Source organism: Carya illinoinensis, chromosome 6 (assembly GCF_018687715.1).
Source record: "Carya illinoinensis cultivar Pawnee chromosome 6, C.illinoinensisPawnee_v1, whole genome shotgun sequence".
Classification (NCBI taxonomy): Eukaryota; Viridiplantae; Streptophyta; class Magnoliopsida; order Fagales; family Juglandaceae; genus Carya; species Carya illinoinensis.
The window spans coordinates 24,709,351-24,781,439 of record NC_056757.1 but is presented as its reverse complement, the minus strand read 5'-3'; the positions used below and the strand labels follow the sequence as shown (position 1 = coordinate 24,781,439).

General features: G+C 32.1%; 3 protein-coding genes across 11 annotated transcripts; all 3 read right to left on the bottom strand.

The window, feature by feature from the left end:
• Positions 1–33,965: 33,965 nt before the first annotated feature.
• Positions 33,966–43,430, bottom strand: LOC122313972 (carbonic anhydrase 2-like). Of its 8 annotated transcripts, none has more exons than XM_043129325.1 (10): positions 43,050–43,430; positions 39,947–40,240; positions 39,514–39,578; positions 39,183–39,323; positions 37,980–38,028; positions 37,009–37,125; positions 36,667–36,720; positions 35,574–35,659; positions 34,510–34,615; positions 33,966–34,419 (listed from the first exon to the last, which is right to left on the bottom strand). In XM_043129325.1, exons 3-10 carry the CDS (start codon positions 39,567–39,569, stop codon positions 34,255–34,257), a joined length of 774 nt encoding a protein of 257 aa, XP_042985259.1. In that variant the 5' UTR covers positions 39,570–39,578; positions 39,947–40,240; positions 43,050–43,430; the 3' UTR covers positions 33,966–34,254. The 8 variants fall into 8 exon arrangements, with proteins under 8 accessions (XP_042985259.1, XP_042985258.1, XP_042985263.1 ...); XM_043129324.1 differs by having other exon boundaries at positions 40,008–40,240; XM_043129329.1 differs by having other exon boundaries at positions 39,517–39,578; positions 39,934–40,240; positions 43,050–43,429.
• Positions 43,431–45,733: 2,303 nt separating this feature from the next.
• LOC122312926 (death domain-associated protein 6-like) lies at positions 45,734–46,979 on the bottom strand. Its single transcript, XM_043127600.1, has one exon. It carries the CDS (start codon positions 46,878–46,880, stop codon positions 45,876–45,878), a length of 1,005 nt encoding a protein of 334 aa, XP_042983534.1. The 5' UTR covers positions 46,881–46,979; the 3' UTR covers positions 45,734–45,875.
• Positions 46,980–63,124: 16,145 nt separating this feature from the next.
• Positions 63,125–65,949, bottom strand: LOC122312443 (probable inactive poly [ADP-ribose] polymerase SRO2). 2 transcript variants are annotated; one of them, XM_043127049.1, is made up of 5 exons: positions 65,224–65,949; positions 64,513–64,757; positions 64,267–64,406; positions 64,036–64,134; positions 63,125–63,477 (listed from the first exon to the last, which is right to left on the bottom strand). In XM_043127049.1, the coding sequence occupies exons 1-5, from the start codon at positions 65,718–65,720 to the stop codon at positions 63,472–63,474; spliced, it is 987 nt and encodes a 328-aa protein (XP_042982983.1). In that variant the 5' UTR covers positions 65,721–65,949; the 3' UTR covers positions 63,125–63,471. The 2 variants fall into 2 exon arrangements, with proteins under 2 accessions (XP_042982983.1, XP_042982982.1); XM_043127048.1 differs by lacking the exon at positions 63,125–63,477 and having other exon boundaries at positions 63,648–64,134.
• Between the last annotated feature and the right edge of the window lie 6,140 nt (positions 65,950–72,089).

Genomic DNA, 72,089 nt, shown 5'->3' with positions numbered 1-72,089 from the left:
CTTATATACAATATAAAAAATTAAAATATATATATGAACCAATCCGGTACGGTTTAGAAAAAGAAAAATGAGAACTAAACCAATTTTGACCAGTTTTAAAAAAAAAAAAACATGTACCAAACTAAACCAAACTCGGTACTAGATTAAATCCACCAGTTCGGTCCTGTCCAATCCGATTTACCGGTTCATCAATTTTTTTTTTTTTACATCCCTAGTCACCACCCTAGCTGTAAATTGAAAAACGTCAAGGATGGATACTTTTATGATCATTAGAAAACAAATATAAAAATAGCAGGAAGAGAACAAACCATGAAGAAATTCACTGAATTGGGAAAAGGCTTCTTGATGTTTTTCTGTTGTAGTACGCTTGCTAAGCCCTGAAATAGAAATGACACAGAACCTCTTAAGCCTGATGGTCACCTACAAGGCTATAAAGGCAATTTGAGAAAAAGAAAAAAAGAAAAAAAAAAGATAGTTAAAAAACTTAATGCAAGTTTGCAATTATCTCAAGAAACACACAATGTTAAAAAACTGACACTCAAAGAAAACAAAGCATGGAATTGAGCCTATGAGTATTTTCCAATACTGACTTATTAATAAAAAGTGCGAGCATTCCCAAATACCAGAGATAGCTCCCCTTCCCCCCCCCCCCCCCCCCAAAAAAAATAACTAGGACTGAAAATCGACACTATTGGTGTAGTTTTGGTCAAAAATTGAAACCGCACCAATAGCTTATAAACAGGGTGGTGTTGACTGACACCGACAGGCAGGAACAGAGAAAACCGGTGGTTTCTTATGGTCGGTACCGACTGGTTCCAAGGTCGATTTGTCGGTTGGTACCCATTCCCAAAATTTCACATCACAATTTCAAAACTTCAAACCAAATCAACAAAAATACAACAAATTTTTAGAAATCTACAACAAAATAACAAATGCATAACATATTAGGAGGAGAGGACTAGGAGAACGAGAGAGCTGGCCTCGGCATGAAAGTGAACAATAGAGACTGAGAAGAGAGATCTCAGGCCAAGCTTCAAGCGGCATGAAGGAGGAGGTTAGGGAAGGGGTTGCTCCCTTGTTGCGTGTGTTATGGTTGCACAGTCGCTGGAAGAGTTTGGAAGGAGAAAGGGAAATGGGTGGTGATGGCGCCTGGAGAGAGAGAGAGAGAGAGAGAGAGAGAGAGAGAGAGAGAATGAAGACTTAATCGAATGAAATGGAGGAAGAGGGATGGGAGGCGCAGGGTTAGGGGTGTTTTTTGAAAGGCCATGCCTAAAATGATGCGGTTTCACTCATTTGAGTGAAACATCACCCTTTTTGTATAGGTATAAAATGAAAAGAAAAATTGTAGAACCGGTCAGCCGGTTCAATGGTTTTTCACTAAGTCAAACCAAGACTGAACCGGCCAACGTCAGTTCTACTTATTTTCCACTACCGGTCGACTGGTTCTCTACCAGTTTCTGCCAATTCTGTGCTCCAATGACCAATCTGATTGGTTTCCTGCTGTTTACTCGGTTCTTGTACACTCTTACCCCCAACTCTTGTAACCAACAAGAGAATACAGGTATGTACGTTCATAAACAATTGAAAGATGAAAAAATTAATTACTATAACAAAACACTGAATCTTGCTAGAATCTAAAGAAAAATTAAAATGAAAGACAATGGAGATGCTATGAGTACTTTAAAAAATGAAAGAAGAGAGAAATGAAGAGACGGAAAATAAACCCCCCCCCCCCCCCCCCCCCCGGCCCCTTCTCTTTCCTTTATAAGAACAATTTTCATGTTTGTCTATAGACATGCATTTACGAAAGGGGATGAGAAATAACCATTAAAGTTGGATGTCAAATAGATTAGAATTACTAAGTAAAAAATTTAGAAAAATAACAATCCTATCCCATTTCAACCAAACTAAGCCAAATACTGAAGCTCCATGAGAGGATATGAATCTCTCCAAGATCACCCAATAAGTTGCTTCTTAACCCATAAATTCTTCCTAGAATGATGACCTAAGTGCATATACTAATTGAGATGGCCAAAACAGTCTTTGCAACCAAAGTGAGTTGAGCAGTAGAGTTGCTTAACTAAGCAAACCAATTACCACCCTTTCAAATCCAGTAATTCTTTACATGTTTATCAGACAGCCAATAACAGAGACATCACTTCTTGGTTGCCACACATTAAAATCCTACTGCTACAGAAACTAAGACCAAAGTGGTCACACCATCCTAAACAACTATTTAGGAAATTCAACTTCAGGTGCAAACTCAAACTTGTGTTAAGTAACTGAAGCATGTATGCATGCACTCATGACCTCATTATTATCATATAATGTCCATGCAAATGGGTGATCATATCATGTGTTGGGTGGTAATGCAAATAGATGATACATTTGATGTTTATGGTACATTTGAAGAACTCGAGCTCTTTACAGACACAGTTAAAAGGTTTGGCACTTGCATTAGAACTAGATTGTCTTCAATTTTCTTGTGTTGAAGTCAAGATTTAACATTGTTGATTGATTTTTTTTCTTTTTACAAATACCTTTAGGTGATATATCAACTGCATTGAGCAACTCCCACAGTACATGAAATTGAACTATAAAGCAATCTTGGATGTTTATAAAGAAATTGGGGAAGAGATGTCCAAGGAAGGAAGGTTCTACCTTGTTTACTATGCAAAGAAGGATGTATACACATACGAGTCTATGACACTATCAGTTAATTCACTTTGGCTAAATCTTTTTTCAATTAAATAGGATTTATAGGCATAATAATTTCATTTGGTTTAGTGACATTATAACTAGATGAAGAATCAAGTTCAAGCCTACTTTGTTGAAGCCAAATGGTTTAACTAAAAATATGTACCAACTTTCAAGGAGTATATGAATAACGCACTTGTATCATGTGGTTACTCCACAGTCACAACCTTATCTTTTGTTGTCATGGGAGATATTGTCACAAAGGAAGCCTTCAATTGGGTCTTCGGTCACCCTAAGATGGTTAAAGCATTAGAAATCATAAATAGGATATGGATGATATTGTTTCCAATGATGTACTTATAATTAATAGACTTCGTGTCCCCCCATTTCCAATTAACAAAACCAATAATTCTTTGGATAACATGATTTTTTATTTTTATTTTTTAAAGTTTGAGCAACAGAAAGGCCACCTTATCTTGGGCACTGAATGCCATATGAAGCAGCAAGGTGTGTCAAAGGAAAAGGAACATGAAGAATTTTAGAGGCAGATTGTGAATGCATGGAAGGATATGAACGAGGAGTTCCTTAAACCTACTCAAGTGCCAATCCCTCTCCTTGTGCGGATTCTCAATCTTGCACGTGTAATGGATCTTCTTTATAAGAATGAAGATGCATACACACATCTTGGAGAAGCATTGATAGAGGGTGGTACTTCATTGCTTATCGATCCATTATTGATATAATTGACTATGAATATGTCAACGCAAAGCTCTTGGGATGAGAATATATCTATGATCTGATCTCATGTATTGCTTCCTTAAATAATAAAGCTCTAATAAATCGTCCTACTGCATGATGTATCAATGTAATAAAAACTTATAAATTTAAAGTCATAATATAATCATATGTTGCTCATGTCCATTATTTGACAAAAGCTTTTAGTCCTATGATGTTGTCCCAAATGCAATTTGCATCATTTGTTCTTCAAAATACGTAGGCATCTAATCCAAGAAAACAGTGAGTTCTCACTTAATATAGCTAGAAACGATCATTAAAGAAAATGAGAAAATTAACTGACCAATTTAACACGCCTTGTCCATGATGGCTGGATTTAAAAGTAATGTTGGATACAAGTTGAAGACATGCAATTGTCATACAATTAATTAAAAAAAAATAGAGCAGAGTCACCAGACATGTAAAAGTTATGAAAAAAATAATCATTTTTTCGTTGCAAGATCCTCCATTTCAGAAATAGACTACACAAGACTTGTACACGAACAAATTATTTTCTTTTTACATATGATCTTTTGTGACCCTCTCTTCTATGTTATGTCAATCCATCCTTAATTGTGGAGAGCTAGATAAGGTAGGGTGACTGAAAAACTAATATATATGCAAGTATTATTACCTACTCGTTTTAAAACCATCGAACTACAAAACCTTTGAAAAGGTTAAAACTTCATTCGGTTTCACAAAACTTTTCATCTCATCTCATCTAATCTAATTATTACCATTTTTCTAAATTTTCATACAAAATAAAATAAACAATTCAACTTTTTCAAATCTCAATTTAAAAATAATATTAAAATAATATATTCTAATAATATTTTATTTAACTTTTAACTTTAATTTTTACTCATCTCATCTCATATTTGAAAACAAACGAGGCTTAATTAATAGCACATATGGCTCATTCTACTTAGAACACTCAATATATTGGTAATGCCAAATAGGATGCGCCTTTAAACATTGTTAAAGTGCAAAAAACACAAGTATATATATCACTACCAGAAATAAACTCATTTCCGGCAATATAAATTGCTAGAAATACTAGCAAAAATGCTGGAAATACTCAATTCCGGCTACTTTTAGTCGCTCACAAGTAGTCGCATTAGAGAGTCAAGTAAAATCTTTTCGAATGATTTTAAAATCTTTTAATCGCTACTAGTTCTCTTTTATTTCAGCAGTTTGTATGTGGCCTTGCTTATTTAAGCAGCCTAGAATTTATCAATGAAGCATAAAAAAAATAAAAAAAAAATTATCGAAGTGTGTTACAAAGCCAGGTTTTGGGAATCAATAAAGAGCGCATTGAGCATTTGGAGGCTGGCTCGGCTTAGTGCAAGATGGGTTACAAAGAATGGAGCTCAGCATGGTAGACAAGCTTCATCATTTGGAAGAAACCCTCAATCGCCGCTCTGATGCCTTACTATTGAACTAGGAATTCGCAAACCACAGTAATCACCACAAAGAAGGCAACAATGAGGGGCAGCAGGTTGTTTTCTCCAAAACAGTTAAGATTGAATTTCCTCAGTTCTTAAGAGATAATCCGATGGAGTGTTTCAATCATGTGAACCAATTTTTTGAATTCTAGAATACTCTTGAAGCCTAGAAAGTTCCTTTGGCCTTCTACCACTTGGAAGGAGAGGCCAACCAATGGTGGCAATGGATCCGTAGGACATTCCAAGAGGAATGACACGTTTTCTAGTGGGCAAATTTTGAAAATGAACTTTGGGGGTGCTTTGGGCCTTCGGAGTGCAAAGATTTTGATGAGGCTCTTTCAAGGATCAGGCAGGCAGGTTCTCTACGTGATTCCCAGTGAGAATTCAAACACTTAGGTGACTAGGTACAAAGATGGACTCAGAAGGCTCTGGCTGGGACATTTATGGGTGGCCTAAAGTCAGAAATTTCGGATGGTATCCGCATGTTTAAGCCCCAGACGTTAAAAGATGCTATAAGTTTAGCACGAATGAAAGATAATCAACTATTGAGAGAAAAGGACATTCGTACATCCTCCACCATCGGTGAGAGCCTCGTTAGCTCTTCTGCCAGCAACTTGAGCAGTGCCAACCACACCTACAACTCCTGTTCAGTGACTGACTTGGGATGAAATGTAGCGGAGGCGGGCTCAAGGTCTATGTTTTAATTGTAATGAGCATTTTATTGCAGGTCACCGGTGTCAAAGGTCACGGCTACTCATGCTGGAAGGACATGATGGCAACGGAGATATTATTTGTGAAGATGTCACCAAAGAGCAACCAACCAAGGGGGGATGTTTTGTTCAAAATCGGAAATAAGGTACTTTTGAAGCTACACCCATACCGGCACCAAACGACCTTCAAACGAGTCCAGGTCCACCAGAAATTGGCTAGACGAAAAAGCTATTGTAAATGTTCCCAACTGTAGACCTTGAGGATAAGGATTCACTTAATGGGGGGAGTATTGGTAGGCCATATAAGTTATGAGAAACCCAGAGCCAAACCCCAAGTATCAAAGAGTGAGGCTTGAATGTGTGTGGCATAAATGTGGCAAGGTTGGACGTATGTAAAGAAAGTAGATGGGGTCATGAGCACGTGAAGAACAAGGAGGCTAAGCTGAGGTGGACTGGGTCACTTGCAGTTGAGAGTTTTACGTAGTTTTTCTGTTGCATGTTTATTTCCATTAGTTATGGTTATGTTTTACATGTGTTTGTATTCCAGCTGTTAGCTACTAGTTCTCTTCTATTTTGGCAGTTTGTACATGGCCTTGCTCATTTAAGCAACCCATAATTTATCAATGAAGCATTAGAAAACAAATTATCCAAGTGTGGTACGTTCTCACTCGAAGTGAACATTTACGTAAGCTTAAATTTGTAGCGGGACCTATCAGTGGAATTCTTTTTTCATGAGTTCAACTTTGATTCCATATTTGAGAGCTTCTGAAACGTTTTTGCTCTGTATTTATTGATACCTTAGTTCAATACTGTGAGAAAAAAGAGCAAAAAATAGATCATGAGGTTTCGGATTTTTATTAACTACCATAAAACATAACAAAATACAAGCAAAATGAGATTAGAAAAGATTGTCACATGAGGTACATATCAAAAAACCTTTTGTGTCATTAACCTAGACTATATCGGAATTATAGATAAAAGCCAACTTCAAGTATGCAAAATCCTTTCAATAAGGTCACAAGATCAAATTGCTTGCCTGGAGTTTCTAACATATATAAATGATCCAAACAATCCAAGAAGAATCCCATGAACACTATGCATGCACTGCAGAAATTCATGCAAATCTAAGATTACCAGAACATTATAAGAAAATTAAGGTAAAGCATGATATATAAAACTTTAATATTAAGCTTTATACTATGAAGTAAATGACTAACAATATTTACCCAACATGAATAGTCAAACACATAACATACAAGAAATATCACTCGAGTTATATATGCTAGGTGTCTTTTATATATAATTTTGTGTATAAATCCTTCATAATAGGAGCCTGCATTAAAGATAATAATAGCAAAAAATTTTGAAATTGAAAAGGTTCATATAGATCTGATCAAAAGTGCAAAAGCCACACAATGAGGTTTGTCAACAGCTTTTATAGCCCCATTATAATTGATAAATTCATTTCATCATTACCCGAAAGACACGCAATTCGATCCCGCGATACTGAAAGAGATGGATGCATATGGTAACTTATATATATTTCCACAAATTTCTAGATTCTTTTTTAAAATTTTCTTTAATTTAATCTAAACATCTTTTGACACAAAAACAATTCTATTTCTAAAAACAAATTCATATAAGCACTGCATGCCTAGTTTTCTGTGGGAAAATAAATAAAAGATAAAAAATAGCTTTTGCAAGTTTTTTTTTTTTAAAAAAAAACACCTTACAAAAATTTTTTCCAAACAACTTCTCATGTCATTGATCTACGCACCTACTTTTTTCTAAACGATAAAAAGAAACCTATTACACATTAACTAATTTTGATCTACCTACTTTCACAAAACTCAATACAAAACACAACTTTACTTCTTTTTTTATTTGAAAAATAAGTGTCCCGAATTAGTTTTTTCATTGAAAAATACTGAATCCAAGGGCACGCAGCCAACAGTATAACATACATCTAAAGAATGAGAAAGTTAGATACATACACATGTCAAGTTCTGATTCAATTAAGTTGATGATGACATTCCTTCATACAACCATCCGACAAGAACACTAACAAGTGCATCAAAAATATGGACACCTGCAAGTAAAATTCCAACTTGAAGAGAGAGAGAGAGAGAGAGAGAGAGTGATGATTAAAGATATATAAAAGCAAAAAGTAAGAAGAAGAAGAAAAAATGAAAAAGTATAGTTCAACTATGTACTAATAATCAGATAAAAAAAGGCTCTGTACGTACTGATAACTTACCTTATTATAGTAGTTTGACTGGACATTTAATGACCAACAACCCTCCAAGTGACTAGTTGGTAGCAAGAGAAATGTATATTGACATAAGCTACAAATTATCCTCAAAATCAAACAATACACTACCTACCCTTCTCTAAGTATGGGGCATTTTGTTTTAATATATTACTTTAACTTTCATCTCCTTGTCAAAATCCACAAAAAAGTTATTTTTTCTCCAAAATGAGTAATTAACTATGCAGGTCCTTGAGTTTTTCTATGAGACTCTCACAGGGTCTGCCTCTTTGACTCATATCTCTCTATAAACTTGTCATATTTGGCTTGTCTGTTCATTAGTAGCATGACATTCTCTCGTAAGTCATCAAGCCGACCCTTATAATTTGAAGCAGCTTTTTCAAACCTTTTTGAACATTCAGTTAATTCTACTATTCAGGCATCAACTGAATAACCATCTCGCTGAGCCCCCTTACATATCCTGACCTATGGCCCAAAACATCCTTAAAGATTTTTGCTGCACATTCAATTATTATGACGACTTTTAAGTGAAAGATTTCACCATAACAAAAACATGTAACGACGAACATGTCATTAGGATGATACAAGATTACCCAACGGGCTTATTTGCGTCAATAACATGTGCGGCAAACAAAAATCACTGGAAATAGTTAATTTTTTCGGCGATTTTTCAAATTGACACAAAGATTTTTCCGAAATTAAAAGAACAACTTTTTGCGACGATAAGTATATCGCCAGAAATAAAACTAGCCGCAAATGCTGTTTTTTGTTATAGTGGTAGGACATGAACATGGACAAAATCATGCATTACTTTTGAGAATCTTGATCGAGTAATTCTACATATAGTTATGAAGTTTGCAAGTTCTATGCAATCCGTTTAAAAAAGAGTGAAGTCCACTATTGAAAAATTAATTTTCTTTTTATGTGAATTCTATATTTATTCACTTTTTTCAAAATAATTGTGCAACACTTTTATATTCACAAATACAAATATCATTTTTCATCTTGATCTGCTCCACAAATTTTGAAAAGGTTGCAAAAGTTTTAACTTTGTTTTTAATTTTACTTAAAGTAAACTCATTTATAAAAGTAAAGTACTTCGCCCCCAAAAAAACATTGAGAAGGGATATATGGAGAATGCAGAGTGGGCTGTGAGAGGTGCTGGCCCAAGAAGGAGTGCAGCCATGGTTGCCATTTTGAGATCGATGCTGCGTCTAATTTGAACCTGTGGCTTTCGAGGTGCTATATGGGCCACTCTATAACAAGCTTTGATTTCAGAAATATTATTCCATACTATATATAAACAGATTTAATATGAAAATAAACTGAAAACCGTCACTTTTGTAATTGGCATGCACCCATTTTCGTTCATCAAGCAATTTGTTTAGGGATGCATCATATTTATGATGAAGGAAAATATCGTACCGTAGAGGCTATTCTAATTGGCGTACGTGAGAAAATTTGCATTCTTGAAGCCTTGAATACAACACCAAAATAAAGTCGTTGAGTCTGGTTTGGTGAGGTATTAAAAATGATTATAATACTATTAAGTCAGAAAGTTTTAGAGTCAGAATTTGCCAAACAAGGTGAAGAATTTGGGGTGGAGGGCGTGTAAGGAAAGTCTTTCTACAAAGCAGAATATGGATACTTATTCAAGAATTCAGGAGAAGCTAGTATAGGGGCTATTTTATGAGATTCTCAAGGTTGGTTTTTGTAGGCTTCAAGTAGAAAGGAACAAGCGCCAAGTTGATCACATTGATGCTTTGGCTGCACTTCGACGGACGTTACAATTCATATGACATTTGGGTATGACTTATTTAATATTTGTAGGGGAACTCTATTTCAACAATTGAAGCTATTTGTTCTCAAGATTACAATTTATCTAGACAATGAGCTGTGATTGCAGAGATTCAAAGTATTTTGAGTTGATTTGAAGAGGTTGAGGTGATTTATGTGAGTAGACAAGGGAATGAGGCAGCTTACATCCTTGCACAACATTCTTATGTTGTGGATGATACTGTGGCACAAATGTCCTAAATTTTTTATAATCGGGTTATTTTCCTCTAGGAAAATTCTTATTGCAGTCCTCTTAAGAGGCCTGCACTACAAATATAATGAAACGGAGCGTTTCATTTTAATGAAACACTGCGTTTCATTTAACAGAGACCCAAGGGAGATAGCAAAACACTGCAAAGTCCTTTCATCCCAAAGACCCAAGACAGAGTCGGCAGAAGTTGTTTTACCGATACCCAGCAAACCCCCTCGCCCTCGCCGTCGCCACTCTGCATCGCCATCGCCGCTTCCAATCAGCGCAGAGCTGCGTCTTCATCACTCAGAGAGCAACAAAAAAAACTTCATTCAACTGGTTCGAGCTCAGATCAATATGAACCAAATTGGGTATTGCCGACATCAACTCCAGTATCGACTCGGACAAAGAATTCGACACCAAAGACGTGTTCTTTAGTGAAATCAAGTCCCCAAATGAAGTGGATATCTCACCGAGTCCATTCAATGAAAGATTCAAGAGTACGAGGTCTTCGAGAAGCGTGAAGGAGCTGGGTATCCCCCTGAGCCTATTATCTAAAAAATCGATGTGTAAGGTTAAGATTCAAGTGTCCAGAAATATTTCCGAAGAGATTGGCGTGAGAGATGGTTATGGACTTAAGTTTCTTCATGTTACCGAAAATGACAAAAGGGCCGAAGGCATTGAAGGGCGTGGAAGAGACGGTGAAGTTGGTGAAAGTAGGGACAATTTGGTAGAATGAGCTCTTGTAGAATGAGGGTAATTTAGTACATTCATATTTGAAAGTAAAGACAATTTGATAATTTCATAATAGGACTGCAAAACAGTCCACTTAATCGACCTGTGTATAGAAGTGTCCTTTCCTCTATGTAAATGCTATGCTCCCGATATACCCGACCCACCCACCCGATTAAATCGGGTTGAAATTAGATGCCGGTTGGTCCGTAGCTTTTCAGTAGGCGAAACCGCATCCTCGATTCTCTAATCTTTTCCAGAAAAAAATCCAAAGCCTCCTCTCTCTCTCTCTCTCTCTCTCTCTCTCTCTCTCTCTCACATAGAAACTCTAAATTCAACTAAAGTAAGGCATCATAGAATTGAAGACAAGCCATGTGAAGAAGAAGAAGAAGAGAAGAAGCAGAAGAAAGTCATTAGTGACTCAAACAGTCATTTCTTCCAACTCTTCTTCCTCTTATTCGTTGTCTCCTTCCAGCTCTACGCTTTTGGATTGAGGAAAAAAAAAAAAAATCTCAAAGGGAAGGAAGGAGGCAAAAATCGTGGATTTATATAATTTTCTTCTTTCTATCCAAAAGGGAACCTCGAAGAGAATCTACATGTTCTTGAGGAACCTCGAAAGCATGCAGCAAATGCCTGTAAGAGTGTACGCTTTTATTCTTTGGGAGGAAAAGTTATGAAATGACTGCTTTATCTATGTTGACCCCCTTTTGGTACCAAGCTGCAAGCCATTTTTTTTTATTCTATAATTAATTAAGGATAGCTCTTGATGAACTGGAGTAACGGAATACAGTTCTCATTAAAATCATCAATTCATTTTAGTGCTCTGGTATAACATAGCCAGTAGCTATGATTTAACACTTCGATTTTGAAACACTCTGCATTTTGTATAACATTGATTGCTTTAATTTCGTTCATACAATGACCGTAAACGTGGTTCCTTTTCCATTAAAAATAAAATAATAATAATAAAATCCGGAATTTTTTTCCCGACTCCAATGTATTGGGTCGGGCCACCTTTTTACTGAATGGACATTGGGTCTGGTCGGGCCCAAAGCTCCTTGGACTGACAGGGTTGCAGAGCTAGTGATTATTAGAGAAAAACGCTCTTAGACCGAAATTGGTCGGAAGCACATTCTGAATGCTCGCTTGCTTCGGCTGATCAAGTTGTTTGGGTACGAAGTGCAAGTATATTTTTCAAGCGTAGCTATCTCGAGTGTCTTTTTTTTTTTTTTAATAAAAAATAAAGTATCTTGTATTCATTCCTCTTCAGTTGTTACAACTTTATCCTTGAGTACATAATACTGTATGCCTTCATGACTCTCTTCCAGGTAACGTAAAAATCATTTTTGTCGTAGGAAGCTGAACACGCAATTCCCAACTTGATTCAGAATTTTTAACTGCCTTTACCACAGTCAGAGCATCCCCCATCGAGAGTGACTTTTGGGGACTCTGCCAAGTAGTGCAATGCACTTTTTTATTTAGAAAAATATAGTTACAAATATAATTGTTTATTAATCTATACATCAATGTGATGTGATTGATCAAAAAGTAGATTTTATTAAAAACAGTATTAATTTAAATTTTAAGTATGAATGAATCAGTATTAATACACAGATTAGTACGCGACTGTATTTGTATATAGTAAAACTCCTTTTATTTTATATTTTTTTCAAGCATTTTTCAAAGTACAGTTAAGATTATTTTTTAATACTTAGGTCTCGTTTGGTTACACAAATGAGATGAAAAATTTATAAATAATAATAAGATAATTTGTAAATAGTAGTGAAATAGTTTGATTTAAAATCTTTAACGGATTTTAGAAAGTAAGAGAGAAAAAGATTGAATAAAAAATTATAAAATTAAAAGATGGTAAGAATATAATTTTTTTAGTATTATTTCTGTTTTGAGATTTAAAAAAAGTGAATAATTTTTTTTTGTTTTGTTTGAAAGTTGGGAAAATTTACAATAATTAAGTAATAATTAAATGAAAAAGTAAAAATTTTAAAAATCTAGAATTAAAAAATATTTGTATATGAATGGTGTTTAAATGTTAAAATGAGATAAGACGAGATAGTTGATATTATATCATTTTTCTTCTTCAAAAACTTATCTATTATTATATTATCAAGTCAGTGTGTAGAGCATACCATCTACATAACTTAAATAATAAAATTTGATTTGTAACATTTAAATTTTAAAATTTATCTTTCAAATCAAATTATGTGTACTTTATTATGTGTGCTTTTATAATTATATTGATTGATTACAAAAATTGTAAAATAGTTATAGAATGACAAAGTTTCCTCACGACTCAAGAGGTCTCTAGCGAGGTGGAAGAGTATCTTTCACTTTGGTGGAAGGTTTGTTTGCCAAGGGCAAGCAGTGGATGGCAATTACTAGCTTTTTGAGGTAGAGTTTAAACAGGAACACATTTTGTAAGATTGAGAGAAAGATGGTAAATGTTTTAGCAAACTTATGGAACAAACTATCACTCACTGAAGAATAAAAAAATGAAGTTGTGATTACAGGGAAAGACATTGAAGACACCATGGAAAGAGGTAAACTCTATCTAGTGGGTAAACTAATAGTAGAGAAAAAAAAAAAAATAAGCCGAGGTTTTCAAGAATACTATGTCCAAGGTTTGGAAATTCTGTGTTGGAACAAAAATAATTGAAGAGGAGAGAACCTCTATATCTTTGAATTTCAATAAGAAGCTAAACTAAGTAGGAAATGGGAGGGACAACCTTGGATGTTTTATATGAACTTGATCTGTTTGAAGAGGTTTGAGGGTTTCACTCCACCTACTAAACTTTTGTTTACTCATATTAATTTGTGGGTTCCATTACATAACCTACCTTTGGGATGCATGAACAAAGAGGTAGGAAATAGAATTGTATCTACTATTAGCATAGTTCTAAAGTTGGATGCAGATTACAATGAAGATTGCTGGGGGAAATGGTTAAGGGTTTTAATTGAAATAGACTTGATGAAACCATTAGCTAGAGGAAAGTAATGGAACTACTAGGTCAAAGAAGGTTTGTGCAATTTAAATATGAAAGGCTACCTAGGTTCTGTTTTAACTGTGGGATCATTAGGCATGCTTCGAGTGGTTGTGTTGGCAAACATAATAATTCAGATTCATCTAGAGATACAAGTAACACTCAGTATGGATATTGGCTAAGAGCAACTACTTCAGGTCCAAGTCCAACCAGCTCAGGAACCAATTCTAGTTATGGAAGCAGTTTAGGAAAACAGATGATAAATACACCTAAGTATGGGTCAGAAGGGTAGACGAATTTGGGGAAGAATAATATGAAAGAAACAGAAGAGCTTGAAAAAGCAGGAGGATAGTGGTTGAGGAAGAACTTACAAAATCTAGACATCCAAGACACTGGCTGTGATGGCAAGCTCAATACTTTAGAAGAGATACCTTTGTTGACAATGGAAATACAAAATAATATCCAGAAGGAATCTGCTTCAGATTCAAGATCAGCTTCATTAATGAAAACATAGGAAGTCAGGCCAGAATCACTACAAGATCAATTGAATGATAATAAATCATAGCAAGCATATGAGGCAAGTGTCAATAAGGGGAAGGGAAGGGCAAGGGGACAGGTTAATGTAGATATGATGCCTGCTAATCCTCATGCTACTAGAAAAGGAAAACTGAAAAAGAAAATATTCTCTTTGCTTTAGAGAATAATCAAGATGCTAGAGGCAAAAAACAAGTTATAGCACCTAAGGTGAATGTATCTGCGAATGTCGTTAATCAGTCCTGTCGGGATAAATGAGGCTTCTAAACTGGAACTGCCGAGGGCTTGGCAACCCTCGGACAGTTAGAGATCTTAGCCATTTGGTTAAGATCCGCAAGCCTATTATCTTGTTTCTAATGGAGACTAGGATACAAAAATATCAGATGTAGATGATTAGAAGTAGTTTGGGTTTTAAATTTTATTTTCAGTGGAAGGAGTAGGTAAAAGTGGAGGTTTGGCTATGTTATGGGATGATGAGATAGGACTCAGAATTCACACTTACACAGACATATTAACATGCTTTTTTGGGATCTTGAAACAGGAAAAAAAATAATGAATGGAGTCTGTTGAGACATCTGAAATTGCAAAATAACAAGAGGTGGCTTTGTATAGGAGATTTCAATGAAAAAAGATATGGGAACCATCAATTTTACATACCTTGTGATGATACCAAAACACCCTAACCCACAGAACATTTCAGAGTATCAACCCATAAGTCTATGCACTATTTTATACAAGATCATCACAAAAGTGCTGGCTAATAGATTGAAGAAAATCCTTCCAGCAGTTATTTCACAAAACCAGTGTGCCTTTTCCCAGGGAGACTTATTTCTGACAACATCTTAGTTGCATATGAAACAATTCACACAATGAGAACAAAGATGCATGGACAAAAAGGATACATGGCATTAAAATTGAATATGAGCAAGGAATATGATAGGATAGAGTGGAGTTTTAAAAAAAAAAAAAAAATGTTGAAAATTGGATTTGATGAAAAGTGGACAGATCTGATTCAAAGGTGTATAAACTCCTCTTCATTCTCAGTTTTGCTCAACGGGGTTCCTCAAGAAGTGTTTAAACCTTCAAGGGGATTAAGATAAGGATGCCCTCTATCTTCTTTTCTTTTTATAATTTGTGCTGAAGCATTAACTGCACAACTTCAGAAAGCAGAAATGAAAGGCACAATTTCAAGTCCATTGGCTAGAGGGAAAGTAAAGATGAATCATGTATTCTTTGCAGATGATAGTCTGCTATTTTCTCAAGCCAATATGAAGGAGTAAATCAGATTCTATATGGATATGAGCAAGCATCTGGACAAAAACTCAATAGAGAGAATACAACTTTGTTTTTCAGCAAATATACCAAGCAACCATCAAGAAATTATATAAAACAAGTTGCTGGTTTAAAAGATTCATCCAACTTGGAGAAGTACCTGGGCCTGCCATCTCTCATAGGTAGGTCTAAGGTAAGAGAATTCCAAGGCATACTTGAAAGGGTTAGCAAAAGAATTGGAAAATGGAAAACAAAATTCCTCTTGGAGATAATGCTCAAGGCTGTCATTCAAGCAATTCCAACATATTGCATGAGCGTCTTTCTATTACCTAAGCTTCTTTGTAATGAGCTCAATTCTTTGATGTCAAATTTCTGGTAAGGTTCTCAAGATAAAGTTGCTCAAGTACACTGGAAAAATTGGGAGAGTCAAGTTTAAGCAAAAGGGAAGGTAGGCTTGGCTTTAGAGACTTATGTTTTTCAACTTAGCACCCTTGGCTAAACAAGTATGGAGGATGCTCACAAAGGAAACATCACTCGCAACCAGAATACTAAAAGCTATTTACTATCCTCACACTTCTATTTTACAGTCTAAAATTCATTCAAGACCTTTTTTTGCATGGAAGAGTATAGGTGCAGCAATTCCTATTGTCAAGGAAGGATATATATGGGTGGTTGGGGATGGAAAGAGCATCAAAGTGTGGAAAGGCAAGTGGATTAAAAGAAAGGGATCTAGCACAGTTCAATCACCGAGGAAAATTCTACCAGAAGATGCATTGGTTGCTGATTTAATTGATAGACAAGGAGGGTGGTGGAACATTCAGCTCTTAAAAGAGATTTTCATGGAAGGCAAGGTAGAGGAAATATTACAAATACCTGTTTCACAAACTGGTTTTCTAGATAGATTGGCTTGGAAAGGCATAACAGATAGATGTTTCTCTGTAAGAAGTGCTTATCACCTGCAAAAACAGAAACAAGGAACCAAACAAGGGGAATCATCAAACACAGGTGACAAGAGAGAATTGTGGAAGTGCATATGGAATATGCAAACCACTAATGCTGTCAAAGTATTCATATGGTGTGCATGCAAGGATGCCTTATCCACCAAACAGAATTTATGCAAAAGGAGAATAACCACATATCCCTTATGTCCTATTTGTGTTAACTCCCAAGAAACACCAGGACACATTCTATGGTCATGCCCCTCTGCACAAGATGTTTGTCTGTTGGGAAACAGGAAAATGCAAAAAGCTCCAAATATAGAAGAGGAGTTTGGGAATATCTTTATGCAAGTGCATAACAAAATTGGGCTTGAAGAGATAAGTCTTCTTGTAGAAACAGCTAGGTCTATATGGATCAGAAGAAATAAGTGGATATTCGAATATACCTTTTTACATCCATCAATTCTATTCAATAAATCCTTACTAGCACATGAAGAGTTTACTAAAGCTCACAACCAAATCAAAAGCTTAAGCAGGATCCAACACTAGCAGACAAGTTTACAGTGGCAACCTCCACCAACAGACTGGTTAAAAATGAATTGGGATGTGGCAATAAGGTAGGCATAGCAAAAGATAGGTGTAGGAGTGGTATTAAGGGACCAAGAGGGGGAAGTTTTGGCAACTTTAATGCAACCTGTGACATTTTGTTTGCAACCTGATATTGCAGAGGCTCAGGGCTTGGTTACAGCAGCAGGTTGGTGTAAAGCTATGGGTCTGCAACATGTAGTTTTTGGAGGGGACTCGAGGCAAGTGGTAAATGCAGTAAAGAATGACAAAGATCAACATGGTATCCTAAGTTGCTTGGTGAGAGATGCAAAATCCATCTTAGCTGATATGACATCAAACAAACCAAGAGGGAAGGAAATAAAGGTGGCACATCAATTGGCTCAACAAGCAACTTCATTATCTACTGGAATTATAGACTTAGACAATGTAATACCAAGTATATTGCCTCTTGTAATGGCTGAAAGCCAGATAATAGTTTGATGAAATGCAGTTGAATGGTTTTATTAAAAAAAAAAAAAAAAAGGTTATAGAAACATCCCAGATGTGTCCATCATTATCCATTTTCTTTCTCAAAGTCAAAACTATACAGCTGGGACCAAAGTGTGGCGTTCTAGCTACTCTTCTTTTCAAAAGTTACTAGACTACTTAAAAATATGGACTAACTGGCTTACATCTCTAGTTCTAAGAGTGTTCTGGATTGAAACTTTAAATATATCCAAAGATGGTCTCTTACATTGACAAATATATATATTTATATACTTATCCATTTTTTTGGAAAATAAATGATAAAAATGCATGGGTTTGGCCCGTTATAATGAAGGGTATTTGTGATCTAAACTTTAATACGTAATTTTAGATCAAGTTTGAAAAAAAAAATTGAATTGTTTATTAGTATTATTTTATTTTGGAAATACTCCTCTGTCAACTTTTTGGATTTGTTTTTATAACAAATTAGCCCTTAGGTCTTGTTCACTTTTACAAAACTTGTTATCTCGTCTAATCATTACAATTTTTTCAAATTTCCATACAAAATAAAATAAACAATTCTACTTTTTCAAATTTCAAAACAAAAATAATATTTAAAAATATATATATTCTAATATTATTTTATTCAACTTTCTACTTTTATCTCAACTAATACTTGGAAACAAACAAGGTCTTAAAGTAGCCCCCCAAAAATAAAATAAAAAAATAGTCTATAAAGTAACAGATAACCTTCTCTTATAAATTGGTTTATAATACCCATATATACTAAGCGTAAGTATAAGTGATATATGAGATCTTATGTTTAGAATGAATAGTTTCTTTTTTTTTTTATTTTTAATAACAATTCTAGTGGGATATTATGCATGTCATGATCATGTTTAATTCTACATTTTATAGTCATTTTATGTAAGATATGTAAGCTTTTATTATACAAGTATAAGATAAAGATCAGATTAAATAAGACGATCATTCAGATACATGATACTGATGCAGTCAAGGTAGATGTGTAAGCCATGGATTCAAGCATGGTCTACCACAATATATTATTATTAGATCAGTTCAGTAGTTGTTCTCCATGTAGTCATAGGATGGGGGACCAGTGTACAATTTCGCACACAAGGTTAAGTGTATTGGCCAATCAGATGATTCAGATAAATTAAATAAGTCGAGATACAAGATTCAGGCATAGATGATTTGCAAAGAGCTTTTAAGTTACGTTTTTTTCTTTTTATATTGCAAGTTTGAAAAAATTTAGTAGGTGCTCCAACTTACGTTCTTTCATGAGTTTAGTATTTTGAACGATTTTATATAGTATAAGAAATTTTTGTACTTGGCACTTCTTTTAGAATAAAATAAAATATTTTTAAGTCAAGCTCGGTAGTAGCATTCTGGCTCTCTAGATTTCTAAAAATGACGTCATTCTTAATCATGGGGAAGCAAGGTGTTACAATTGATATCAGAGTACCTGTTGAAAGATTCTACAAACTTTTCAAAAGGAAAGAGAAGAAACAAAATTTCAAAGAAATAAACCTTTCAAGGAAAGAAAAACAAAAAAAAAACAAAAAATGAAGAAAAAGAAAAATCTTAGGCCAAACTATTAATTTTTTATTGTTTTAATAAAAATGAGGAATAATAAATTTTTAGATACATGCTTGTGAGATGCTCATATATAATACATGAAAGGGTGTTAACGCATCTGGTATGGAAGTTTCTAAAAGTGAGGTTAGCAAGCTTTTGCTTTTAAAATTGTCGATTGTGCATCTTGTTCATAAAAGGATAGTATTATATTTTGTGGAGTTTTATCTTAGAAAATTAAAAAGGAATTTAATATATTTTGAATTTATGACGTAGACTTAGGTACAGTGTATGGTATTTCATGACGATTGGTGGTAATATTTCATGTTCTATTGGTAATTCGATTTTATCGTTAAGTACTAATTATAAAATTTAGGATCCAAACCCTCGACAGTTTTAGGTTACTATTTATTGAGGTTAGTATTTGTGTGAGAGTTTTACTGTTATTTTATGTGGAGAGTTTTATTTATTATTTTATGCGGCTATTTTTATTTACTATTTTGTGGAGTTAAGATAATAATTGGTTGGGTGAAAGTATTACTAGGCCTTGAATTAAACCCATGTCAAGCCTAAGTACACCAAGTACACCGATATGTACGCATAAAGGATTAGGAAAGAGAATATGCGAAGTTTAAAAACAAATATAGAACGATGAACAGGATGTGATGGATAAATATATAACAGCATTGTTAATAGATTATGTATATATTAAGGACAATTTTGATAAATGTAAGATGAATTTAGATTTTGACTATTCCATTTACATAAGTATCTACATTAGATCGAATAACTATTTTTTTATTATATAACAATAAAATAATACAAAATAAATTTAACTTTAACTATTCATATCAAATCTCTACATTAGATTATCTATTTATTTATTATATAGTAATGAGTAATTAATAATTTAAAATTTATTTAATTTTTAATTTTTAATTTATTTTATTTTCTCATATTTTAATTATTAATTATGAATTTATTTTATTTTGTCATATTTTGCTATTTAATTTAAAGAAACTTAAGGAAGTTCGTAGATGTAGATGGAGAGAAGAGAGAGTATTACATAAAAAATAAAAAAATAAATATTTAATGTGTTTTAATTTTAAAATTACTTTAACTAAAAGATACTGTAGCTACTATTTGTCTAATCCAGTGTAGGTAATTTTATTGTCCTAGTAGCTAAAAAGTAACATTTTTAAATTTAGATAACCCGGTGAGAGTGCTCTAAAGCTGTTTGAGGTATTAGCAAATTTTGAAGACAGAATTTTACAAGAGAGAGAGTTTGTTAACACTTGGTACAATATTTCTAACGGCATAATAGGAATGATTTTATTAGGTCGAAAAATAGGACTTGAAAGTAATTTTTTTCTATTTATTTATTTTAATTAATTTTGATATCATCATACACATTGTTTAATTCATAATAGTATTATTATTTATTCAAGGGATAAACGAAATTAAATCTCCAGTTATGAATTTTCCTCATTTTAAATCATCAATTTAGATTTTACTAAATTTTGAATCCAAAGTTATTGATTGAGTTTTCCTTAAAATTTATTATTGTTATAAACCGACTTATATGACAACTTTTAGTTATCAATTATAACTGCTTTTAGCCGTCAATTATGACCGCCCTTAACCGTCAATTATGACATTCCTTAGCCGTCAATTATGACTTAAACTATACATAAACTGTATTTGTACTCCTATATATATGGATATCATTCACTTGTATAAGTTTAAGGTTTTCATTATTAAATTACAACTCTTTCTCTTGCAATATCATTTTTCTTTTAGTTTTATAATACGTTATCAGCACGAGACTCTGTTGATTCTGAAGCTAGTGGTCTTCTACTTCAAGTAAGTTTTTCAATATATTATTTGTAGTCCTCAAAGTGAATATTAAAAATTATATTGCTTATTATTGCTTGATAAAATTCTACGTTTATTCCCACAGTTTACATTTCAGTTATATTTATAGTGAATTAATATTCTCATAATTTATTTTTCAGTTATATCTGTGGGGAATATTATCTATGGTAAATTAAAATTTTCATAATTTGTATTTCAATTATATCTGTGGTCAATTTTTATTCACATAGTTTATATACAAGTGCTATTTATTTTTTATACTTGTTATGAATTATTGATGATAAGATTCATCTTGGAATAGAAATGGAGCATCCCTGAAAAATCACCCTAAACCATTAATTTTATTGAGTACCTCATAATAAAAGATATATTGATTTTGTGAGATAGTTTAAAGGAGTAATACGTGTACTAAAAGATCGAGATCCTCCCAAAAGCTCGTTATGATTAATGCACCTGAAGTTGCATAATTGAAATTCTGTAGAGAAAAGTCACCAAAGAATATCTGTTTAAAATGAATACCTCGAATGTGCTCCTGAAGTAGCAATATCGAGTGCGAAAATTCACAAGATATTCTAAACTTATATCTTGTCTTCTAATGGCTACGCAAAATAATGAACTTTTGTTAAGAAACCATCAGTCACATCCTATTAGTTCTGCATCATCCCTTGAAGTGAATGGTATTGGATTTATATCATTCCCAAAAGCAAATGGTGCATTTTTCTCAAAGAAATCAAGAGCTTGGACGTAGTAATGAATATCTTTATAATACTTCTATAATTTCAGGCCAAAAGTCGTATTAGAAAAACTATCAGCTTTTTCTTTGAAATGATATTATACAACTATTGAATTAAATATTATAATGCATCAAAAGTGATATGATTCAAAATATTTATATATTTTTCATGATTAACTTGATCATGTCAAATCAATTACGATAAGTTGAATAATTTTTATATGGACGTCTATAAAAGAACCAGAAAATTCTTTTATTATAAAGTCTTCCCACTATGACCAGAAACAAAATTTTGTTTAAAGCAAATAAAATGAAATAATTTGACATTATCTTGATTATCATAGGTGAATTAGAAGCTCAGATGATAATTAATTTATAGATGCAATAAAATAAAAAGGTTTCATATTTTAGCTGCTAAAATCCCAGTGAAGATTGAAGTCCTCATAGGATAATTAAGAAATTTAACAGTTTAATGAACATTAAGACGTGTCTAAACGTGTGGGAGACCTATTGATACAAAAGATAAATCATCTTGAAAGAGAAAATCACAAAGAAAAGAAATTGGTGCTCCTGAAGAAACCGTACCAACAAAACAAGCAATAAGATCCATCCAAACTTTCTATATAAAATTCTCTCATAATAAAAGCTCTTGAAAAGTATAATCCTCCTTAAGAGTATCTCCTGAAAAGTAATCCTCTTGAAGAGAAAACTACTGAAGAGTACCTCCTGTAGAGGTTTTTCATGAAATGTCTTTCCTTAAAGAGGGTCAGGTAACTAAAAATAACAAGATTTCGATACATTTCATGAGTATTAGAGAAATTCTAGATAGAAATAAAACCGTTGTCGACAACATATTTTCATATAATATGGCACTTGATATTACCAAAAGTAATGAAAAAAGTGAGCTAAGAACCGTCAAAAAATACCGACGTAAAAATATTGGCCAAAATAGAAAGAAACAATTCCTACAAAATTGATATCACTAGTAAAATGTAATACATATGGGCTTGTAGTCTAAACACCTAAGAGGTGATGCTTGTTGAATATCAGTAGGTATTTGAATAAAAGAAGTGAAAATATGATATATATAAATCACGAGTCGGTTTTTCGCAGAAATAATATTGATATGCTTTCGAAGTAGATAAAATTATATTGAGATTTTTATTAGCTTGATAGTTACCGAGAGTTTGGGTATGCATGATTAACTGCATATTTACATGGATCACTAGATATGAAATGCATGAAGTATATAGTCCTGAAGTACTTATTCTATCAAGTTTAAAAAATCCTTATATGATCTAAAACAATTCAAATGCATGTGGAACAAGCTATTTTTTATATATTTTCAATATCTAAATTAGATTTTATTGCAGTTTATATATATGATTTAAATGTCATTGAGGCTCCAGAAGAGCTCATGAAAACTACACATATTTGAAATATAAATCAGAAACTATTTCAATTTTAAGGGAGAGATGAATGAAATTATTAGTTTTGAAATACCAATTCTTAAATGCAATTAATATTTTATATTCATATTACAGTTTTGGAAGAAATGTGCATGATTAAATGATAAATAAAATTGAGCACACAGAACATCTACTAGAAGATAGAAATATAACGTGAATATTTATGAAATATTATTTTATTATCTCGATACAAAATTATAGAAATTTGAGGTTCTTCGCCTCATTCTTTAAATGATCTTGCTCTTCATAAATTTGCATGTCATCCCTGTCTAAAGGAGTAGGCAATCGAAAAGAAGAGTCAAATAAGGATTCTAAATTTATATTCTCTTGCTTTATTGCTCATACCTTCATGTTGGATCCCAGAAGAAATCGCTGAAAGATAGAAATTTTCTCATTGAGTTTGTCAACCTCACAAATTTTTTATTGTAGTCGCTGAGAAAATGCAATAATAGTTGATGAGTATTGGGTACTGAGACTCACAAGCTCGTAGATAGCATCATCATCTGACATATTAGTCAGATTATTTTTATATTGTATTATAGCATCTATGGTAGAAGCAGAAACAACTTGTGAACAAGGTATAGTATACCTCATATATTGGTCACGAGAAGATTGCTGGATCATTGCAAAGTAAGAATACAGACTAATTACAGAAAAGTGAAGAAGATGAGATGCAAATGAAGATGAGCTGAATATTTCTTTTATAGAGAAAATTATGAAAGCAATACAAAATTATATATATTGATAAAGGATACGCTAAATTCACTAGCGTATATCTTGGTAATATATTGATAAAGGATACGCTAAATTCACTATTAATCAAAGAAAAGCAATTCCAAAATTCACTAGCTCCTCAGCAATTCATCACTGAATGCATAGGCGAAGGGCACAAAAATCCATGGTCATGGCTTTCTTGACTCAGCATCTCCCCTTTATCAGCAAATTATCACATACCGCACCGTTGAGCTCAATCTAGAACAAGAATATTACCAAGATAATGGTTTAAATGGTGACACCAAAGATATCGGTTCTTTTCTTCTCCTTTGAAATTGCCTTTGACATTGATTGAGTTGTTCTTCTCGGATGTGTTACCATGGGAGGCTCTCCACAAGCTTTGAGAGGATAGTATGAAGCATCTGATATTAACTTCTTGCTCCACACGAAAGGTGCAGTAATTATGCCTCAGTTGTTTATGGAAATGTCAATTAAGAGTGATGTGATTTTGGTGTTGGATGTTTGGTGTTTTCGTACCCTGGCTCATTAAGAGAATGAGACTTTATTGGTTTGGGTTAATAATGAATCTGGGAAATTTAGGACTGGAGACACATAATTGAGATCACACCCTGTTATTGTCCAAGGTCTTTTTGGTTTTAACTTGGTTGATGTTGCTACTAGAGGTTGGCAACCTACTACAGTAACAGGAGAAAAGGATGGACATGGGAGGCTAGGATTTGTCGTTAAGGAGCAATAAAAGGGGGCACTCATTGCAGCTGTGGCCTTTCTATAATGCTAGCTTGGATAGGAGCTTGTATTCATGTAATATTATGGTGAGGGGTTACGTAGAGAGAGGAAAACCGTAGAAACAAGCAGGACACATGAGATTTACAAATAAACGTAAAACCATCCCAGGCATCAAACCCAAACACAAAACCAAGACAAAACACACAAAGAAAACTAAACTAAACATGCCAAAATAAGATAAAACAATCTAAACATTACTAGTAAACAAAACAGAGCCAACACCACCATTAAACTCTAACTTGAGGTAGTCCAACCTTATCCACTGAAGGATCCCCTTCAAAATACGTGACAAAGAATCAAATTTAACAAAAATTCTGTTGAACCCTTTCTCTCCCCAACGAGAGAGGAAATCTGCTGCTTTGTTTCCCTCTCGAAATTGATGCTCACTAGTGAAATTCACATTCCTTAGAAGTAGTAAAATATCCTCCAAAAAATCTCATAAGTACCAAGCCGTGCACTTACGACTAGCCAATCAGTTAACCACCAACATGGAATCATTTTTTATACAAATCTGATTGAAACCCATCTCTTTGCATGATCTGATACCAAAGATTAACGCCCTCAGTTCGGCCTCATTATTCGTTCTGTTAACAAAGTAGGAGGAGAAAGCACCTTTAAAATTTTCCCAATGGTCTCAAATGATGCCTCCTCCACCACATGTGCCCGAGTTACCCTGGAAACTCCCATCTACATTCAGTTTAATCCACCCATCAACAAGTTTCCTCCAAGCAATAAGCTTTGGATTATTCGTTGCACGATCAACAGAAGGGACATCAAGTGCACGAAGAACCCCCTCATTTCGTGTAGAGAGTTGCCAATGTGTTACCAAAAGAAAAGAAATGTTTCAAATCCTCACCTTAACTACTAACCAAACTGCCACCGCAAATTCATGGTGGTTCTCCATTTGGGCCTTACAGTGTTGCATCCATAGATGTCATGTGATGATAGAAGGAAAGAGGCCAAGTAGAGTATCTCTGTGACTCGATTTCCTAGCCAGGCTAAACCAATGTGTCACTGTCACCCATCATGAAAGCTCACCAAACTGTAGAATACCCAGCGCTATAGCAACCATTTTCCAGACTTCAAACGAAACACACCCAACACACAGCACATGATCTAATGTTTCAGCTTTACCCTATGCACAACAATCGCAACGATCGAGGGGCTAATGGAATACCCAGTGACTCCACTCGAGAGTCAACAGCCAAACAATTAAATTTGGCTTTCCACATACATACTACCATCTTTTTCAAAAGGAAATGATGCTAGATCCAATCCATACCCCTTTGATCGATCCCTTTTATACGAATAATATCCTAAGCCATGGCCGATGTAAAGCGTCCATCCCCTACCGGTTTCCAGATTATAATATCCTTACCATCTCTGCCTGCCACAATTTCAAGCATAATCTCTCTAGCCTTTTCTATGCCAACCAGTTGAGCAAGGTGGTTTTCAACCCAGGCACCATCCACCCAAACATCTTGTATTCTAAGATCAGTCAGCTCAGCATTCCCATTGACACAAGGTGGCCCACTTGCCAACCAACAATCAAAGCAAAATGAAGACCCCTTTTCTCCCACCTTCACTTTTATAGTTTCAGCCACATTAGGGTGGACAGTCATGATCGATTTCCAAAATCGGAATGCAATACAACGCACTTTCAAATTTAAAATGTGACTCTGCTTCACTTATTTAGCTTGAAAGAAATGGGTCCATAGATTGTCTATTGATAATAATCTCCATGCAAATTTCATATGTAGAGACCTTTGTACCTCATGAAAATTCCTTAGGCCGATACCCCCTTCCTTGACTATTTTGAACATTTTATCCCAAGCACATCATTTCATCCTTAGTTTCCCATTAATCTCACCCCAAAAAAATGTAGACAATATCGAATTGATTGTTTTGAACACCTTTAGTGGAACGTTCAAAACTACCAAAAGATGGGTTGCCATACAAGAAAGAACATGCTTAAGAAGCGTGAGTCTACCACCTTGTGAAAGAAGCTTCAGTTTCCACCCCACCACTTTGTTCCTAATTTTCTCAATGAGTGGTTTTAAACCTCTGGATGTGAGCCAACTGGAGACTAAAGGGACTCCCAAGTAAGTGATAGGAAGCTTACCTTCAACAAAGCTAGTTAAACGCATCAAATTTCAATGCCGAGAAGAGGAAATGGATTTTGAAAATAACAAAGCTGATTTCTCCATGTTAATAAATTGGCCGGAACATCTTGTATAAACCTCCAGCATTTTAATCAACCTATGTATTGAGCACTTTCCCCCATTCACAAAAACTAAGAGATCATAAGCATAGAGTAAATGGGAGACTAATGATGCACCCACGAGATGAGAAAAACAACCAATACGACCCTCCTCAAAATTCTTATGGAGTAATTTGGACAAACCTCCTCCATTATAATAAACAAATAAGGCGAGAGAGGTTCACCTTGTTGAAGTCCTTGGGCTGGTTGGAAAAAACCCTTAATAGTCTCATTCATCATAATGGAGAACCATGGAGACTGAACACAATGCCTCACTAACTTGCAAAAAAGAGCCAAGAAACCAAAACACTCTAGCACCTTTAACAAGAAAGACCAATCCACATGATCGTAGGATTTGGCCATATCAACCTGAACCGTAATATTACCACCCTTCATCTTCTTGTTCAAAGAATGAACCATTTCTTGTACTAAAGTAATATTCTCAAATATACTACGGCCCAAAATAAAAGCTCATGAGAAATCAATTGAGGTAAAAGATGAGTCATATGTTGCACAAGCATCTTAGAAAATTTTTTATAAGCAACCGAACAAAGACTGATAAGGCTAAATTTGTCAAAACTCTTGGGATCCTCCACCTTCGGGATCAAGACAATATAAGAGGCAATACATAAACGAGATAAAGGAGAACTTGAAAAGAAATATTGTGCTACCACGGCCACATCATCTTTAATAATGTCCCAACAATTTAGATAGAAACTATTGAGGATGCCTTTCTTTTATTTTTTGTGCATGAATCTCTTGAGCCATGTTGAAGGGACTCATTTCATGGAGTTGGAAAAAGTTGCTTTAGGATTAAGGCAAAACCAAGAACAACAAGAAAAGAGCATTGAAGATCAACAGGGAGCATTGGAGATTCTAAATTCAAAGATGGATGTACAACTAGAGGCTGTGAATGAGGGAAGCATTGGGTTTCAAAATGGTAATGTCAAACATGAAGAAGGGTTTAATTCTAAGCATTCTGGAGTGTCAACAGGTATGCAATTGTGTTTTATCAAGTTAGATTTTCCAAGATTTGATGGAAAAAATCCAACTGGGTGGATTTATAAGGCAAATCACTAATTTTCCTTACACCCCATACCAAATGGGCAAAAGATCTTGATGTCCTCATTCTATATGGAGGGCAATGCATTGATATGGTTCCAAGATGCTAAGGAAACTAAAATTTTAGTACCTAGAGTTCTTTTGTAGATGCTTATGATGATCCCATGGAAGCACTTACAAGATTGAAACATAATTCTACAATAGCAACCTATAAGACTCAGTTTGAAGTGATCTCCAACAGATTGAAAAGGTTATCCAAGAATTACAAATTAAGTTACTTTTTAAGTGGATTGAAAGACGAGACTAGATTGCCAGTGAGCATGTTACACCTCATAACCCTGATTCTCCTTTTCGATTGGCTAAATTCAAATAGGAGTACATCTTTAGCACTCAAGGTGGTAGTAAGGTAGGGGGTTATCAAGCTCCTTATGTGTCAATCCTAGTGGGGGGAATTTGACAGCTAATAATTCTTTGAGGAATGAGGGTTGTTTTGGTAGAAAAAGTAATAACTTCAAGGCTTCTCTTCCTGTGCAAAAAGTAAGTCCAGCTGAGATGAAGGAGATAAGAGAAAAAGGCTTGTGTTATTTTTGTGATAAGAAATGGAATCCAAGCCACAAGTGCAAGAAAGCTAGAATCTTTCTTATGGAGGGAATGGAGTTGTTTTAAGGAGATGATGTTGAGGATTGTGAAGTAGTAGATAGATTGACAGAATTGTAGCTGTGACTATGGTGAGTAAAATCTTTTAGATATCAGTACATGCCTATGGAGGTTCTTTAAGTCCAAGAACCATGAGGATTAATGGTAGGGTTCAAAACTATTCAATAGCAATTCTTGTGGACACAGATAGCACACATAATTTTCTTGATCCCACGGTATCTACAAGAGCATATTGACTTTAGAGTGACAAATGGAGAGAGAATAAGAGTGAAGGAATGATTCAGATTTCTTAGTTTCAAGTTCAAGGTAATCAATTTATCACTGATTTTTTTTTTTTTTAATTGCCACCAAGAGGTTGGTGCTGTTTTACAGGCCTTTAATGGCCTCACTATGACTTTTGAGCATAACAAGAAATATGTGACTATAAAGGGTATGAATCCTAGCAAGACTAAATTGATGGAGGATGTGCAAATATGCTAGTTGACTACCATTGAGAGAAAGGGGATGTTGTTATAGATTGTACAGCAGGAGCAAGCTAAACTATGGGGAAGATTGATTTGAATATAAAGGTTGTGTTGGTTAAATATAATGGGGTCTTTGAGGGACCTAAAGGGTTACCACCCAAGAGGAATAAAGATCACAAAATCAATATTAAAAAGGGTACATTGCCAGTATTTGTGAGACCATACATATATCCTTCTTTTTTTTCCCAAAAATCTAAGATTGAGAAAATAGTGAAGGAATTGCTGGATGTAGGAGTGATCAGAAGTAGGCAGTCTCCATTTTCCTAACTTGTACTCTTAGTGAGGAAAGCTAATGGGTCGTGGTATATTTGCATTGATTATAAGGCACTTAATAAGGAAACAATGAAGGATAAGTTTCCCATTCTAGTTATTGATGAATTGTTGGATGAGCTATATGGAGCAACAATTAGACCTTAGATCTAGATACCATCATATTCATGTAAGGGAAGCTAATATTGAGAAGACTGAATTTAGAACACACCAAGGCAATTATGAGTTTTTGGTTATGCCTTTTGGCTTAACTAATACTCTTGCCACTTTCCAAGCCTTGATGAATGAGGTATTTTAGCCCTTATTAAGAAAATGTGTTATAGTTTTCTTTGATAACATATTGATATATAGCAAGAGCAAGGAGAAACATTTACAACACTTATCATTGGTATTGAAGTTTCAGCAAAAAATACACAATTTGCTAAAAGAAGTAAATGTAAGTTTGGATGTGAAGAGATTGACTATCTACTTTGAGGAATGAGATGAGATAAAAATTTTGTGAATAGTAGTAAAATGATTTGTGAATAGTAATAAAATAGTTTAAGTTAAGTATTTATTGGATTTTGGAAATGAGAGAGAAATAGTTGAATAAAAAATATTATAAAATTAAAATATTATTAGAATATATTTTTTAATATAACTTTTATTATGAGATTTGAAAATTTTGAATTATTAGGCAATTACTAACCCAACTGTTTTAGTCTTGTCTACCTAATTTCTCTAGGCCCTTTTTTATCAAGTGCGATGAATTAGGAATGGGTATTGGGGCTGTGTTAATCCAAGATGGAAGGCTTTTGGTATACCTTAGTCAAGCATTGAAAGACAAGGCATTTTAGGGACTACTTTTGTTATTAAAAGTGACCAACATTGTTTAAAATTTTTGTTGGAGCGGAAGATAAGGACTCCGTCACAATTGAAATGGATAAGCTTTGAATATTACCATTGAATATAAGAAATACAAAGAGAATTTTGTTGCAGATGCTCTTTCAAGAAGAGATAAGTCTATAGAGGAAGAAGCATGTTTGAAACCATTTAAGTTGAAAGCCATAGTGCTGATACCTAAAGTGGTGAACCAGATACCTACTACAGGCCAAGCCGCTAGGCAGAAATGTAAAGAATGAGAATTATCTTACAATGCAGTTTTAGTGGCTAAGCTTTTTATTTCTCATATCTTCAAGTTGCATGGTATCCAACAACTATTGTAACAAATAGAGATGTGGCTTTAGCGAGTAATTTTTGGAGGGAGCTATTTATATTACATGGCACTATGATTTCAGTTTTTCCTATCATCCTCAGTCATATGGGCAGACTGGAATAGTTAACAAATGTGTGCAACAATATCTTAAATGCTTTGTTTATGAGAGAGCCAAGCAATGAATTCATTGGCTTCCTTGGGCAAAATGGTGGTATAACATGTTAGTCCACTCATCAACCAGAATCACACCATTTGAGGCTTTGTATCATGTTCCACTCCCACATTACTGCAATATGTAGGAGGCACAACACAGAATGAAGCAGTGGATTATGATTTGAAGTAAAGGGAAGAAATTTTAGTGTTGCTGAAGAAGAACCTCTCAACTACTCAATCAAACATGAAGCAACAGTATGTAGACATCACACACAAAGGCAATTTCAAATTGGGGATTTGGTATATTTGAAGTTGTATAAGTACAAACAACAGAGTTTGGTTCAAATTGCTAATCCTAAGTTAGCAACAAGGTATTGTGGCCCTTCTAAAGTGCTGGAACGCATTGAGGGAAGTGGCATATAATCTAAAATTTTCACAAAATTCATCTGTACATCCAGCTTTCCATGTCTCTAGATTGAAAAGACATATTGAACCCACAAATAATATTTCATTGACATTGGCATTACTTGATTCTCATAAGGAGTTGAGGAATGAGCCATAGACTATATTATAGAGAAGAATGTCTGCCCTTAACAACAAATGATTGATTTAATTGTTGGTTAAATGGTGTGGGCAAGGTCTTTTGATGGGGGGAAAATGTTATGAGCATATAGTGGCAGTGGCATGGGGGCAATGTAGTAGAAAAGTAGTATATACACATAAAAGGGAATTCAATGGATTGATGAAGGAGCTGAGGGCTAGTAAGCAGCTGAAGGACATGTGTGACTCAATAAATGTAGGAGTTTACATATGTACCCTTACTTACATAGGGTAGATTACAAGACTACCCTTCCCATAAGTAACTATAATAACGATCTCCATTTTGTATAGATACTGGAGCTTTCTTTGTAAAAGGCATTGAGAAAAGTTAATAAAATTCAATCTTGGAGGAATCTAATCCCTTGAAGATCATAAGTTGTGCACTATTCTTGTTCTTTGTTAGGGTGAATATGTCCATCTGTTTGTCTATATGTTTCTTTTAATAAAATAATGCCACGCCACCAGATGTCCGAGATGTGCAAAGTAAAAAAACTTCTTGGTAGCATTAATAAAAAAAAAGATAAGCCTAGAGAGTGGCAGACACACCGAGAGGAAGAAGATAAACCTATGAGCTCAATAAAAATAACCACTGGGGGAGAGACATCCCTACTACACAGATAAGCTCATGGGTTTGAGAAAATGGTTGATGGGTGAGAGGGAGTATTAGATAATTAAAATATTTCATGTTGACTATACACTCCAATTTATTTAAGTAAAATATCGTACATGTAGAGCCAACCTGTTAAGGAGAATTTAGCCCATGAGTGAGAAGTACGAAGAAATAATTAAATTAATAGTTCTATTTAAATTTTTTAAATAAATGGTGCTTTAGAGCACTCCCAATAGATTCTTTATCCTCTTCTTTAAAATACATCACCAAAATTTACTTTTTCTATTTTACATAGTAACTTTTACAATATATCATACATCTGCTTATTTATTTTTTCTTCATATCATTTAAATATTATACTTTTTAATCTTTTTTATTCATTTCAATATTTTCTCTATTTACCAATAATATCTTCATATCTTTTGATATTTGTAATATCTCCATATACACAATGTCATATAATTATGTACTATTTTAAATTAATCTAAATTTATAAGCTAAACCAAAATATAAATTAATTCAAAAAATTTTTAAAATTATATAATAAAAATATATATATTAAAATATCACCACTAGCCAAATAATTGATATCCTATTAAAAATATCACCATTCCAACACTTACCTAGATAATGGCAATCTGACTATGTAGCCTCCAGGTTCATTTAGATATGTGACAAATGAATAAAAAAACGTTTACAAGCGTGAACAGATTCCTCCAAATGTAGCAACTTTCCTCTAGCAAACTGTAAAGTTTTTTTAAAATAAAATATCTGATGGAAGGCAATTTTGAGAACATCTCTTTATATTTTAAAGAAAAATACATTATAGAGCATCCATTGGGAGTGCTTTTAATAACTTATCAGAACAGAGATTTTAAGTTTAAATCGTGACTCTATACTTTACCCTCATTTAATTAAATATTATATATTAAAGATTTAGTCTACACTTGGGGATAAATGTTATGATATAATATAAATGATAAAATCTATTGTCTTTTCATCAACTCAACTTTTGAATCAATTGGTTGTTTGATTAGGAATGGAGATTACTAATATCAAGTGGTTGTTATCCTTCCATACCCCTAATTGGAGATTACCACCAATGAATTGAAGAAAGAAGGCTACAACAATATTCAATGCGAAGAGTTTTTAACAATACATTAGAATGTTGAGAGGTAAGAAGACATGGGTTGAAGTGCCCTATGAAACACGGCCCATTGATGAAAGAACAATCTTTATGCTCCTTTACCATTGTTTTACGAAAAAAGCTTCTTATCAACCATTGTTTCGCATAATCCATTGCACACCTTAATTGGAAAGTAGGTTTTTTTTTTTTTTTTGAACATGTTCCTGCCTTACAACCCCCCTTCCTCCCTCTCAGTTGAGTTCCGTCCCCCCTCATCCCCCCAAAACTCAGGCCTCACAATCCATCAAATTCGTGTATGGTGGCTATGTTGGAGACCGAAGATTGAGGTGAGGGGAGAGAGAGAGAGAGAGAGAGAGAGAGAGAGAGAGAGAGCTTGATGAGATTGAAGAGAGTTGAGGAGAGAGAGTGAAATGATGAGAGAGAGAGAGGGTCGGATAAGGAGAAAAGAAAAAATTGAAAAGAATTTAAAGAGAGAAAGAGGGGGTCTAATGAGATGAGAGAGAAAGCTTGAAGAGATTAAAGAGAGTTGAGGAGAGAGTGAAATGATGAGAGAGAGGGGGGTCAAATGAGGAAAAAAGAAGAAATTGAAAAGAATTTGAAGAGAGAGAGAGAGAGAGGGTCCAATGAGTTGAGAGAGAGTTTGAGGAGAGAGAGAGCTTGATGAGAGAGGAGGGTTTAAGGTGAGGGGAGAGAGAGAGAGTTTGATGAGAGAGGGGGAGATTGAATATAGTTGAGGAGAGAGAATGAAATGATGGGTTATTTTGTAGGAAGTGTGGAGTGTGGGCTGTCTACAATGGCTGATCTATAGAATTACTCTTGTTTTATAGGTGTTTTCCAAGTGATTATTGACTTGCCCACAAATGTATTATTTTTTATGTAAACTTAAACACTTCACTTAATGTGTTATTTTGCAAGTCTCATTAACATATACTAAAGAGCAAGACTACTTTTCATTTTAAATTTCATCATCCTTAATCACATTTATTTACAAGTCATATTTTAAGTGATTTAACCATTTAAATATTAACCACTTAAAATATGATAGTAAGTGTGATTGGGGATGACTAAATATAAGATGAAGAATAGCATTTATCTGTATAGAATGCTCTTTAGGGCAAATACAAGGATATGAAGATAAACAATAAACCAGATGATCATGCAGACAGGGTGGGCATAATTTTGAAGTGAAGATCCCAGAGTTGAAAAGCTCCTTTGACAAAGTCGTAGTGTGCACCCTTGAGAGCCAGTGTATTATTCACCACACCTTCTCTCACAAACGGATATGTCAGTAAGTTTCCCAGTGATACATTCACAGCTTCCTGCATGCATGAGGGTCACCCAACTTAAAACTTTTGGACTGCTCTTCCCTTGTTAAAAAAAAAAAAAAAAGTACGGTAGCCATAATTTACCTTCTCACAATTGGTGCACTGCTCATGGAAACTTAACTCACTGTATTCGGTCTTAACCTTGGTCTTTGCGGGGGAGCAGATTTTGACCCAATGCTCGATAAATTCACTGCAAGTTCAATACACAGAAATTGAGAGCAAGCTATTTTATAAATAATGTTATATACAATTGTGAAATGAGCAAGCGTCGTGTAATTATTTTAAAAAAAAAATTTATTATTAAAAAGTTGATTTCTTTTCACGTGAGTATTGTATTTATTCTTTTTTCTTAAAAATAATTACATTGTACCTGCACACTCATGATCTCAAGTATCATGTCTCTTTATTAAAACTATTCACTATACCCACAAACGCTTCGAGTTGCCTTTACTAATGTTGACATGGAAAGACACGAAGGATTATGGAAATTAGTGGGGGCATAGAGGCAATAATGGCATGTTGGTATATGCCAAATGTTATTTAATTTTGAAAGGCTCCCTTCAATTTTTCTTTATCACATTCTTCGGATGCCTATGAGTATATGCCATCACTGGAATATAATATTCCTGTACCTTATCTTCATAGAAATATTTCCCATTAATTTCAATCTATTTTATATATTTAAACAAATTTTAATAAAATTTATGAAATATTATTATTTACAAATCAATTCAGATCATTTAAAATCATCCGAACACTTAAACGCAGTCTAAGTTAGTGTTGTTATTGTCTTTTGAACCCTATAATCCACGTTATTAAGAATATTATACAAATATGCTTTCGGGATAAATGATTATTTAATATGATATTATGATAGAGCTCTTGACTTCAAACTCTCACCTCCTTTTAAAACAAGTGGTGTGTGAAATCACCATAACATCCGTTATAGCCAGACTTCTGCTCTGGACACCCCTCCCCTTTTGATCATGTAATGTTAATTTTAATTTCAATGTAATCAATAAAAGGAAATTTTAAAAAACAAACAAACAAACAAACAAACAAAAACAAAATCCTTTCTAGCATAATTTCGAAAAATGGGGCTAAGAGCTCTTAAGACATCATGATCATATAAGAATGCTTTTGCGTACCTCGCAGTGGTCCCATCGTCCGGTATAGACATGAGCCCCTTTATACCACCACAGCAGCTGTGTCCCATGACCACAATAAATTCCACCTGAAATATCTTTGTTTTTGAGTTTCATTATCAGAATAAAGGGGAAGGGAGGTAGCATGCTCTTTGTACTTTTTCTTTTTGGACAAACTATTCTGCCTTCTCACTTTTATGGCATTACTTTTCATCTATAAGGCAGTAAGTGACCCAACCAATAACATAATCATGTTCTATTTGTCTTATATTTCATTATTTAGAGTAGTTACCACAAGCATATTATTACAACTAGGCAAGTACATGAGATGAGATCCATGTCTTTCCATCATCCTGACTTCCAACTCCCATAAGTTGTGCCGACTGTTTTTCCATGTCTTTAATGGTCGAACTCCCGGTTTTATAGGATGGATAATCTCTATTTCAAATGAAATGGATAACATTTATTTAGTCTAAACCGTAAAGCATGAAGTATTTTGGTCATTTAGTACTTGTTAACATAGAGTTTATATGACCAAAATATTCTATATTTTACAAAATTTGATACTATACACTTCAAGTCCTGTTCCCAATTTGTAGTACAAACAGGGTAAAACCAAGGTGAATTGGTGAATTGGTCTTAAGAGAAATGCATTAGTAAAGGCAAACAATCACACCAATTAAAGTCCAATCACTGTGTTTTTTTGCCACATATTATCCTGCCTTCAACAAATATTTATAAAGGAAATTGGGGAAGTAGAAAGGACATCATTTTGCTACCTCTAAAGGATGAAAAGATGGGTAGTAATTCAAGGTCATGACGCTTTAATTTGGAGTTGAAAATTGCTGGCATATTAGAAAGCAAAGCATCTATTGGTGGGGCTTCGGTGGGTGGGTTGTCGTACATTGGCATCAATGCATATGGGAGGTTGTGGGGAACGCTCGATGTCTAGGCGACATCACGTTGCCTACCCCACCATAAGAGTAGTCTCCCTTTGCCAAAAGAACAACTCCCACGAAACAGAGTAGGTGAGGCGTGAGAATAAAAAGGGAAAAAGTGGCTAGCTAAGCTAGTTAGGCTATGCATGTATTCAAACCTTCAGATGCAACACTGCATATTCAATGGCCGCCCCTGCGCCTGAGTATTTATTCTGCAGCAACATGCAGAGCCAATCAACATAACAAATATAAAGTGCCACAAATGAAACAAATAAATAAAATAAAAAAAGGAGAAGGCTCTTTAAGAGGTGGGAGGAGCCTCTTTCGCCAAGTCTGACAGCATTTAAACCACTAGTGTCAACTTCTGAATTTTCAAACCAATCTAAGTACGCGTGATGTCAAGTAGATGAATTAAAGGACGCCACAAGGACAAGAATTTCTTGATGAAATGTGAACAAAAGCTTAGAGATCGGTGAGGGTTTGATAAACGAAAAAAGAACCTTGTCAAAGGGCGGGACCATGTTGGCTATGTTGCGAACCACAAAGGCCTCTCCCGGTTGGAAATTCAGAATGTGGGAGGGACAAACGCGAGAGTCTGAGCATGCAAATACCAAAAACTGCATATCCATTAAAACAAATATATACCTATGTTAGCCAAATGCATGCATGTATGTGACATAAGATACCAAAAGTTTCGAGAGAAAATTATTAGATAGTCTCGAAATACAGATGATGTAATACTTTAACCTCTCACCATATGTCAACTAAAAAGTACTTAATAATAACTTTTTAGGATTCAAATCCCAACCATGACAGACAAATTTGAGTGCAGGTGCCAATAGATCACAAGACCATTTTGCCATTAGCGAAATAAAACTTGCTTTTGTCTTTGACTTCTTACCATTGATATTATTGATTATGACTGTTTCAAATTGACAAAATGCAAATGTGAAGCAAAGAATATCTATCCAACATGACTACAAAAAAGCCTTTCACTTTTCAACCACTACCACCAATAATTTTACCAATAAATTCCAAAAGCCCTTCTATCCATCGTATCCTATTCATCACGTGTATGGGGCCTAAGTGTGAATGCAACTACTGTTTCCAAAATAATATTTAATACAATTTTAAAATATGAAAATACTACATAATCTTTTTAAAAATTGATAGAGTCTAACATTAAGAAAATAATTTTTTTAAGTGAATCACATATGTACTCATTTGTTTAAAAGGAAATATTATTTAAACAAATGAAAATACTGCATATCTATGAGTGTAAATATTATTTCTTTATTTATTGTGAAGTTTATTATACTGATAAAAAGAATTAAAATACTAATATTTTTTTATGTAAATTAATATATATATATATATATATATATATATATGACAGATTTTCACATAGCCGCTAATAAAAGAAAACGTGAATAAATTGATTCCACGTAAAAAGAGTAGCATGATGAGAAACCTTGGGACTCTGGCCTTTGGCAAGTTCACCGTACAAAGCAGGATTCTTCCTGAAAAAAGGCATGCATTGAACACCATTCAGTTTACATTAACTTTGCAAAGCCAATTTAAATTTCTAGAACCTTTCAAGCTTTTTGATCGATCTCCAACAATCTGTGAAAAGTTCATCAATTAAACTTTTGGCATCTTGATGTATTATAAGAAGAGAATTACTACATATATAAAAAAAATTACATAAAATAAATTTATAAACTGATGTAGCTTCAAAAAATTTATTAGATATATTTTATAATAAAAATAATTTTATAATTTAATGTATCATTTCAAACTATATTAATTTATGAAATTACATTTATATAATTTCTTTGTAATTAAAATATTTTCCTTTAGGGAATCATGCACTCTCTTTGGACTACGTAAATGTCTTGATGATGAACAATTAAAATGAAATTGACAATAAATGACGCTATCATTGAATCGGCATTGCTAAGTTTTAGAATAATGTCTTTTTATTTTGTCCTCTTGCACTTATTAAGGTGACATATTTTTAGTGTTTATTTATTTAAATTACTAACATATAAAACCAGTGCTTATAATACACCACATAAATAATGTGACTGTAAATAATAAAATCCAAGGTGAGAATTATCATTTCTTGAATTTCTATTAATGAGGAGTTTGTTAAGTAAGAAATGGGATACAATGGATTTTATATAGCACTCTCCATGACAATTCAACAATTAATTACATTAAAAATCATTTAAATAGTGACAATTTCTCGACTTTATGTCGAGAAGAGCAAGTGTTTATAGTCTCTCTTTTTTTTTTTTTTTAATTCATTGTTGTGTACAAGTTGTTTGGGTACTGTTTGTCGAGGTCTCCTCCCCATCCTTTGTATTATTTATGAATTTAATTTAGTCAAAGTGTTATTAGAAAAATCAGTTTAATCAAATAATTAAGTTATTAAAAAATCATGTATTTAATTTAAAATAATATTATATACAATTTTAAGAGTTACAAATTTTGTGAGTTCATTTAAAAAAAAAAAGTAAAATCTATAATTAAAAAAATGATTTTTTTTATAAAAATCTCATATTTATACACATATAAGAGAATGATTAAAATTAAAATGATGAACAGCGTAGAAGAAAAATATAAATACTAAGACAAAATCGATCAAGGATTATTACAAGAATGTACGTACTCAAGTTTTTCTTTCTTAAAGTGGACGAAGCCGGTTTTGATCCTCTCGACTGGATCAAACTGATTTGAACCAGCCGTCTCCAACTCCGCCGTTATCTGTTTGATCTTTGCGGCGGCGATATCTCCAAGGTCAGCTTTCGCACTGTAACCAAAAAGAGTTTAACCTCCGTCAGAGTAGAGTACAGTTTGGAACCCGATGGAACGGAACAGAAAATGACAATCGAGAACAGCGAATCATTGTCCATTTACAGACAAGAAAAAATAAAAAATAAATAAAAAGTACTATGATTGTTTGGACGAGGAAGGACAGTGAGGGGGAGGGAACACTGTACCACCTGAGAAGCTTCGTGAGTCCTGCAATGGCCTCCTCGTACGACTCCGTAGCCATGTCTTCGCTCTGCCAATTCCATAAATTATTACGTTATTTACCCATTCCGAGAGTTGAAAATTGTTTTACATTTCTTTAAACCAAAAATCAAACGAATGAACCCAAGCAAAGCTCGGTTAGTCATCATCAAAAGGGACATCCTTTAGGTTTATTTCTCGAACAGATCGATTCATGAGAAGCTACGATACGATACTGAGAATATCTACAATAAATCGGGCAAGTCTTCGAAATAAATGTCGAAAGAGAATTAAAGAGATGAGCCCGGCCATAACTTTCCAAAGGAAAAGAAGATAAAACACAGAAAATGAATTGTGGGGATCGAGAAACAGAACGGAAATCAAATTCGAAGATGAGGTATACGGACAGTCAAAACGCACGGATAAAGCGTGAGCACTTGCAGATGGAGAGGAAAAAGGATCGAGTAGTATCTGTACGTACGGATCTTTGTGGAGATTCTCCTGGCCTGGTTCTAACTTCTGGGTTTCGGAAGAGAATTATAGCTAGGGACTGTAATCAGAGAAGCTCACTTTTCAAGGAGAAATGATGATGATCACTACTACTCCCACGACGTAATACTTTCTTCATAATTGTGTGGCCAGCCAGAGATGCAGGAATGGCTCTAGCCTCTATCTATAAATGGGGATCTTGGCTGTCTTGTTTGGACGCCTGTGCTGTTTAATCCAAAGATGACCATGAGATTTCCTATTCACAAGCCTTTACCACACAACAGACAAATTTTTATTTTTTTAAAAAATTTATTTAGTTTTATTCAAAAATAATTAAATTCTTCTATTAATCATCCACATATTACATATTTGATAAGAGAAAAAAATTAAAAAATAATAAAAAAAATAATATATAATATATAAGACTTATGAATAAAATTTTTCAATAACCATTACCCTTCCTTTTTTCTTTTTTTTAAGGATTAGAATATTAGATTACGTTGATAATGGCATAAGAGAAGGAAAATTGGAATAACACAATTTCATGTAGAGTTGTATAATAATAATCGTAAGGTTATCATTATATATATATATATATATATATATGTATGTCTGTATGTATGTATATGCAAAACACTACTATGAAGCCCGCTTGGTACTGCTCAAATGGCTCAGCATTGTTAATTTTTTTAATTTATTTTTTTACTTAATGATTAAGAAAGTGAATTTTAATATATTAATTTTTTTTATTTTTTAAAAATATTTAAATATGTTAAAAAATATGACAAGAAAAAAGAAAAAAATTAAAAATTAATTCTAACTATATATATATATATATATATATTATAGAATAACTCTAACTATCATTTGCACACATTATATTTATTTTAATTTTTTTATATAACAAATATGTGGTATATAGATGATAAATAGAACAACTCAATTAATTTAATAAAAATAAAATAAATAAATAGATAAATAAATAATATGAAAATATCTAAAAGTTATGGTTTGGCTTTGATGAGTAGTACCACTCTATATTTAATTGTTAATGTTGATTTTTGGATACACAATCATCGACCATAATTGGATAAATTTAAAATAATAACTCGGACGACTCTTTAATGTCCCATTTGGATAATAAAAATATTTTTATCTTATCTCATTTCAGTACTATAATTTTTTTAAATTTTCATATAAAATATAATAAATAATTTAATTTTTTAAAATTTTAAAACTATAATAATATTAAAAAATAATATTTTAATAATATTTTATTTAATTTTTAATTTTTTTTCAAAATTATCTATTCTCGTCACATATATACGTAGATGAGATCCTCATATTCTCAAGAAAGGAGTAGTAGGATTTTTCTCTGAAACCAGTGATGTTATGGGGCCTTTTCTGTCTTATGTCACAAAAATGTTTTCAAGTATTTAAGAACTCTATTAAATGGGGGGAGCCCTACCACTCATATCCGGTCCCACCACGGACAAAGATGGGTATTTTTAATATTAAAATGTTTGAAACTGACAACAAGGAATGCTTCAAATTATTGCGGACGTGAAGAGACAATTGAATCATGATGAGATAGAATGGGAAATGAACAAATACTTTGTTATTTTGTAAAAATAAATTTATATGAATTAATAGAAATAATTTATGCAAATTTAAATAGATAAGACCTATATAAATTTTTACAAAAAAAGCAAATTTTATTTTGAAAAATGTAAAAAATTTGTTTTTATTATAAATGGAATTCATTTTTTTAATAAAACTTTTATATAAAATTTATCTATTTAAGACTTGTATTCAGTATTTTGTATACTATATATAATATTACACAATTATTTTTATTATAAAATAAATTTATTAAGTTATATATAATATAAATCACTTTGTAACTGTTAGTTGTACTCATAGAAGAGAAATTAAAGTTTTGAATACCGTTTCTGTTAAGGCACTGAAACGAAATATTTCGATATCGATACCATTTCAAAATTAATTATATATTATATACAAATAATTATATGTATATATAAACTACCAACTAATAGAATAAATATATATATATATATATATGTAAGTATGTATCATGTGTATGTGTATATATATAGAAGAATTGAAGATTTATAAAATGAATCTAAGTTTAAAAAATCACAAATTTGAGTTGAGAGACAGAAATAGAGACAAAAACAAAATAATAGAAAAATTATTAAAAATAATAATATTTAAAAAAAGAATAAGGGGACATATTTAAAGTTACAAAATAATTATGATTAGAAATACATTTTATATTTTAGAATTAATTAAATACTATCTGAATATGAGTAAAAACACATGTTGGAGAAGACATCAATCACTATATTTAAAAAAAATATATATATATATATATATATTAAAAAGAAGAAGAAGAAGAAGAAGAAGAAGAAGAAGAAGAAGATATCAATCACTAAAAATGAAAAAAATAACATCAAGATAAACAACTATTTATATGACCTAGTCTATATAGAAAAATTATTTTCTCAAAGAATATGAAAGCACCAAACAAAGTTTCCATTGTACCATATAATAGTTTTAGAAGCTGCCCACTTAGTAAAAATTTATATATATACTACATCGTTCATTCAGTGTTTGATCATGTCTACAAGACTCAAAAAAACAAGAGTATTCATCGATCTCATATGTTGAACTTCTTTCACACTAGGCGGCCTTAAGATTTGTATAGAAACCCTTAATAATTATAATTATAAATGAGATTCTGAAACTGACCAAGTTAATCACACTTTTGTAAAGGAAATAGGCTTCCACCATGTATATACAAGATAAGAATTAGAGCTGTATTTTCCATTATTAACATTAATAATTATGAGGAATTGCATGCAACTTTACCATTATCAAAATGTTTAATTGGAAACTGAATAATAAATTAATTTGCTAATTATTATACCAAAAAATAAAAATAAAAACACAACTCATGCAGCATATACATATATATATTATTAAGTAATTAAGAGTCTAGTGAGGTACTTACAGATAAGACCTTGCCTGAACAACACAGCATCCTGCACTTTCTAAACGACCCTGCCATTGCTAATTCTCTCAGGGCAATCCTCTCAAGAAAACAGATGAGAAATGGATCATAAAATCTCCAAGTTTCAACTGTATTTTGACACAAAATATTACGGACACAAGTCTCTGAAATGGAGCAAAAAAATAATAATAATAATATTGGCAGAGATCAGTTTCACATGATCATTGGTATCTTTTACAGTCGGAAGATCGGTAGCAGAGTGGCCGAGATAGAATAGGTTTTTTTGCTATGTAGGACGCGGGAATGGGGACTAAAAAGAGGCTGGGAATGGACGATATGGATAAAGAAAACTAAAGGGTGAGAGGCAACATGAGCTAGCAACAAGGCTTCCCATCCCTGTGGATGAGAATCCCACGCACGTCCTATATTTCCTAATCATCTCGAGCCTGTCATGTTCCACCATGTCACAACTTTGTCTTTTATTTCCCTTCAAGTTATTTTTTAGAAAGATAATAATTACAGTCGTAAGTATGCAAGCATAGTGCTATCATTATGAAAAATGTAAATAAATACATGATTCACATAAAAAAAAATAATAATTAATTTGTTTTTTAATAATAGACCACACACTATTTTTCATAGTGACTGTCTATATTATATATATAAACTAATTTAAAATATATTGAGTATGATTGAGGATGATAGAATCGAACATTTTTATCTTATCTGAATTAGCTTCGATATTTTAATTAAAATTATTGCTGAAACTTCCTTGGGTGGAATAAATAGAATCTTTCTAGTTTGAGATCTGAGAATTTTTTGCATCGTTCAGTTTGGTAGTAGAGAATTTTAAGTTTTAAAATGAAATATTAAATATTATATTTTAATATTATTATTATTTTGAAATTTGAAAAAATAAAGAAAAAATTAAATTATTTATTATATTTTATATAAAAAGTTAAAAAAAATTATAATAATAAGATAAAAATTTTAAATTTAATATAAAATTTTTTAAATACCAAACCGAACCTTAATCCATGCAATTACAAAGGATGGTTGGGATCCATGGATAATTTTTAGGGGATTGACTCGATTGAGCACTTCAGTTTTGACCAATACGTTGTAAGCATGAAAAGATTGGATCATATTTATGGCGGCCCAAATATATGCTCTATTTTTTGGGCTAGAAACAAGCTGGTTAAATGGTTGGTACCTATAACTCACCAGAGACCTCATGAGCCCAACTAGCTTCTTTTGGATTTAAAATTATCTATGTAAGAAATTTTTGGCAATTTTTATTTAAAGAAATTTTTAAGGATACCGCTAGTGCTACCGATATTCAATGCTGGCAATTGTTGCCGAGAAGTGTAAAATATAATTTTTTATTTGTGTTTTTTTTAAATATTCTTTAAATCATTTTAATATTTAAAAAATTTATAAATTTATTTAAAAATACTTTCTTAATAATGTAGGAAAAAAAAAAAATAAAACTTTATCTGTTACATGTCATTTTTTTAGGATTAACAAAGAAAAGCTATCGAAGTGGGCCACCGATTAGGCTAATTTTTTTTATATATATTATTTTATATCTTTAAATATTGTTTTAAAAAAAATCCATAACATCATTTAAAAATATTTCTTTAATCACTAAATAAATAAATAAAATCGGTGTCTATACAAATAGTTTTTGTCTGTGGGATATACATTATATTTTTATTAAGATTAATCCAAAAAGAGTGAGTGGATATGAAGTGACACGTTTTAAATTAATGAGTTTATTTTCTTAAATAAATTTAAATAAACAATCGGATTTAATAAGATTTATTTAGCTTTTATAATGACAAAAACCTGTGATTTGGGTCATGCAGAACTCTACATTAAAATGGAGGGTACGTGAAGATGGTTGCAATTAGTGACAAATAAAGAGACGTGGGGGGGAAATGTTCGGATACGTGTAACGTACGGGAGACATCATCATTAAGGTTACCATCTCAGAATTGAAGTCTTTCTGTCCTCCAAAAACAAGACAAAATACATCAACTACACATTTTAACAAGTACTAGTGTTTAATATATAAACAAATTTATATTAAATTAATGAAAATGATAACCTTATAAATTTACATGAAATAGATCATAAATTTATAATATTAAACTTTATTTTAAACGAAATGGCATAATTTTTTTGGTTATTTGAAGATGAGTTGAAAAATAATTATAAAATTGTTATATTGAATTTGTCTTACCACACATTTAATAAAACCTTTTTATTAATTGGAAAATAGTCGTGAGGGAGGCCAATAGATCAAAGTGGTCACCCTAAATAGATCAAACTTATGGGGAATAGATTTTTTTTGTTTTTCTGAATTTCTTATTTAAATTTGAGGATTTCAAATTGAAGTAATACAGATATATAAAACCAATTCTATAATAATAATAAATATTATCCATATAATTATATTCAATAAATTAAATAAAATAATCAAAATTATAAATCTCATTTTATATGAATAACTTTCTGACGTCTGAATCTCTTCAATAAAGAGGACTTCCTCTCTCAAATGACAATTTTCCTTTTTTATTTCTTGAAAAAGAACTTTGAAGAAAACTTAGAAAAGTCGGATAAAGGATAATATTCCCGTGACCGAGAAGGTGAAAGCAAAAAGAAAGATCAAAGCCTTGATATAAGAAGGAGCTAATGATGTTTCTTTTCCATACACTACTACTACTTTTCTGCTATCATTTACATTACAAATTAATAAATCAATTTAGATTATCTACAAAAAAATAAATAATAATAAATATCTATATTGGTGGAGGGGGGAATTTAGAAAGGATGGACATTTCTGCTAAACCCGTTCACATTTGTGAAAAAGCCCACCAGATCCTGCCTGTATGGCAAATACGATTTCCGCTTATCTCCCTCCCTTCTCGCCCTATTCCTCATGTAATGTTTCTCGTGCGCCGACGATGCCGTTGCGCCACCCTTCGAACCCTGCCCTTTCGATTGCGCTTTCACACCACCGGCCGATACCCTCGCCTTCTCAACGTTGTTGTTCTTTGTACTCGCCGTCGTTTCGTTTGTCGGCTTTACGCCTCCGGATGGGTGGCTCAGAAACACGAACGCGTCGTGGCCGTCGCTGTTGCTTCGCAGGACCAAGTCTCGGAACCTCCGCAGCTTAGAGAACCCCGTGGAGTTGCTCTTATTGGAAAGCTCCTGCGGAGAAGCCTCCACCGCCTTACCGGACCACACGCAGTACGGACCCTCGCCCTCCAGTTTCTCTGATTCGGAGGATGACAACGGCCGCGGAGGACCTCGCTCTCCCACGAAAAGCTTCCTCAGCGGCGGTCGGAGAGAGGACGTAGCGTCCTTGGCCTTCGAATCGCCGTCGTAACCTTCGGTGAATAGAAGATCTCGATTGAAGATAGGGTACACCGAGCGGATCTGGCCATCGACGAATACATCATCCGCGGAAATCGGAGATCCGTCGGGATTCATGCAAGCGAAAGAGAAATCCTCATCATCATCATCATCATGTGCTGCTTCTTCTTCCTCTTCACCATTTTCACCTGCTCCCGCAGATTCATCTCGAAATTCAACATTTTCGTCGGCGGGTGCTCCCGCCGATTCATCAGTAACCAACTCATCCAAATCTTTGCCTTTTGAGCATCCTTCATCTACCGGCTCCTCAGACTCGGAACCGAAAGCCTTGAATTTCAGCTTTGTACTAAAATCATCGCCAACTTTGGCGGCGACTTGTGCATATCGCGGGGTTGAAGGTGGATAAAGATCAACGCTGGGAGACAAGGATAATACAGAACCCTTACGCATTTTTATGTATTTTCTCGTGTAAACCTGGAACGAACAATGGTACAGAGGCCGAGGCTGGGATGTCTTTCGAGTATATATAGGATATGAGTTGGAATTAATTGTTTGGTTTTAAGTAGGTTGTTGGGAGGAAAGCCGAGTAAGCGAGGCCTTTTGGTTAACAAGGAACACGTGTTCACCCATAAAGAAGCTGACGGATATTATCGAATCGGAGCTCCCCACGTGTTTGGAAGGGGGTGGGTTCTAGATGAGGCCAGCTTGTTTTTAGGATTGACTTATGAAAGGGTCAGAAAGGTTTATTTATTTATTATATTGATCGAACGTGTGACGAGGTGGACAGCTAGCTGGGTTAGTCCAATTCCATGGGTCAGGCAAATAGTAAAGGCTATAGAGCGTTCCCATGTTGATGTAATTGTAGGTGGTGGGTGGTCATATATATGTGATATAATATATAGTTTTTGGATTAACTACTTGTTGATTAAGGAAAGAATTGTTGATCGATTAACCTTTATATATTGTGAGTGTCCTAAGTGAATTAGCTGACTTTTATATCAATCGATTAGTTTATCATTCATTTGATAGGATTAATGGATTATTATTAGTATGTGATAAAATGACTAGGCATATCATTGGAGTATAAGTTAGTATCTCTTAAGAAATCTTTATTATCTTATTAGGATCTAGATTTTATTAGATTTTGTTTGAATGCTAAGAATATTTCAAATCATTTATTTTATTTAAATAACTTGAAATAATTTAAGAAAGTCTAAGAACAATTGTATTTTTAAATAGAGCCTTAGCGTATCTGTTTAAGAGTAAATGAGAAATAAAATATAAAGTTGACCTTATAATATTTATAACTATTTGAGTAATTTTTTCGATTAACATTAAAATGATGTAGAGCTCACTATATTTACATATCATTCTAGAGACTACAATTTAAGAGGTGAATTTGATAATAAAATGGGTATAAAAGCGAAAATATATACAAATGAAGCCCCGGCCTCTATAAAGGTTTTGGTTGCGGTAAGAAGCTTAATTTGTGTGATTTGAAAAGGGTCGATATGCAAAGGGTTAGCTAGGCGTGTAGAGAGGGTTTTCTCATTTCTGAACAGTATGTTTAGCAAAGCTGCACGAGGTGGTGGCGGCTAAGCTAGCTAATTAATCACGGGCAGTAAGTAGCTAGGTGGCAGCTCTAAACATGAAACTTAAGTGCATGGGTTGCTTTCTGGGTTGCCGCGTGTTTGTTGAACAAACAAAGGAAGAAAGAGAACGTACTAGAAAGTGATACATGTGTAAGGTTCATCATCACTTAATTCCCAACATATTTGGAAGTATGCATGCATGCATGTTTATATATATTATTGGAAATTTCTTCGCAATACATTGGGTCGATCTTCATATCCACTATATATGAGAAAGCAAAGCAAATGCATGTTAGTCAAACAGACGCGGTTATATTTGCATGCATGATTACTTGTCTTCTTTGATCTCTTGTTTATCCGAACGTGTGGCGTCTACACGGTCAGTTTCTTCCAAAACTTTTAAATATTGGTAGGTGTTGACAAGAACTTCAACGTTCAACATCTTTCAATTAATCTAACTGTTGTTTTGTGCGAAAACTTATCCCTGAAAATTCTTTTGGGAGTTGTTTCCATTATAATCCATATATATTGTTTCATTCTCTCAAATTCTTTTATATATATCTTTGAGGGTCTCAAATAAAAGAGAGATAGACGCATAACGTAACTAAAACTAAAAAGATCTCATATTTTAGATCGGATACTAAGTTTTTCGATTAATATTAAATGTTGAATAATTATGTTGGACCTATTAAATTCATATATATATATATATATATATATATCTAGCTATTAGTTTTTGTTGACGCTCAAGCTAGTAATTAAAATCATAATTTGAGAACTTGATCCAGAATGAGTTTTTAATTACTGACAATAGTGGCGATGACTAAAGACTCTTATCGATCGTCAACGACGCGGTGGCCGGCGGGTGATAATATTCAAGCCCGCACCGGTAGCAGTTGGGGGGGGGTTGCGGTTGATCTGGATATGGGCACAAGCATGACATGATTTTAATTACAGGTGCATGATAATATTAATTATATATATATATAGTCGTGGTGACATATACTATGCAGCATGCATGCACGCGCGGATGTAAGGCTACATATATTTATATATATCCATGCACGTACTCCGTCTTCTGCTTGACCAAGTCTTGAATTCCTCCTCCAAGAAAGCAGTTGAAAAAGAAAGAATAGACACTTATGCATGGAATTTCTTTCTTTTTTCTTTTCCTTTTCTAATTCTTGGATCAGGAATTTTTTTTTTTCAAATTAAATTATTTTCTTTCTATCACATCAATATTTATTATTTTTTCTAGCATAATGCATGCATATCAATTTTAATCATAGCATTTTTTTAACAAAGTGATAAATGGTTGAGATGACAACAGTTAATATTACTTCTATCGATCATTTTGAACACAGTTTTAGTAAAAATAAAATAAAATATCTATTTAATTTGAATTAAAAAAAATGGAAGAATCAGGGAAAAAGATTAATGTTATAATATAAATTAGAAGGCCAAAAGATTTATCATTTTTCACCAGTATTTTGTTGTATACTATATAAGATATTATCTATATATATATATATACACACATTATTGCCTTAAGAATTGTAAGGATTCTACTTAATTAAAATGATTTTTGTACGTTTCCCTCTTTTAATTTTCCTTCTGAATGCGCCTCTGTGTCAGTAGTTGTGTTGTTAGTACTACTTAGGTAAAGCCAGACGTTATGCTTAGTTGGATATAAACTGGCAGTTAGTTCATGAGTAAAAGCTGGTGCTGAAACGAGCAATGGATTGGAGGCCAGGGGGCCGGGGATACACACACATAAACATATTTATTTATTTATATGTAAGAATGATTCTTACAGTTTAATAGTAGTGCGCAAACTTTGTGCACTTATTTTAAAAAAAGAAAATGCTAACTATACGTAATTTAAAAAAAAAAATTACAAAAAACTTACTTCTTCCCATACGCATGTTAGCTGAAAATTATAAAAATTTATATTTAAAAAGGAAACTAACAAAACGAGTTTTTGTTAATTTTTTATAAATAAAATTATAAATATATGAAGCACTATTATTTAAAAATATAAAAAATAGACTCTATATGAAAAAGGACTTTCTAGTGGAGTCTATCTTTTATCAAATAGATTACACCACTTGCATGCCCTAAATTTTTTGTATCTAGAATTACTTTATATGTATATTTTCCTTCAACTCGGTTTTTTTTTTTTTTTTTTTCTGCTTAGAGCACCAGGGGTAATGTAGCTTTTTGCTCTAAAATGTGAATTAATTTTGGCTAACTAAGCCCAAAAATGATTTGCATTGAATTATGTTTAAATTAGGCTGAGTTTTTTACTACAACAGCTCAACATATATGCCGATGCAAAGTAACTTAGTCATCCACTGTTTTAGGTATCAATTAGGTATTTATGCTATTGACAACCCAAGGAACTGAATGAGCTAAAAGTTAGTTCAGCAGTTGGTGTTGCAGTAGTCTCTGTTGTCTAATTCCCCCCAAGGCAGTCACTACAACACAATTGATCTTTTGTGGTAGAGGAAAACGTCACAAAAAATAACCAAAATGTCATTAAAGACATTTGGTGACGGTTCGAAACCGTCACGACTATTGTCACTTAATGTGCGTCACAGAAAATAATTGGTGATAGTTTACTATTTAACCGTCACAAAAAATATTTTTAGTGACGGTTGGAGGTCTTTCGTTTGATATCACGTTTGAACATAGGATTTTTTGTGACGGTTGAAAACTATCACAAAATGTAACGTTCGAACGTTAACTCGACCGATTGACATTTGAATGAGAAAAGTTGACGTTCTTTGGTTATAGTTCGAACGTATCATATTTACGTTGGAATGTAAAACAAAATGTTTGAACATAAATCGTTTAAACATTTGAACGTTGTGTTCGTTTTGAGAGTGAATATGTTCGAACGTTGGGTCGTACATTCGAACGTTATTTCATAATTTTGTGTAATTACGTTTAAATGTTAGTTCTAACGTGAACCAACGTTCGAACGTTTGTTATATACATTCGAACGTATAGATCAAAAATACTATTTTCATAAAATTAAAAAATATACAAATTGTATCATCATATTACACCATCAAATTAACAACTAACAATGTTTTATATAGTTACAAAATTAGATATTAAAAGTTCTATACAATGAGAAAATTGAATTGATTTCATTTCTTCTTCTTTCCTTGCCCATCGCGATTTTAATGTAGTGACATAACAAGCCCTATCCGGACTCTCACCTCCCTCTGCACTTGTTCTTAGACTTTACTTGCTCCCGCAAACACATCTCTAAATCAGACTGTTGCTCCAAGAGAGTCTTCAACTTTGGCTATCCTGACCTCATTTACTCATTTAATAAAAAAAAAATGTTGCAAAATAAGTAAAGTTTTAGAAGAAATACAAATAAAAATTAAATTAATGACATATTGCATAATTTAATAAATTATTCCCAACATATTCAATAAAAGTTCACAAATTTATTCAAAATGATATCATATATTTCCACAATATATAAACATATTCACAACTAAATTCATAATATTTCACATATTTTCAACAATTTTAATAAAAACTGTAATACACAAATTCATAATATATAAACATATTCCCCATAGACTAAACTAATTCACAAATCACATATATATATGCACAATAATAACTAATTCACAAATATCAAAACATAGTCACAAAAAAATAACCACAACATATGCTTCAAATTCACATATACAATTGTAAAACATATTCATTTGAATCTATAAATATACACAAATATTTATTTTTTTCATTTTAAGAATAAGCATACACACAACACAATTTTTTATTTTAATTCATCGTATTACATAATCCATATCATAAAGATTTTCTTCTAATTCAACATAAATAATTCAATTCCTTCTAATTCATCAATAATATCCAATTCACAACATATTCACAATATATACAATCAAAATTTACTACTCAACTCACAATATTATACACATATCTAATCATTCAAAATCCACAATCAACTCACATTATACACATCAAAATATTCATTATTATCCACAACAAAATCACAACAAAATATATATACATATTAATAAAGTTTATAAATATACCTATCACTCACAATATCCTCTTACAAATCACAAGTTTTGAATAAGTCACAACAACCAATCCTTCAAAAAAATCACGACACTAGCTAGTTAAAGACATATATATATAAAACACAAAATAAATATCATAAAATTATAAAATATTTAAAGGAAAAAAGAGTTTTTCCTTACCAAAATCAATGAAAAGAGCAAAAATATTAACCCTCTCTCACTCTAACACACACACACTCTCTCTCTCTCTCTTTAACCCACAACCCTCTCTCACCCTCACTCTCTTTCACGCACGTGAGAAGTAAAAGAAATGATTCTACTTCCTCCGAGGCGTTTATTCATTAAAAACACTCTGATTTGATATGACATTCGAACGTTTAAAAAGTAACATTCGAATGTTAAATTTTCTGTATTTTTTCACGTTCGAATGTTATTTAAGAATGAGTGGAAAATTTTCTGCATTTTTTCACGTTCGAATGTTATTTAAGAATGAGTGGAAAATTTTCTGCATTTTGTCACGTTCGAACGTATATACATATATGAAATATCCGTTCAAACGTTTAAAAAGTAACGTTCGAATATTAAATTTTAACGTTCGAATATTATTTAAAAATGAGTGAAAAATTTCTCGCATTTTTCACGTTCAAACATTTAAAAAGTAACGTTCGGATGTTAAATTTTAACGTTCGAACGTTAATTAAAAATGAATAAAAAATTTCTTACATTTTTTCACGTTCGAACGTATATGCATATACGTTCGAACGTTTAAAAAGTAACGTTCGAATGTTAAAATTTAACGTTCGAACGTGAAAGAAATGTAATCTATTATTATAAATAATATATAATATAATAGTTAACATATTAACTATATAATATATTATATATGATATGTAATGACTATATATATAACATATAATGAGTATATATATACTATATATATTATATAATATATACTAGACTATATATAGTATAGTATATAGTACTAGACTATATATATAATATATATTATATACTTAAACTAGTATATAATATAGTGTATTATATATTATATATATAGTATATAATATACTATAGTTAGCTTATCCAATTTTAATATTAAATCATTGCGCTTTAATTTCAATCTCTTTAAATTTGTAATAATTGTTCATAATTGATGCATTATTTTATTTAAAAACTACATAAAATTTAAATTATAGTCATATTTACCAAATACTCTATCCAACGTTTGAACTTCACCCACTACTGTTTGAATGTCACTAATTAACGTTCGAATGTTAGCACCAAAAAATATTACGTTCGCACGTAAAAAATTTTAATGTTCGAACGTCCATGTAATGTTCGAACATAAATTTGCCTACATTCGAACGTCAGACGAATTTTTATCTAAATTTAGTGATAGTTTGTATAAACCGTCACAAAAACTGATTGTTTGGGAACTGTCACCAATTCTAAAGCGTCATTAAATCTCAATTATGTTGTAGTGAGTGGCGAAACCAGGAACTTTTTTTAGGGAGACAAACTTTTCTATTATGTGACACGTTTACATAAAATAAAAAGAAATGAAAAAAATCATAAAATATAACTATATGTAAAATTAGATATCAATAATTTGCTACTTATACATAGAAATAAAATTCTAAAAAACACACCTTAATATATATTTCAAATTTCTGACGATAATGTTTCATGGAATAATATTAATCTATTATTATTTTTATAATGAAATATTTAGAATTTTTTTTCTTCATAAAACTATCCAGTGATCTTTTTAGAGGTCATCTTTAATTCTACTTTGTAAGCTAGTTTATGAAGTTTCATGCAAAATCTAGATATTTTCGTGTCACATTAAGCATATAATGTTATAATTGATACCTTAAATAAATTATTTTTACTTAATGAAGTCTAAAGGATAAAATCTCTCAACTATTTTTCATGTAAATTATAAACTTTAAATGATTTTTCTTGTATTTTCACTTTGGATTCCATATTAAAAGGCCTAATAATGTATAACAAAAAAAAAACTTGGAGATCCATACTAATAAGTTTATTATTTTTCCTAAACTTAGTTTTAATTTAATTTTGGTAAGGCCACATCCTTAAAAAGAAATAATATATAGAAATTATACAAAATTTTAAGACTATGGAAAAAAAAAAAATTGGGGAAAGACATTTCTAAATATATTGAGATTTTAGAAACTTTTAAAGAATATATGGGGAGTGTAAATTTTTTTACAGGGGTCATTTGCTATATTTATAAAATTATAAATAAAATATAAGGTATATTTTGAATTTCTTAAAAACTTTTTGGGGGGGGGGGTCATGGCCTCCCTTAGACATAAGGTAGGCCTACCACTGCCCTAAGGGGGACTTGTTAACTAGGGGTATAAATAATTCGGTCAAGACTGGAAAAATTGACCAGATTGAATTTTGGACCGATCAGTCTCGATCCCAGAATATGTAGACTGATGACAATCAGTCCAGTTTCAGGGCTTACAAATATTGGATCGGATCAGACTGAATCCCTATATATATTTTTGTAGAAATATTTTTAATAATTTAATATATTATTTTTATATAGTAATTATATAAGTTAATAATGTAATTTTTCTGTAATTTATTATCATTAACAATATAAAATATAAAATAATATATGCTATCAATTAGTAATAAATCATAAATCATGTGATAATTTATGTCATTATATATAAATAGTTAATATATCATACATTCATTCATACTTTACTATTTATACTTAATTAAAATAATTACGAAATTTGTTTTTAAATATCTAAGTTGCAAGCAAGCATGAATAATTTATGCACAATGAAAGTATTTGATATTCATTAACCATATATAAAATATATGGCATTATTAATAATTATGAATACTAAAAAGTAAAGTCTAATTTAATAAGCAGTAACTATCAACATTACAAATATAATTATAACAAAAAAAAATTTTAATAAGTTAGTTACATAATCTATATTAATAATACACTTAATTTTAATTTAGTAATTTGAATAAATTTTTTATTAATTTATTTGAAAAGAAAACATGAAAAGAATAATAAAATAAGTAGGCCGGATCGAACTGACCGATAGCAACCGATCCGGTCCAGTCCGTATAAATGTTCGATCCAATCCAATCAGAGAAAAATAATGGATCCATCACCGGACCGTACTAGACTGGACTGATTTATGGCCCTAGGGTTAACGATCATTTCTAATCTAATATGTAATCTATGATTTCAAGTAAACCCTGTAACTCTATTAATCAGTGCGTTAAGTGTTTAATATTTTTTTAATCAAGATAGGAACAATTAATTGCATCTTCCTATAGTTCTTGATTGCAGTATTTGATTATGTCTTTGATTGCTTTCTTTAATAGACAGTTAGCTTCTATTGGTGTTCCTATGAGCTCTCTCTACTTCACCACCGGTATAGGTAAGGAGAGAATCATAAATAAATAAAATAAAATAAAATAAAACATGTGTTATGTCAGCTATTAATATATTAAAAATTATGAAATTTAAAATTTAAATTTGGATTTCAAATTAAAATTAATAAAATGAGTATTGTATGTTGTTTTTTTAAATAAAATGTATACGTGGCACAACTATTTTAAAAAATAAACCAAGATCCAAGTTGTCAAGTGGGGGGCTTAAAGGTGGTGGACCAGTAGTAGATCGAGAGCCTTGTCATTGTGAAACTTGTGGGGAAAACCAATTAATTGAGTGTTTAGCTTAGTACTTAAGGTATTGCCCAATCTATCTTCCGTTGTTCATAATTTATTAGCTTTAACAATTTTCAATACATTTGACATTATTCTAATTTTATTAATATACATGCTACTTGTTAGTCAGGGACCATATTATAAATTCTTAAGTGTATTTTCGTTATTTTACCACAAAATTTAAAGAACAGTGGATATTCTAATTTTTTCCAAAACATTTAGATATTTTTAATTTACTAATTACAGCAGTTCTAATAATAAAAAAGAAGAAGATTTTTACTTGCATAGAATCAATTATACTTTTTCACTTCATTAATTAATCATTATAATTTTTTCAAACTTCTAAATAAAATATAAAAAATAATTTAGAATTTTTAAATTTTAAAATAATAATAATATTTAAATTTTATAATATTTTTATTCAATTTTTTAACATATTTTTTAAAATTTTATAAAATATCTTAAGTTAAATTATTTTATTTTTATTTATAAAATTCTCATATAATCTTATTGGTCAAATATGTCTAAATAAACTTTATATAAATATTTAAAGTCAAACTTGACTGCCTAGACTTCAATGTGGGTCCCTGTTGCATAACACATTCCTTGTTGTTCAAGTGACTTGCATACCACATTACTGAGCACACCATGCTCATTGACAAATTCCTTCCTATACAACGGTCAAGTTGGGTGAGATTGCTGCGCCTTTTGACTTTGACCGCCAACAAGTCTTCGATGAGATAGCGCGGTGACCAGGGATGGAAATCATTCTAAACTCCACGTGCAAGTTTGCAAAAGCAAAGAGAGCACGTCATCCATGAGGGCCCCGATCGAGTCCTGACCAAGCACATGAACGTTGCAAAATCCATGCAAGTGGAACAAATTCGTGCATGCAACTACCCAAATTCATGCATTTTGGGACCTATATGTAGGCTTGTGCAAATGCCCTGGTACTCCGAATGACTCGAGTGGCTTGATTCGACTTGAACCGACCTGAAAAATGACGGATTAGTAATGATTGGTTCACCAATCCAACCGAATATAACGAGTTTAACTTTTTGTATTAAACCGATTGACTATCAAGTATAAACTCATTATTCAGTTCAAATCTTAGCCTCCAAGACAGCCATATGTGAGGCAGCGATTATGTATCCAGTCCACGAGATCCCACATGGCCTTGTGGTCGCACATGTAGGCGGCGACGTCAATAACGAGGTCAAAGGAGGAAGATGAGTGAGCAAAAGCCATGGATTCTCCCACTCTTGGCTTCTCTATTACTGCCCTCATTGCCTTCAAATCCTAAATCAATTTCGGCTGAAAGACTAGTGTCTTGGTTGCTAACTAATCCTTCGAAACAAACTGAAAAGCTTAGCTCATTTGAGATCAATTGAAAAAGTTTTCAAGTTATTTGACCGGCTTTTTGGTTCTATTATATATATGGAGTTGTTTGTGCAGTTTTTTGAAAAACAAAAAATAGAGCCTTTCCTACTTGGAAAGAAGATGAACATAGAGATGAGAAAGAAAATGAACATCAAAACAACATTTCCCACCTGGGTCTCAAAGGAGCAAAGAATGAGTTTCATGATGGCATCTTGTTGTGGTGGCGGCAGCGGCAGCGTGGTGGAGAGGGAGTGATGGATCGATTTTGTTTTCATGGGCCTTAAAGGAGCAAAGGATGAGTTTCGTTTTGAAACTTTCAGTGTTTTTTTTTTTCCCTTTAAAATTAGTAGATCAAAAGAATCAGAGATCTAGCCATCTCATGATTCTTAGCCTTCAAATCATACATTTGATACTTTCAAAAGTGGTAGTAGTCCACCAAAAACAAGGAATACACAATCGGAAGTCACACTCGCGAGATGCTAGAAATTTCAAAAAGGTAGTGAATTATGGGCTTTGTTAAAAAAATAGAAAAACCAAAAAATGACTCACCACAATGAAGCTGTGAAGCCATGCTGACTGCATCAAGTTCATAAAGAAGACAGTCTTTGCTCTTTTCATTTTTTGATTTTTGGGATCTTCTCTTGAGATTGAGGATGAATGTTAGTTTACTGTCATGTTGTCATCTTAGATCTGGGAAATATTTTGCAAATCGATAGGTAGATTGTAAATTGGCTAGTAGAAAGTAGATTTTGTTTTTCAAAGATCGGGTCATATAGTTCGATCTGAGTTTATTCTGATCGGACCGGATTAGATCAGTTTGACACCATAAATGGGTTCATACGGGTCGGGTCAGCCCCAAATCTGGCTGTGTAGGATCGAGTTGCAGGCTAAACTATATATGATGTTTGAATGCAAGATAAAATCATACTTGTTAACAGTTGTAAAATCTTCTTGAGATGAATGTGATTTTGATAAATATGAGAAAAAATATTTTAATATTAAGTAAAATAAATCATTTTAAAAAAAATCAACATGAATAGGAGAACCTCGGGTAGCCCAAATTGCGCCACTGGTCACCACGAGGAGGCCCAAATCGATCACCTTTGGCAGCCCATATTAATATAGAACCTTATTAGAAAAGGGAAAGATGGAAAGGTCATGATATCCGACTTTAGAATCATTTTTCTATGAAAATTGAATGCAAGGAGGAAAAATCATGACATTCACCATTTTTTATTCCGACATAGAACCTTATTCAAATAAATTTTGAATTTTGAACGAATGGCCTACGTCTGGCCTCATAGTAAAGTATCTAGTAATTCAAGGAAACTCCTACCCTTAGTGCGAAATCGAATCGTTTTGTGCTTAGAGCCGATCCTAAACCCATCCATTGTCATTAGATACGCCAAAACAAGTATATATTCAGGTTCCCCCTAAAACCTGCCTCTTTGTATCCCCTCCTAAAACTTTGTCACGGGCTCCTAAAACTTTGTAGCTTCCCATGAAAATGAGCTAACTTTTCAAAATCTTTAACTCTGATTTTCTTGAGTTGTTAATGCATGATACTGTTCTGCTTAGTCATTGAGATTTTTTAAATAAAAATTTTGAGTTTTAAGATTAAATATTAAAATATTATATTTTAATATTATTATTATATTGAAATTTGAAAAAGTTAAATTATTTATAATATTTTATATAGAAATTTAAAAAAATTGTAATAATGAGATGATAATTTTTTGTTTGATATGAGAATTTCAAGTGGTCAAACAATACCTAGCTATACCATAGCTAGACAACATTAGGAATTCATTGAAGTTTTGAACAGTTAGAAAAGACGACCATGCTGAATATACTATATCAATGTTTGTGCTGAAATATTGCATCTCTCTATTTTTTGTTGCAGAGTGAATCACATGATTTCCCGTTTTGTGTTTCTATTTGTGTTCTTTACAAATTGTCGCTCAACTCCAAGCTGCTGCAACCAGAACAGCTCAGAGTGAAGGACTCACTCCTTGTAGACGCCCGAGACATCTGGAAAAAATGTTTAATTTATGAGGAATGCTACATAAAGTCATTTTTGCGTACTCCCTGCGCACTCCACTGATATGATTGGCTGGATTAATTTTTTTTTTAATATCCAACCAATCATATCACTGGAGTGCACAAAAGAGTGCACAAAAATGACTGTGCATAGAATTTTTGTTAATTTATATAGTTCACAAATCTTTGACCATCACTTCTTAGCCATGTCAACATCGAGAAACCGAAGAGGTCTCGTTTGATTCTACAGTTTAGATGTGATAAAATGAGATATTTTTTAAAAATTAAATAAAATGTTATTATAATATAATTTTCTAATATTAATTTTGTTTAGAAGTTTGAAAATGTTAAATTATTTATTATATTTTGTGTAAAAATTTAAAAAAATTGTAATAATTAAATAAGATAAGATAGTTTGACATTTGGTAACTAAACCAAGCTTAAGATAAGATTTGATTAACGAAATTTGATTTATAAAATATTTGACTTTAAACTTATCTTGTAAGTTAAATTTCATCACGGCAATAATATAGATGATGTATTCTTCGTACCAACTTGTAAATATAAATGTTGCTGTCACTAAAAGGTAATGGTAAGCGAAATTCATACAATCTAGGAAAAGATTGCCACCAATTTTTTTTTTTTTTAAGAAAAAATTGGTAAATAACCATCGATCTATGTTTTGTTCAAAGTGAGATTCGTTCGTTATTTTTTTTTAAACATAATTATACTTCAACAAATTTTGGGTAAAGCTCATTTGTTAAAAGTTTTACCAAATTTAGGGCTTGTTTGGGATTGCGATAAAAGTTTTAAAAAAAGTTTAAATAGTTTTAAAACTTTTTTAATGAAAAAATTATATTGTTTGGGTGTCACATATTAAAATATTTTTAATCTCAAATAAGTTAAAAAGTATGTTAAACGTGATTTTTTGGATAATGTAGAACGTAATTAGAATTTTAAAAAGACTGCTAATGGATAAAAATATCCATATAAATGTAAGATAATTACAATTTTTAAACTTTTAAAAATATAGACATAATCTTTAAACATTCAAATAGTTGTCATTTTTACCTAAAGAAAGACTATTTAATTTATTTACAAACAAACGTAATATGTCTGAAAGTGTTTTAAATATATAGTTATTAAATAGTAAATAACTTTTTAATGGTAAAACTTATTAATTAAGTTATACAGTATGAATTTTAAAATTATAAATTATATTTTTTACTACAATTTCAAACATCCATTTAAACTAACGAAAAACACGACTTTATTTTCTCCGTTCAAAAAGTAAAACTAAAAATTAAAGTGTACAATAATTTAGTTTTGAAACAAAAAAAAATCCTAAACAACAAATAGAAGGCACGGTGCTCGTAGTACCCAAGACTTAGGGGTGCTACCCGCATCATGCGGGGCAGGTGCAACCCTTCCCCGCACCCCGCCCCCGCATGATGCGGGGGATGAAATTTCATCCCGCACCCCGCCCCCGTGAGGCGGGGGCGGGGCCCCCCGCTGCGGTGCCGGGGGGGCGGGGCGAACACCCCATCCGCCCTGCCTCCCGCCCACTTCAAAAATCTCATATTTTAATGGGTTTAAAAAAAATTTTTGTATCTAAAAATATTATTTTTAGACCCAAATTATTATATAATTAAATCTTAAATTAAAATTTATATATATAATAATAATTTAAAAACTAATAATATAAAAATTATGTTACTAATTTTTAAATTTGTTAAACTTGTTCACAAGAATTACAAGAGAGTGAGACTTGTTCATCACAAGCTTACATATGCCATGGGCACTCTAGGCCTCATTTATATAGAACTCTAAGGCCATACAAGAGTCTTACTTGAACAATGTGGGACTTACTGTGATTCTTGTGAACAAGTTTAACAAGTTTAATATTATATATATACAATTTGTAAAATAAAAATATATATTTATAAATATAAAATATATATATTTATAAATATAAATATAAAATGCGGGGTAGGGTTGAGCCCTGCCCGCCCCCCGCCCCCGCTTAGTGTTTTTCATGCGGGGCGGGGTCCCCCGCCCCGGCATGTGCGGTGCGGGGTACCTCGTCCGCCCATGCGGAGGCGGGGCGGACGGGGGGCGGGCCCCCGCTGCCCACCCCTACCAAGACTTGGGCACCACAATCTAGCCACCCATGTGGTGGCTGACATGTCACCCATCAGCTCATTGATTGATCAAATCAAACCATCCCTAGCCATCTAAGTGGTGTCTAAGAACAATGACCTATTGACTAGTATTATTTATTGATCATATCCCACCATTCCTATTTAGTGGTTAGGGTGGATTTACGTGTTGAGAAGTGTTAATGAAAGTTTTGAATAGTAATAAAAAGTAGATAAAAAATAATAATAAAATGATAAATAGTAATAAAAAATAAGTAAAAAATAAATAATAGTAGTAAAAATAGGTGAAAAATAATAATAAAGTAATAAATAGTAGTGAGAAGTGTTGAATATACCTCAACACCCAAACACAGTCCGCTCGTTTGTTTTCACAACTATTCTTATTTTATTATTATAATTTTTTAAAATTTTTATATAAATTAAAATAAATAATTCAACTTTTTCAAATTTTAAATAAAAATAATATTAAAAAATATATTCTAACAATATTTTATTTAACTTTTAACTTTTATCTGAATTCATTTTATTTCATCTTATCTATAAAAACAAATGAGACCTTAAAAAATGTATTAGGCTAAAATCTCAATTTGGACAAAGCACAAAGGTTTATTGACCAAGTTAACTTTTAAAAGAAGTATCAGGTGGACAAATTATAGCAGTCATTGATTGATAAGTATCAACTTCCAACATTTAGATCCTATTGTAAGCAAATACTCATTCCCACTAATTAGCGGATTTTTTTTTTCCCCAAATAAGTGATTGTACTTAAAACTAATGATACACTATAATTCTTTTACAACTTATTTTATAATCAACCTTCACAATTATGTTGTTAGGACCTACTTTGTACAGGTTAAAAAGGGAGAAGAAGTCATTTCTGGCCCATAATAATGATTTGAACCTTATAAGTGTCGGTGATTCTTACTGTCTAGAGAAAATAACCATCCTAAATCTTTAGGCATCTTGAGGTTGCAAAAGCCCCCTCTCAATATCTGATTTCAAATCCATTTTATTCCTCATTAGGAGTAGAAAACACCAACATTATGTCACCTCCCTATCTCCCTTTTCGCATCTAATTTCCTAGTCATCTTCTTCCTCCTATTAGTTCTCCTCTATTTTTCCTGACATCCTGCTTTTTTTTAGATTATTACTATTTCACAAATTTATGTAATTTCATATAATCTATTAGATTCACTTTACAATAAAATAACTTTATAATTTGACGAATTAGATCAAGCCACATCTAGTTTGTGAAATTGTTTTTGTGTAAGCCATTTGTGATTAAAGTATTTCTCTTTTCTTTATCTTGTCTCATCCCTATCTCTTTCTTTCTTTCTCTTTTTTTCTTACTTTTGTCTTTGAGTGATGCTACAGGTATCGAAGATTTCACCCGAAAAGTATATCGAATAGTGTATTTTTATTTTATTTTATTTTATTTTTTTTGTATTTTTTAATCAATATAAACATTATTAAAAAAATTATAAAAATCATAAAATTATTTAAAAACACTTTCTTAATCATTAAGTAAAAAAAAAAAAAAATGATTCAAGACACTTATTTGGGACATATAATATTTTCTTTTATCTTTTTCTCCCTTTAGTATCCTGATGGTGATCTCTTAATGGACTGGGCCTCTATCTTAGGCCTGGGATATGTTATCCTTTTCGCATGTTGCCTTACTAAAAAGAGTTTCAATTTTAAGTATCAATTAAAAATATTTAAAAAAAAACTGTAGAAAATTTATAAATGATCATTTTCCATTCTGATTTTGTATTTCACGATTACAAATTGATCCCATTCGCTTGATGGAGGGGTGAACAATTAGGGACAAACAAGTAGTCGATTCTGATCATTTTCAGCTGAAAAGAAAAAACAAAACGTCTAATTTATGAGCCACTACCTCGAATCTCCAGCTTCAAAACTTAAAAAGGACAAGAACCTAAATCCCAACCAAAACACCTTGCTTTCTAAGTCTGAAGGCTTTCCTCTTATCCCACGCCTCCATTCACGTACGTACGTACCCTTTACGTCTTGTCCAATGCTTTTTGTATTTTGCCAAATGTTGCTACCACTGCGCACAATATGGCAAATTTCAATTTTACATCCGTTAGGCTGTGACTGTTTTTGATATAAATAAATAAACCCCTAATAAGAGCCAAACCAAAATGGTAAATGATAAAATACCAAAGAAAGTGTAGAATTCACGTAAATTTTACATAATAATAAATTTATAAATTGACATTTATATGATATATTAGAATTAATTTATAATAAAAATAACTTTACAATTAAACATATCATATTCATTCCCATCAAATATCTTCGTCACCACAAGAGAAATCAAATCTAAAATATCTAATCCATTCAAAAAAAATCTAAAATATCTAAATAATAATACAGAACTCAAATATTGCTCTCTTTCTTTTTCCTTTTTTTCTCAAGCTAGTGATAAAGGAAAGAATCAAAATGAGATGGTGACGCTTCTCAACAAATACCCATCTAACAAATACATAAGACAAAAGCAACTTTTTTAGAAACAAAAAATGGAAATTAATACAAAAAAATTGATGGGGACTCATTTTCCTTGGCCGATGTTCTATAATAACAATCCACTCGGGGCGGAACGCACCTCGTGTTGTCTGTGACGCTTTACTGTTGCAGCTAATAACTCATCCCCGGCAGTGAGCCTCAACATCCGTATAAATCTTGGTCGCGAGATCTTGAGTTCCTGTGACCAACATACAAACCAAACAACAATCATAAGACAGAAATCTGAGAAAACAAGCACCTAGAAAAAGAAAAAAGTTTGCATCTTTTTTGCAATTAAGGACATCCAGCATAAAGAATTCGATAGACTTACGCGAAAATCCTTGTGAGATTTGCGAATCAATGCCATTTTAGAAGGACTTAAGATCCTTGAAAGTACGGACATCAGAGCAGGAATGCTCATCCATGGCGTGGATGGTCTCGTCCGATTATTCGGCTGCATATTCGGAACACCTGTCCATTTTAACAAACCCACCAAACCGTAATTACATAAAATGGAAAGAACTCAAGGGAAACAATTAGAAAGTTAATTAAGCAAAGGCATTAATTAGTTGCTTACGCGTTAAGCAATGATCAGGGACCTTGAAAGTTATGATGTAAGTGGGAAGGATGTGCGAATTCATGAAAGCACTCCAGATGATGTATCGTCTGGGAGCCGACGGATTGTCAACGCCGGAGTCGAAATTTCGTGAACTTGGAAGAGACTGCTCGGAACCAGGACAAACGGTTTCCATGTTCCCCATTATTACCCGGCATAGCAGAACATGCCTCAACCCATCTTCATCTACCGCAGAGGATGTGGCACTGTGTTGTTATTCAAACATTAGCTACCAGATTGATGCAATTCATGCGAACAATTTTAAGTTATTTTAATAACGTTACGACAGTGAGTTAAAATGGAAATTGAATAAAATGTTATTAGAATATATTTTAAAAAAAATTGAATTATTTATTATATTTTATATAAAAATCTAAAAAAATTATAATAAAGAGATAAAGAAAAAATACTTTTACTATTCAAATTCAAATTCAAATTTAAATGAGAACTTAATCTTCGGTCATGAAAAAAGAATACGTTATTGTATGTAAAACTATAAAATAAGATATAAGTACTGTTTGGTAACGATATAACACACGTCAATTAACATAGAAAATATTTTTATTTTGAATTTTGCAGCGATTATTTGGTTACCCCTCGAATATGGCAATCGGTAAAGACTGGATTAGAAGGCATGCATTTCATGAGATTTTCGATGCTTTTGAGACGTACCCATCAATGGCAAACTTGGCAGGAGACAAATGGAGCCCAAAACCATAGGAAGGACCGTGCGAAGGCCTCGCACACTGACTAAATCCGTACTTGACTATTTCCCGAATATCGTCCCTCGTGCCACCATACCACGCGTACCTCGTGTTGGCATCTCCGCCGCACTTGTTCGCCACCGCCCCCGAGAAAATCCGGAACGAATCCAACCTCGCTTTCTTGTACGCCAAGCCAGATGAAGTAGTCGGAGAGCTCTTGTGTATCACCACGACGTCTGTATTCTTGGAAATATCTCCCATGCCGTAAAGAAACACATTCTTGATCACGTTGTGCTCTATGCTCCCTTCTGCGATCGCCGCCAACCCGTCCCGCGCAAACAAACTTTGAGATGTCGGATGAGGAGATGGAGGAGTCGATTCTTCGGTTACGGACCCTGCATCGGATATTTCGTCATCCTCTATACTCACAGAGATTTGGCTTTCTACGTCAATTATTTCCTGCATTGATTCTCTCTTGATTTTTATCTTAATAAAGCAAAAGTTTCTCTGAATTTATAAGACAATCTTCTTAATTGGGAAGCAATTGCTGAAATTAAGAGGATGAGAGAAGACAGATGGATCGAGGTAGAAAAAAAGAAAAACAGCACAAAGAAGGATCGAAGCCCCTTGAAGATTGTGGTGATAGGACTATATATAGGTAGAAAGATACATATGTGTCTTCGCAGCACATTGCTTGGAGAGAAAGCGAATATATATTTATACAGAGAGAGAGAGCGGCGTGGGGCTTTCTAGCGTTTGAGAACACGTAGATATTACGTGCCGCCATTGTAGTCCCACGGTTTTCTTTGACTTTGTAGGGATTCAGAAGTTACTTGAATGCGATAGATCGCACCGATACTTTCTTGTGGGCGGTAACTATTACAATCCATCTACCGCCTAAATTCATTTCAATTTTTTTTTTCTTTTAAATATTTTTTTAAAATTTTTAAATATTAAGAAAAAATAAAAAAATTATATAATTTTAATAATATTTCCTTTTTTAATCATTAAGTTAAAAAAAAGTAAAAAAAAAATCAAATATAAATATAATAGTAAATGGGTAGTAAGTGAATTGTAACCTATCATTATTCCTTTCTTACAAGTCAGTGATACTCCCACCGCTGGGCTCCCGTTTGTGCTTTTGAGATTTTATTTTTTATTTATATATATATATATATTTTAAATATATTTAAATAATTTTAAAAAATAAAAAAATTATAATATTATTAAAAAATAGTTACTTAATCATTAATTAAAAAAAATCACAATGGTAGAAACCAACAGTAAAAATTATTGGTAAGAGTAGCATTTTCTTTCTTATCAAATTATGCTATATATGTGTAGTGTATATGTTAGAAAAACTGTATTATTTTAACATTTTATAATAAAATTCTTGATTAAAAAAATAATAATTTATGTCTTTTTAGAATATGTAAATCTTATCTATACATATATATATATATATTTTTAAATAAAAAAATTTGAAAATTATATGAAAAAACTCATTTCTTAATTGAAGTAATATTTTTTTAAAAAGAAGTACACGTGAATTGTATATTTTAAAATTATATGTAACATTACTTCTATCTAATTTTAAATTAGTTTATATTTTTTTTGTAGGGTTTTACCCCTATGTTTAAAAAGGACATTTATGTCATTATAATTGAATCTACATGTAGAGATATGTTCACAATAACAGATATTATTATCTATAGTAGATTTTGTTTTGTAAAAGCCTTGTGTATTTCTGAATTAATGGTATTGACGAGGGTGAATCAGTAAATATGAATTGAGAAACGGTGAGTGTAAACCGTGGATTGATTTGGATTGCCTCTCTCTTACTTCCAAGGCAAGTTATCTGCGTGCTGGTTCTTTTTTATTATTATTATTTCCATATTGTCCCGCATTAATTTAATTATTTATAATCTATAATCTTTTGCCATTACGTCCGAGGTTGGCTCTAAAGTAATTCTATTCCCAATCACCTTTGCCAATCTAAGCTTAGAGCATAATCAATATTTATTTCTTACCTATCAAGATTTCTACAACTCATCATGACCAAAGTCCAAGGTGGTGGATCAATAGTCTTTAAATTACTCCTATATAATTTGGCATGTACTAAATTTTGGATTTGAATCCGAATATGGAATGATATTAGACTGTCAGCAGTCAGCATTAACTGTTTTATTATATTTGATGTAGAAATTTAAAAAAATTGTAATAATGAGATGAGATGAAATGTAACCATTTTTGTATCCAAATAGTTAAGAGATTTGGATTTTGAGTTATAATTATGTCGTCGTAACCGATCAAAAGTGATTGTATATAAAAATTTTAAAGTAAAAATTGACAACTATCGAAATAACAGGCACATCAATATATATATATATATATATATATATTTGAAACACCTCCTGATTGATAGGCGTGTTGCATGGGGCATTTTACTAGTTAAGTACGTAATTAAGTAGTCTCTGAATAGTGGGGTTGGGATTAAAATCTATGCCAATAATTATAAGAGCTGTAATAATTTGGCGAGTTATTCTATATATAATCTTCAAATGGAGACTACCCATGCGCTTCCCGTACAGTTATGAGTAAAAACGTTTTAAAATTACAATAATATTCTTTTTAAAATAATGATTTTTCCATTTTGTCCTTATTCATCAATGAGATTACACATACAGTCCCTCACTCAAGACTGGAAATAGAATTTCTCTAATTTTTAGAGCCTCTATTAATTTAAGCAAAAAAATACTCTTTTTTCTAGCTATGAACAAAAAACAGAAAAAGAGAAAAATAAATGAATAATTTATCAACATATTAAATTTTAATATTTGATAAAACCTATAAAAAAAAGGTTATGTGAAAATTTTATAAGAATTCATTATTCCCTATGTGAAAATTTGAATTCATTGAGAGGATTTATATGTTAATAAAAATTCTTATAAATAATTATTAATAAAAACAATTCTACATGGAGGTCACTGCTAGGGAGACCGACGTTTGTGACGGATGAAGTGTAGCGATCACTTCATTTTGTATTTTATTTATTTATTTATTTATTTGGATTTCTGTATTTTTTCTAATATATTTTTTTAAAATATTAAAAAAACTCAGAAATCCTAAAAATAAATATAAACGCTCAAAAGCGTCTTTTCAAAAAGCATTATCCTAAAAACAGTGCATGGAAGGGCCCTTTCGGCCTTTTCCCTTAGGTTTTTTTAACCCATGGGCCCATTGCCGGACGCATGTGATGATGCAAGCTTGACATGTCCAGACGTATTGCGTGACGTAGACATGTGTAAGTGCATATGTATTTTTTTAATTATTATTTTAAATATTTTTAAATATTAATAAAAAAATTAATTTACTGATAATTATTTACTTAACTATTAAGTAAAAAAATAAAGAGTAAAAATCGCAATCTATCAATTTTATATGTCACTTTTTGTCGATCTAAATAGGCGCATTTTCCTACATCTAGCAAAACTTCTTTTTATAGGTGTACTTACTTCAGGGTTATTTAGATTGAGAAATTAATTTATTTTATTTTATTATTATAATATTTTAAATTTTTACATAAAATATAATAAAAATTTAATTTTTTTAAATTTGAAAATAAAATTAATATTAAAAAGTAATATTCTAATAATATTTTATTTTATTTTTATCTAAAACTATCTTATATCATCTTACTATCCAAACAACTCCTTAGTAAATAAGTTGTATGATAAATTTCTTGTTGTTTAGGCGAGAATTACCATTAAAAAATAGATTTTTAAGAACTCTATTTGTAAACCGATACCATGTAAAACATCATTCATGTCGTTGCCATAACAAGACTTGATTTACAAGATAAATTTAAACTTTAAATATCTTATAAATTAAATCTAATTATATCAATGTTATGACGAGGATGCTTTACACACTTGCATACAGGTAATAAAATTCGTTTAAATTTACAAATAAAGACACATATATATTCTTTAAGATTAAGATATAATATATATGTGCGTGTGTTTGTGTTTAATATTCATTAGTAGATCTTTAACCGCGTAGACGTTAGTGAATTGGGTACTACTCTATATTAATTAATTAAGCATGAATTAGATGATCCAAACAAAACCCACCCACTTACTCAAATAAAATCTCAAGTTTTAATACACATGACTTACCATATATTCTTTCTTTTTCTTTCCTAGCAAGAAAACTTGTTAAATAAGTACAAATAATTTCTCAACTTTAGTATCGATCTAAAAGTCATTCTCCTGCACAAACTTGTAAATCTTTTCCACTTGTTGGCGTGGAAAGTTTCAATAAAAGCCACATGCATCAGATTCTGGCCCTTTACCTAAAAAGGCTAAGGACCTATCGAATAGGGAAATAAATATCAATGTATTCTGCATGCCCACCACTATAATTAAAAGAATGTTCTACATCACACTACCATTTAATTTTTATTTTATTATATAAAATGTAACATATATATTATCATTAATCATCCAATAATAATAAATATATAATATCTTATATAATAACCTGTATGAAACTGAATTAATAGCGTGTGGCGTATAGAATTTTCGATAATTATAAAGTTTATTTTCTTTTGAAGCACGAAATTAAAATCTTTTTGTCTGGCCAAAATGAAATGTCCAACTGGTGGCCGAGTGGAGAATTGAGTACAACTTGTTGTGGGTATATAATATATTATGCCATGCATACATGCGCAAGCTGGAGATAATGGAATAATCGAAGGCTAATTAGAAATCTTGCAAGCATGTTTTGGAAATAATTAGGTACGTACGTATTTACGTAAATCCAACTAGCTCACACATATATCATTTGTGGGTCTAGTTTAAATATAGTTTTAGAATATGTAAGTCTTACATACTCTTTTTTAAAGTAGATAGAGTCTGTCATTAAAATGATAACTTTATGTATGGATATCAAATTCATCATTATTTTCTAAAAGGAACGCACGGAAGTAGTTGTATATTCTAATACTGTAAATATAATTTCTTTATGATCTATTATAATATTTTTGTAGATACGTACACATATATTGTCAATAAATATAGAGAATAGAATTGATACGATTCATAATTTCTTATTGAATTTCGGTGGATCACTTGAGATCGAAGATTTTTAAGATCAGTATCATGTCATTATATATGAGGTCTGAAGTGGGAATGCCAGAATTTTTATCCGTCCACTGAAGAAATAAAATTGAGATTGCCTGACCCACTTTGGGATTGTGTGAATCGCATGCCAAAGGAAAAAGTAAAGGAGCTTAAGTATTTGTATATGAAAAATGATATTTACAGTTGTAGAATGCGCAAACGTTATACAATTAAATCAGACAATTCAATAAATTGAATTTGTTATTTCAATGCTAATAAAAAGTGTTAAAAATCATATATGATGTAATTCAAACATTTAATATCATATATAAAAGAGTATAACATATAAATTCATAGACTAATATCAATAAAAATATGATAAGAAAGTAAATAGTTTCAATAAACATGTAATTTATATATTTAACTTCGATTGTTGACATTTTTTTGCCTCATATACAAAAAAGTCAAAGATCATTAAGTTATATGCACATCTTAATTAAATGTAATATTTTATGCACAACTACAATTATAATACAAAATACTCATTTATTTCCTAACTTTTTTTGTATTCAACTAAAGAAAATAAAGATTTTGTTTTTTTTTTTTAATCTTTCAACATTTCTACTATTCTTATCGAATACAATGATGAAAAAATTAATATATATTTAGTTTCATCATATTTTTGTACAGGAAATTTTTTAAAAAAAAAGCTCAATTGCATCAGTTGAAGTTGGTCTAAATTTAGTTAAAATTGATCTAAATCGACGTTCGATTGAAATAGTTCAGGGAACGATTCAAAAAATTGCATGGGTTCGGTTTCGTACCAATACAATTTGAATCAACTAAATTAGTCTGAATTCGAACTCATGTTTTGAACCTTTTACCAGGGAATATGGATGGAAAGAATGTGATTCATGTGTTCCTTGATAAGCCATTCATGAAGAATATAAGATGGAGAAGGGGGTCACAAAAAAGCTGCATGGCATCATTATCGGTTGTTTGCCACGTCTAAAAATGTACTCTCTAATACAATATAAATAATAATCTATTTGTGAAAACATAAACACTACTTTGCCACCTGTATTCCACCACGGGTTCGGCTTACCTCCAGTGCATCGTTAACAGGACATTTCTTGTTCTAATAACTAAACATTGACATGTGTATTCTTTTTCAACAAACGGTGGAGATAATTCCTGGATTTTAAAATTTTATTTTTCGAGAATCGGCCCCTTAAGGAATATATACATGTATATATATAATTCATTATTTAATGAGCATAATTATAAACTATTATAAAATATTGTTATTTTATATAAATATAATTGATTAGAGTTGTATAAGATTAGCCAAATAGTCATATAGTCTTGTCGACATTTAATTCTGTTTTGTAAAATATTGTGACCGCAAGGAAACAAATATTTACCTACCTTTATATTAATGTGACTAAAATATTCTAATATATATGTTATTTTATTTTTTATTTATTAAACTCATTTTTTAAAAAAGAAGAAGTGATAAACTAGTCAAATCTAGTGCTCCACTTAATTTTTAATCAATCTCAAGTTAAATTTGAACATGAAAATATCTTATTCAAGTTGAGTTTAAATATTAAAAAAACTTAAAAAAGCTTTATTCGAGTTGAGCTCGAATTTGATCTTTTTAATAGTCGAGCAAAGTTTGGTCAAACACCACTTAACTTGAACTCGATTG

Coding starts and splice junctions, on each gene's coding strand:
- LOC122313972 (XM_043129322.1), bottom strand. CDS start 43,106: ATGGCAGGGTCGTTTAGAAAGTGCAGGATGCTGTGTTGTTCAGGCAAG. Junction 39,324..39,513: donor CTCACGAAGCTTCTCAGGTG/GTACAGTGTTCC, acceptor TTTTGGTTACAG/TGCGAAAGCTGACCTTGGAG. Junction 37,126..37,979: donor CCAAAGGCCAGAGTCCCAAG/GTTTCTCATCAT, acceptor ATGGATATGCAG/TTTTTGGTATTTGCATGCTC.
- LOC122312926 (XM_043127600.1), bottom strand. CDS start 46,880: ATGCGTAAGGGTTCTGTATTATCCTTGTCTCCCAGCGTTGATCTTTAT.
- LOC122312443 (XM_043127048.1), bottom strand. CDS start 65,720: ATGCAGGAAATAATTGACGTAGAAAGCCAAATCTCTGTGAGTATAGAG. Junction 64,407..64,512: donor CCCTGATCATTGCTTAACGC/GTAAGCAACTAA, acceptor TAAAATGGACAG/GTGTTCCGAATATGCAGCCG. Junction 64,135..64,266: donor AATCTCACAAGGATTTTCGC/GTAAGTCTATCG, acceptor TGTTGGTCACAG/GAACTCAAGATCTCGCGACC.